Below are 71,522 nucleotides of genomic sequence, written 5' to 3' on the forward strand. Positions count from 1 at the left end.
TGATCGGTATTTAGCAATATGCAAACCTCTGCACTACACAATTCTTATAAATAGTAGAAACTGCCTCCAGTTAGCAGCTGTGTCCTGGATGAGTTCATTTAGTTCAGCTACCATAGTACTATATTTAACGTCACAATTACATTTCTGTGACCCCAATGAAATTGACCATTTCCTTCGTGATTTCACCCCAATGATTAAACTCTCCTGCAGTGACACCAGCCTAATCATACTGGTGACCTTCATAATCACTGCCATATTCACTCTGCCTCCATTTCTATTAACCTTGGCATCCTATGTTTCCATCATCACCACCATCCTGAGAATCCCATCCACCAGCAAGCAGAGGAAAGCATTTTCGACCTACTTTTCTCACCTCACTGTGGTTACAATCTATTATGGGACCTTAATCATGGTCTACATGTTACCAGACACTGACTCACTGTGAGACTTAAACAAAGTATTCTCCCTCTGCTACACTGTCCTGACTCCCATGGCCAATCCCTTTATATATAGCCTGAGAAACAAAGAGGTCAAGGAGGCCCTGAGAAAATTCATCAGTAAATGTTTAGTGATCACAGGAACTCAGAAGTAGTGACTTATATGGGAATGAAGCATTTTGGCAGTACTTGCTAGGGAGTTAACATCTCGCTTGTCCCTAGTTCATGCCAATGGGAGTTTCCTTGGGGAATGTGAGAATATACTATGTTTTGGGAGGGCAGCATTTAGAGTTTACGACATTGATACTTGCTAATGACCCCATGACGGGATCCCCCGGGTGCAGCCTGGGACTGTGGGTCCATTGTGCCCCTTTAACTCTCCAGCCTGCACTGTCTCTCACAATGTTCTGCTAGTGACAAGCAGCAAACCCCTCCAGGTACTCTTATCACTCAGCACAACTGCATGTGGAGCCCCACAACCAGATAGATCGCAAGAATGCTCCCAGAACCACTCATGAATCACACAGAGAAAGGCACCAGCCAAATCCCCCCAGCTCCCAGCCTTGTACCTCAGGAATATACCATCTGGCACTGATCAAGATGAGCATCACAAATTTATTAATTGGTTAACCACTTCATCAATGGAAAGTAGATCTACAACACCCTTTGTAAACCTGAGCAAACATCCTTGCCAAACAATGCAGACAAACTCACTGATAAAGATAAACAGTTAAACACATTTATTGACTCTACAAAGATAGATTTTAAGTGGTTATAAGTGATAGGCTAAAAGTCAGAGTTAGGTACCAAAAGGAAATAAAGTATATGCACGCAGCCTAAACTCTCAGTCCTATTAGTCTGTGTAACATCTAAATTAAGCAGTTTTTCTCACCCCACTGGATATTACAGTTCATAGAACACAGGTTTCACCCTTGAAAGCTGGGCCAGTCCCCTCTGTTGGAGTTTTCAGTCTTCTGAGTGTCCTTGTTGTGTGCAGAATAGTTGGTGGAAGGAGAAAGGCCAAGCATGGAGCTCCCGTGTTCTGTTTTATACCCTCAGTCCCATGTGCTTGGAGAACACAAGTCCAGGCATGTCTGGTGGGCATTGCTGAATCACCAGGCAAGGTTGAGCCATTCCCCTGCTGTGGCCTTGTGCAAGTGAGTCATTGTATTGTAGCTCCCTTGATGGACAATGGCTGTTGATGATTATTTGACAGCCTCCTGGGCATTGTCTCTGAAGAGCTAGTGCATGGGCGCTTCTCAAACCCACAGCATATTTTAGTGACAACCATGTAACACAATTTTCATAATTTCATATGCATTCATGATATATATATATACATTTAGATGGAACAGTGGGTTTCACAGATCATAACCTTTCCCATGATACCTTACATGGCATGCTTTATATGCAAGATCACAATTATATAATAATGAGGAATATGGGGGTTACAGGGCACTCACCCAAGGTATAGAATGTCACAGAATCATAACTAGAATCATAACTCTCATGTGCTCTGCATTCCATGCAGTGGAATTCAAGATTTTTAGTTCCAAGTTGCATGTATTTCTTTACTCCTGAGTGTATTGGGAAAAGTCTATATTTTACATAGCCATGGCCTTGAATGTCTGTGCATCCTTTCAGGTTGTTTAAATGTTTCTTCTCTCATGTTTTGGTCACGGTTTCCTATAACATTTTATATTAGTGAAGATTGTACCTGACATCATATTTGTGTTTGGTATATATGTAATCATGCAATGATCAGAAGGTTCATAAGATCTTAAATGGATTCCTGGATGTTGAAATAAAATTATTAATTGACATGAATGATTTCTGGTAAAATATCTCTTCATCCTAAAGATCATTTCAATGTCAGGAAAAGTAATAAATGTGTGGAGATATTGCTATTAATTTCGGTATTTGAAATGTGCCAGGATCTTTCAAGAGCACTTAAATGACTTAGGATACAGTAACTCCTTGCTTAATGTAGTTATGTTCCTGAAAAATGCTACTTTAAGTGAAACGATGTTAAGTGAATCCAATTTCCCCATAAGAATTAATGTAAATCGGGGGGTTAGGTTCCAGGGAATTTTTTTTTTATATACAGTGTAAGTTTTAAACAAACAATTTAATACGGTACACAACAATGATGATTGTGACGCTTGGTTGAAGTCAGAGGGTGGAAGAGGGTGGGATATTTCCCAGGGAATGCCTTACTGCTAAATGCTGAACTAGCACTTGGCTGAGCCTTCAAGAGTTAACACGTTGCTGTTAATGTAGCCTCACACTCTACAAGGCAGCACCAATGGAGGGAGGGGAGACAGCATGGCAGAGAGAGACAGAGATGTGAGAGAGAGATATGCATTGCTCTTTAAGTGCACTGACCCCACTCTAAGTACACTGCCTTTTTAAGTAGATCAGCAAGTTGAGACATCAGCTGCTGCCAGCAGGCTCCCTCTGTCCTGAGCCCTGTCCTATCCCCCCCTCTGTGGAGATGGGGTAAAGAAATGGGGGGCAGGAGCGGGGGAAGGGGGACACCCTGACATTAGTAATCCTCTTCCCCTCCCCCTGCACAGCAAGCAGGAGGCTCCCAGTAGCAGCTCCAAGGCAGAGGGCAGGAGCAGCACACGGCAGTGGGGGGAGTGACACCTGAACTACCGTGCAATTGATAGCCTGCTGGGCAGCTGCTGCACAAGGAACTTAGGGGAGCGGGGAGCTGATAGGGGGGCTGCCAGTCCACCCTGGCTCCAGCCCCCACCAGCTAGCTCCAAAGGGCTGCACTTTCTGCAAACAGTGGACAAAGCAGGTGGCTTATAAGGGAGCATTGCACAACTTTAAATGAGCATGTTCTCTAATTGATCAGCAACAAAACAACGAAAAAACGTTAACAGGGATGACTTTAAGTAAGGAGTTACTGTATGTCTACACTGCGAAAAAAGTCTCATGGCTGGCCTAGGTCAGCTGACTCAGGATCACATTGCTCATGCTTCAGGACTATAACATTTCCATTTAAAAGGTTCAGTCTTGGGCTGGAGCCCTCTCATTGAGGCCTTGTGAGGTTTCTATTGCACTGTATATGTACCCTTCGGTTCCTGAGCCCAATGACTTTCAAACAAAGTTAGATTCCTAATGGTCATAATTTTGAAGTTTCTAAAGATGCAGATAGGTGTGTAGCTGTGTTTTCAAACATGCCCAACTTCCATTAATTGTAACATGTTTTAATACCGTGTTGAAAAATACCAGAATCTGCATGAAGCACTTACATGACTTTATTTCCTTAATCCAAATAATTTTGAATGTGATTAGATACTGAAGGTCCAAATTATTAAAGGTTCTAAAGATGCAGCTAAGTGTCTACATGGATTCTCAAATTTGCCCAGATACTTAACTCTCATTTATTATTATATGGTTTTATTTTAAAAAGATGAGACCAGATATCTGTCTAGAAAGAAGACTAGTTTGGGGAATAAAGCACTCTGCACAGACTCCATCTCCATTCAAGTTCAGACTTGGGCAAAAACTGACTGTTTGATCTTTCACAGGTCAATTGGAAAGGACTTTTCAAAAGAGTTTAAGTGAATTAGCTCCAAATATTTCAATGGGCTTTTTAAGATCTTTTGAAAATCCCAGCCTGGTGCTCTGTTAGTGTGAAGCAGCTCAGATTCTTGACCAGGATATTTGAGCACTAATAGGCATTGAAAATAGTTAATACAAATACGTAAAATAGCTCAGTTTCAGATGAGGTGGTGTAGTTCAGTGGAGAGGGTACACGACTGGGGCTCAGAACACTTGAGCTCTAATCCTGCTGCTGGGTGAGCCTGGGCAAATCACTTTTCTGTGCCTCTCTCAGGAAGGTGGGCTCATCAGCTGTTGCAGGCAGTGCCCCTAGGAGAAGAAAACTCCCATTTCCAACAAAGATCATCAGCTGGTTTATAAATGTTATTAACATCGCACAAGCTCTATGGGTCTGCATCACCATCCCTGGCTAATGGGATAAAGCAAATCCCTTTCAGTGGTTTGATCTTTCTTTATCAACATCTAGGGGACACTGAAACAAATCCTAAAGCTGTTCATTGGGTTTTAGTCTCCACAACAGAATAGATGCCTGCTAGATTGCCATGGTAATCTATTCTGCTAATCACATCAGAAGTCTCTGTTATTTATGCCAGGATGAGGAGGGAGACATGACATCAGCTTCAATCAAATTGCTCCATACTCACATCAAAGTAACTGGGTTTGTGTTTTGCAAAGGAGATTAAGGGAGTAGGGGGCTTGTTCAAAAATCTCATCCAAAGGCTAGAATCTGTCTCAGAGATATGGGCTACATAAAAGTTACCAGTTTCAGTTTTAACATGTTATCTAAACCTGGAACAAAAATGGATGTTTTCAAAAACTTTAAATCTGGACATTAAAATTGTTTGGTTTTCAGCAACTGAAAGACAGAATATGCTTGGTTTTCAGTTTCCCAAAGAAAAATCCAAGCTCCTTAGGAACATAGAGAAATTTCCCCTCAAGAATTGCATTTAGTCAAATACTATTCTGTTGGGAAAAAGAAAGACGTTTCAATGAACATTTTTTTTCTTTCGGGTCTATTTTTATTAGATCCTGGCCTGTCTTCACCCAGTGTGGAGATTGGATAAGGCTGAAGAAAACTCTCCCTAAACTTGAGCCTGATCCAACTCTATTGAATTCTTTGGCTTCCAAACGTTGAATCCTTCTTGTGGTTGTTCCCTGAACCCCCTCTAACTTTTTGATATTCTTTCTGAAGTGTGGATATCAAGACTACACACAGTATCCCAGTCATGCTTTCAAAGGTGTCATATACTGAGCTAAAACCACCTTCCTGCTGCTACTCAACAGTTCTTTCTACATCCAAGGAGCATGTAAGCTCTGTGACAAAGTTCCTCCTCTATCTTGGTGGGTCCTGCGCTTATTGGCGGATTTTCTTGCCTCAGAGATTCACCATGTGGGTTGGGGAACAGCCCAGAGACCTTCCCCTCTGGGAGAACTCACAGTCCAGGTCAATTGGGAGGTTTGGGGGGACCCCGGGCCCACCCTCTACTCCGGGTTCCAGCCCAGTGCCCTGTCGACTGCAGCTGTCTATAGTGCCTCCTGTAACAGCTGCATGACAGCTACAATTCCCTGGGCTACTTCCTCATGGCCTCCTCCAAACACCTTCCTTATTCTCAACCCAGGACCTTCCTCCTGGTGTCTGATAATGCTTGTGCTCCTCAGTCCTCCAGCTGCACACCCTCTCACTCTCAGCTCCTTGCGCCTCTTGCTCCCAGCTCCTCACACTTGCACCACAAACTGAAGTGAGCTCCTTTTAAAATCCAGGTGCCCTGATTAGCCTGCCTTAATTGATTCTAGCAGCTTCTTCTTAATTGGCTCCAGGTGTCCTAATTAGCCTGCCAGCCTTACCTGGTTCTAGCAGGTTCCTGATTACGCTAGTGCAGCCCCTTCTCTGGTCACTCAGAGAACAGACAACTGTTCAGCCAGTGACCAGTGTGTTTGCCTTCGAACAGACTCCTGTACCTCACTGGCCTGGAGGGAGGTAGGTAGAGAGCTGCTCCTCCTGCTTCTAGGCCCTGGGTTTTCCCTACAACTGCTGTCTGTTGCTGCTGCTCCAGCTACTCCCCTGGCTGGACTAACCCCCCCCCCTGCATCTCTGCTACCTGCTTGCTGGCTGGCTGGCTGGCTGCTAGACCCCCCCCCCCTCCTTGGTTGTTGCTGCTCCAGTTACAGCCCCTGGGGGGGGGCTGCTGGCCCACTCCCCGGAGGAGGGGAGGGAGGGAGCCAGCCTTTGCTCCTGCTGCTGAGGACACCACCACCATCAACCACCACCTGAGGGGGATCCTTCCTGCTGGCCACCAGACTGCCGCCTAAAGCTGCTGTGTTTGCTGCTGGGAGCTGCTGAAGCCCTGAGGAGGAGGAGAAGGAGAAGAGGACTAATTGCCAGTAGAGGAGCGCGTAAGAACAGACCACCATGGAGGGGGTTCTCACAGACTGAGTAACTTCTGAACTGTGCTCTTGTGGTGGGGGTCTAGACTGTGTTTGTGAGACACAGGGGGTGTGGCGTGGAGCCTGCCCCCTGGTCCGTCTGTGTCCCCCCCCAACCCCCACCACCACCATCATCGTTGCCCCCTCCACCACCCCCACTGGCTACTTACCATCTACCTCAAGCTCCTGCCTCTGGGATTTCAGCTGCTCACCTAGGCTTGCTACGCCCTGTTGCCACCATTGGACCTGATACAGCAGCCAGCTTCCAAGGACTTTCCTTTTGTTGCAAGTGCACGTGGGTGCACGTACCCCCCCTTTTGACTGACCTCCTCCCCCCTGCAACAAGCCCCCAGCTTTGCCCCTGCTGCCTCCCATTTGCCCCTTGCTGCCTTTTGCCCCTCCCCCGTGCCCCAGCCCCTCGCTAGCTCCAGTTTGTTTGCCTGCCCCGCCCTTTCCCTCTGCAGCCTTTGTTTGACCCGCCCCAGCCTCCGAAGCTAGCCCCGTGGTTCCCCTGCCCCATTTCCCACCTGGTTACTCCCTTCCCCCTGCGGTCCCCTTGCCCTGATTAGCCCCTCCCCTCGTGCGCCCATGTCCCCTCCTATGCGCTTGTGCCACTCCCCGTTTTAGTTTAATTCTATCTCACTGCACCCCCCCCCCCATGCTGTTATTTCCTCCCTTCCTTGGTGCAAGAAGAGGAGCCAGAAACCTTCCCTGAGTCAGTGACTGACCCCTAGCCCTTGATAGCCCCCCATCCACCCCCCCTTTTTTTGGCGCCCTCCTCCCCTGCCTACAGCCTAGCGGGGAGGAGTGGTCGACCTGCTTCCCCTTTCCCTACCCCACCTGCAGTGTTTGCTCTCCCCACATCCTCATTATGGCAGGGGACGAGGAGAGTGAGACCCCTCGGGCAGACCCTGCTGCCCCTCCTCCACCCGCCCCACCATCATCCCCCCTAGCTTCTACCTCAACCGCTGCTGCCGAGCCACCTACTACCATACCTGCTGGAGCGCCGGCAGCAGTGGGTAACGAGGTGACCTCCGCTGCTGCCACGTCCCTTGCCCCCTCTGACTCTGGGGGAGTCCCCCCAGCCAGCAGGAAGGGCCAGGGCACGAAGAAGGGTAAAGGCCCTGCTAAAAAAGCCAGGCCCTCCATGGCAGGGGGTGCCCCCACTGCCACGGCCCCGCAACAAGCTGCGGCGTCCCTCCCTGCTGTTCCCTCCACCAGCTCTATGGGTGTCCCACCCCCAGCTCCCAGGGCATACGCCCAGGTGGCAGCGGCCCCCCCGCCTGCCGCTACGTCATCTCCCCCATCCACCGCCTCTGCTACCATCTATAGCGGCCGGGGCCCCTTCCCCACCTTGACCAGGAAGCACGGTGTCCGTTGCCTCCTGGTACCCGCCTCGCCCCACGTGAAGACCTACGTGCGGGCGCTGGCGAGGGTGGTGGGGCCCACAGCCATTGTGGCGGCCTCCAAGATGTACGGAAAGGTCGTCTTCTTCCTAGCATCGGAGGCCGCCGCCCAGGAGGCAGTGGAGAAGGACCTGGCGGTGGGGGGGGTGTATGTCCCCCTGGAGCCGCTAGAAGACCTGGGCGCCCGACTGGTCCTGACTTCTGTCCCTCCCTTCCTTCCAAATCCCGCCCTGTTACCCGCCCTCTCTACCCTGGGGAGGCCGATCTCTGTGGTCAGCCCTCTCCCATTGGGCTACAAAGACCCCGCCCTCTGTCACATCCTCTCGTTCCGCCGGCAGGTACAGTTACAAGTGCCGCCGGCGGTACATGATGGTGAGGCGCTCGAGGGGTCCTTCTTGGTCCCCTACCAGGTACATTATTCAACGGGGGAGGCCCGGTCCTACCTCTGCCGGGCGATGGGACATGTCAGGAGGGACTGCCCTTTGGCCCAGCACAGAGGGACATCTGGGACCCCCGAGCCCCGGCAGGGCGCCGGCCCCGTCATCGCCAGCACCCCTAGCTGCCCGGTGCACGAAGCCGCCCCTCCTCCTTTCCGGCCCACCAATGCTCCCGCTCGGGCCCAAGGGGTATCTCCCCCAGTGTGCCTAGACGAGCGAGAGGGCCCCGCCTCTGCCACCTGCGATCTGGCGGGGCCTGTGGAGGAGGGTGAGGTAGGGATATCGCCGGGCATAGAAGAAGGCATGCCCCAGAGAGAATCCTCCCTCCTACATGCTGCCCCACCACTGCCTCTCCGAGTCCCTAAGCCTTCGCTCTTGCTCCCTGACCCAACTCCTGTTAGCCAGCCCCTGGATGATGCCATGGAGGGCTGGTCCTTAGTGCAGGGGAAGCGGGGCAAGCGGAAGGCTCGAGCTCCGCTCCTTCCATCTGATGCGGTAGCCCCCCGGAAGACCAGGAAGGGGGGAACCGATGCTGAGCCTTCCGCTTTGCCCCCGGGTGGGTTTTGTCCACCATTGCCGGCTAGGGAAGACGTGGCAGCATCAGAGGAAATCACTACCCCTCCTCCGGTGTCCCTTCCTATGGAAACCCCTGATGGAGCCCCTCTCGCCCCCTTACAGTCTGAAGCCCCTGCACACACCAAGGCGAGCGTCGCTTCGGGTGCAGGAGGGGAGAGCCCTGGGGTGGTGGAAGGTGATCTCCCTTCCATTTATGAGGAGATCGAGGCCCTGGGTCTGACCCCGGTTACCCAGGGGGAGGACGACCCTCTGCCAGCGGGCCTCGATCTGAGTGACCTCGCCTCGGCCCCCCTTCCCCTGTATTCCGTCCCCTTACCCACTGCTTCCACTCCCGCCTCCGAGGAGCCCCTGGACTCTTCCACCATCCCAGCTGCAGATGGCACCCTGCTAGCGGCAGCCGAACCTCTTGAGGCGATGGCCAGTGCCACACAACCGGGACCCGAGTCACCAGGGGACTCCCTCATGGCTGAGGGACAGCCAACCTCCTTTCTCCACCTACGGATGCTGTGGCCGTACCATCTGCCTTGGAGCACGAGTCCGGCATCGCCGAGGGCCCACCTCCCTCCCTGCAAATCCCTGAGCCCCTTTGTGGGGTGCCACCCCCCCCACCCAGTGGTCTGGCTGCTGAGGCCCCCGATCCCACTATCGCCCCTTCCCCTGTCCCTATTCCTAACTCCGACCCTGCCGCTGTCACCGACCCCGTCCCTGTCCCCTCCACTTCCCATGATGCTATTGCCGCCCCTGGGGCCGTCTCCTTCCATATCCCAGAGGATGACCCCCAAGGAGCGGCCTTTGTTTTTCCCTGTCCTGACCCACCAGGGGCTGCTATTTTCTCTCCACCGCCCCCCATTGAGCCAGGGTCTGAGGAGGGCCACGTGGCGCCAGCCCATCGGACGCCACGTCGAGGGTCTGCCCCCTGCTTGCCCGTCTCGGTGGGCCACGGGGCTGTGACAGGGGCCCCGCTGGGGGATAGCCATAGATCAATAACCTTACCCCCCCATACGCTGAGAGAGGAGCTACAGGACTTCCTTGAGGACGTCCGTGGCTCCCGCAACAAGGTACAGCTTGCACTCCAGCGATGGGGGGATTTCCATCAGATCCTCTGGGCCGCGAGGGCCCTCATGGGGGAGGGTAAGAGGACCGGGAGGCAGGCCGCCGCGGCCTACCAACGGGTCCGCCTCTTCCGTGACTCCTTAATCGCTTATGGGGTAGGTCACGGATTGTTGCGTGGCCCAACGGAGGCCGTGGGTGTCTCTGCTAGCGAGGATCCCCCCCGAGCCCTCCTCATGGCACCGATCATCTTTGCAACATTAAACACCCGGGGCTGTAGGATGGGTCTCCGCAGGAGCCAGGTGCTCTCCTTCCTTCGGGAGGGGGGGTACTCTGTGATTTTCCTGCAGGAGACACATACGGATCCGGCCGCTGAAGCTAGCTGGCGGCTGGAGTGGGGGGACAGGGTCTATTTTAGCCACCTCACAGTTCGTACGGCTGGAGTGGCGACCCTGTTCTCCCCCGACCTACGGCCCGAGGTGCTGGGGGTCACCGAGGCTGTGCCGGGCCGCCTGCTGCACCTCCGGGTCCGCATGGAGGGGCTTGTGGTTAATCTTGTCAACGTTTACGCCCCGACATTGGGCCCGGAGAGGTTGTGTTTTATCAGCAGGCGTCCGCCTTCCTCGGCACCTTGGATCCTCACGAGTGCCTGGTCCTGGGCGGAGACTTTAACGCCACCCTTGAGGAACGGGACCGCTCGGGGACCGAGCAGCACCAGGCCGCCGCGGACGTCCTACGGGAGATTGTCGAACATCACTCCCTGGTGGACGTCTGGCGCGACCACTACCCGGATGACGTTTCGACATTCACTTTTGTCCGGGTGGGGGTCCATCGGTCGTACCACTCCCGGTTGGACCGCATCTATATGTCATGCTTCCATCTTTCCCGGGCCCACTCCTCCAGCGTCCGACCGGCCCCTTTTTCAGATCACCATCTAGCCACCGTGACAGCCTCTTTCTGCGCGGAGAGGCCGGGGCCGGCCTATTGGCACTTTAATAATAGCTTGTTGGAGGATGTGGGCTTCGTGGCGTCCTTCCGGGAGTTCTGGCTAGCCTGGCGAGGGCAGCGGCGTGCCTTTCCCTCGGCGCGATGGTGGTGGGACCTGGGGAAGGTGCGCGCCCGGCTCTTCTGCCGTGACTACACCCGGGGCGCCAGCCGACGGAGGGATGCGGCGATAGGGCAGTTGGAACGGGAGGTCTTAGAGCTGGAGAGGCGTCTGGCCGCCAGCCCCGGTGATCCATCAGTCTGCGGAGCGTGCCGGGAGAAGCGGGAAGAGCTGCGGACCCTCGAGGACCATTGGGCCCGAGGTGCCTTTGTTCGATCCCGCATCCGCCTCCTTCGGGAGATGGATCGCGGTTCCCGCTTCTTCTACGCCCTGGAGAAAAAGAGGGGGGCTAAAAAGCACGTCACCTGCCTTCTAGCAGAGGACAGCACCCCCCCTCACGTATCCGGCGGAAATGTGCGGGAGGGCCAGGGCCTTCTACGCAGGCCTTTTTTCTCTGGATCCGACCGATCCTAATGCTTGCAGAATGCTCTGGGATGAACTCCCGACGGTCAGCGCGGGCGACCGAGACCGGCTGGAGCTGCCGCTCACTCTGGCCGAGTTCTCGGAAGCCCTCCGCCGCATGCCCACCAATAAATCTCCAGGCATGGACGGGCTGACCGTGGAGTTCTACCGCGTGTTTTGGGACATCCTCGGCCCGGACCTTGTCACCGTCTGGGCCGAGTCCTTGCAGGGCGGGGTCCTCCCTCTTTCGTGCAGGCGAGCTGTGCTGACCTTATTGCCGAAGAAGGGAGACCTCCGCGATTTACGGAATTGGCGTCCCATCTCGCTCCTCAGCACGGACTATAAAATCGTAGTGAAGGCCATCTCGCTGCGGCTAGGGTCCGTGTTGGCGGACATGATCCACCCAGACCAGACCTACACCATCCCGGGCCGCACCATCTTCGACAACTTGTATCTGGTCCGGGACCTCTTGGAACTCGGGTGTAGGGATGGTCTGTTGTTCGCCCTCCTGTCCCTGGATCAGGAGAAGGCGTTCAACAGGGTGGACCACGGGTATCTCCTGGGCACTCTGCAAGCGTTTGGCTTCGGGCCCCAGTTTGTGGGTTTTCTCCAGGTGCTGTACGCCTCCGCAGAGTGTTTGGTCAGGCTCAACTGGACCCTGACTGAACCGGTCAGCTTCGGGCGAGGAGTACGTCAAGGGTGCCCCATCTCGGGCCAGCTGTATGCTCTGGCGATCGAGCCCTTCCTCTGTCTCCTCCGTAGGAGGTTGACAGGGTTGGTGCTGTGGGAGCCGGAGCTGCGGCTGGTCCTGTCGGTGTACACCGACGATGTGCTCCTTGTGGTCCAGGACCCGGGCGACTTGGTGCGGGTGGAGGCTTGCCAGACCATCTATTTGGCGGCCTCCTCCGCCCGGGTCAACTGGGTCAAGAACTCTGGCCTGGTGGTAGGGGACGGGTGGCAGGTGAGCTCCCTCCCACCCGCGCTTCAGGCCATCCAGTGGAGCGCGGGTCCGCTGCTCTATCTCGGCGTTTACCTTTCTGCCACGCATCCGTCTCCGCCGGAGAACTGGCTAGGTTTAGAGGGCAGAGTGTCGGAGCGGCTCCGGAAATGGACAGGACTGCTCCGGTGTCTCTCCCTTCGAGGGAGAGCACTGGTGCTCAATCAACTAGTCCTGTCCATGCTCTGGTACCGGCTCAACACCCTGGTCCCGGCCCCGGGCTTCCTGACCACACTCTGGACGTTGATTCTGGAGTTCTTTTGGTCAGGACTGCACTGGGTCTCTGCGGGGGTTCTTCATCTACCCCTGGAGGAGGGAGGGCAGGGCCTGAAGTGTGTGCACGCTCAGGTCCATGTCTTCTGCCTCCAGGCCCTGCAGAGGCTCCTTTATGGTGCAGGTAGTCCGGCATGGAGCGTATTGGCGCACGCCTTCCTGCGCCGCTTCCGAGGGCTCCGATATGACCGGCAGCTCCTTTGTCTCCATCCGAGAGGTTTTCCGCGAGGCCTCTCCGAGCTGCCGGTCTTCTACCAGGACCTCCTCCGGACCTGGAAACTGTTTTCAGTGACCAGGTCCGTGGCGGCCACCGTGGGGCAGATCTCCTTGCGGAGCCCCTGCTACACAACCCCCAGCTTCGTGTGCAGGTGGCGGAGTCCCCCATGGTGCGCCAGAGGTTGGTCCTAGCCGAAGTCACCAAAGTCGGAGACCTCCTGGACTACGACCGGGGAGACTGGCTGGATCCCCTGACGTTCGCTCAGCGCATTGGGCTCTCCAGACCTCGTACTCCCCGGCGCGTACTTCAGGAGGTGAGGGCCGCTTTGCCGCCCGCTGCTTGGGACTATCTTGACCGGGTCCTGTGAGAGGGCACGCCCCACCCACCCTCCACTCCAAGCCCTCCAGACTTTTTCATCGGGCCCCTGCCCCGTGGACCCAACCAGCCCCCTCCCCGTCCATTCGCCATGAGCCGGCTGCACCATCTACAGCCGGTTCCGTTCCGGACCACGCCAAGGAAACATCTATACACGTTCGTGCTCCATGTTCTTCATGTCCTCACCCTCGCGTCCCGCCCCGATACGAAGTGGCGGGACCTTCTGCCACCTCTGGAGGGTGAGGAGCCCCGGTGGGCCAGTCTTTATTCTGCTCTGATCCCGAAGCCCACCGGGGACATCAGTTGGCGGCTTCTTCACGGAGCCGTGAGCACGGGCGTGTACTTGGCGCGGTTTACCCCTATCCCAGACACCTGCCCCTTTTGCGGCGTGAGGGAGACCCTGGCGCACGTTTATCTGGAGTGCGCCAGGCTGCAGCCCCTATTCCAGCTCCTCACGGATATTTTGTTAAGGTTTTGGTTGCACTTTTCTCCTCACCTTTTTATTTATGCACTCCCTATCCGTCGCCCCACGAAGTCGTGGGATCTCCTGGTCAACCTCCTTCTGGCCCTAGCGAAACTGGCCATCTATAAAACCAGAGTAAGGAGGTTGGCCGATGCAGTTTCCTGTGACTGTGGGGCGTATTTCAGGTCCTCCATTCTTTCACGTATCCGGGCAGAGTTCCTCTGGGCGGCGTCCACTGGCTCCCTTGACGCCTTCGAGGAGCAGTGGGCACTGTCCGGGGTTCTATGCTCGGTGTCCCCGTCTGGTTCGCTTCGTTTGACCCTTTGACCTCACTCCTGTCCCTGTTCTTTTATTAGTTGTCCCCCATAATTTTTTGGTCTCCAGGTCTTGTGGATCCCCCCCCTTAGGCTGGGGGGGATCCTTTAGCAGTGGGTGGGCTTCGCCCGCCCACTTCTTGGATCCCAATAGGTCTGGTCACTCAGGGAACAGAAAACTACTCATCCAGTGACCAGTATATTTGCCCTCTACCAGACTCCTGTACCCCACTGGTCTGGGTCTGTCACAGCTCTTTTGGCCATAGCATTCCACAGAGAGAGACTATGTTTAGGGGTTTAACCACCATGAGCCATAGTTAAAATATTTATCTTAATTATACACAGCTATCATGTCTATCCCCTTGGTATCTAAGGTCCAGATTTGTAGAAGTGTTTATGTACCTAATGGGATTTTCAAAGCATCTAGATGCCTAAGACCCATTGACTTCAGCATATAAATCAACAGGAGTAAGAACAGCAACCAGCTAATGGAGTCACTCTTTTAGCTCAATTGTAAAAGAATGCTCTGTTGTTCCGATGATTCAAGATGTAAGCTGTCTTCGGTGGCAGTTAGGCTCCTACCCTACTTGGATGCTTTGGAAAATCCTGCTTCTGCCTTTCTGGATCTTTAGGTGCCTGCATCCCAGATCCACAAAAGTATCTAGGTCCCTAAAGCCCACAGCTTAGTTCCAGACTTAGATACTACTATGATCCACTAAACCACTGCTCACCTGACACATAACTCTGTAAGTGCCTAAACTCACTAAGCACATAAATTTAAAAAGTCCCCATACTTCCTGTGTTATTATGGGATTGTATGTAACTTGTCTAGAAGACATGACTACTGTAACCTTGTGAAATCGTATGAGCTTCAAAGGACACTGTGATGGGGTGGACTAGCCCCAGAGGCCTCCTGATGGAGGCCTCAAGGTCCTGCTATCCCCGTCACAGGAAAAGAGTAGTAGAGGAGTCCTCCAAGCTGCAAAGAGATTCTGCATGGGATGCAGGCAATCAGGGTAGGCTGCATAGGGACAGCCAATCAGAGGCTGGTGTGAAAGCAGATACAGTGCAGACAAGAGACAGTTGCAGCTTGGAGCCTGGGGAGTGAAGATGGTGTTCTTAGCAGGTTGAAGGACTACAGCACCATGGACAGTTCAGTGCTGGAAGGGACCAAGGCAGCGAGGATGAGCTTCTGCCTGGCTGCTGGGCCTGAACATAGGAGAACACTGAGGTATGGGTGAAGATTTGTGAAGGCTGGAGCCATGGGGAAGTGGCCCAGGGAACTGAAAGCAGTTTCATTAAAGACACGTGGTGGAACATGGTTGCTATTCTTAGTGTTTCTGGGCTGGGACCCAGAATAGTGGGTGGACCTGGGTTCCCCCCCCCACACAAACATAAGCTACTGGGGAAGTGGCCTACAAATTGACAGTGATCAACCAACAGAAGGGGATATGAACTATTAAGGGGCCCAACTGGAGAGCTGGGGATAGAACAGACTGAAGTGTGTGAAGTCAGGGGTTTAGGATCACCCTATTCATGGGGTTGCATCCCTGACCAACTTGTCCAACAGCCATTTATGGACCTGTCCTCCATTAATCTGTCCAGTTTTTTTAACCCAATTACAATTATGCACATCACAATATCCCATGACAATGAGTTCCACAGGTATGTTGTGTGAAAAAGCCAGACACCTATTAATTTCTTCAGGTGACTCCTGTTTTTTGTATTGTGTGAAAGGGTAAATTACACTTATTTCTTCACTTTTTCCACTCCATTCATGAAGGTATAGACCTCTATCATATCCTGTCACTTTTCTAAGATGAACAGTCCTAATCTTTATTCTCTCCTTGGATGGAAGCCATTCCATACCCTTGATCAACTTTGTTGCCCTTCTCCGAATCTTTTCCAGTTTGAATATGTCCTTTTGGATACGGACCAGCCAGAATTGGATGCCGTATTCAAGGTGTCTTTTATCACACACACCCACAGTATGCAAGCCATGGCAAAAAGGGACATTCCCTGGAGGTTTCAATGGGGATTGCAGTGGCCTTGATGTTTACACTGTTTTAACAAGCAACACAGGATTTATTTCTGCATGAGGGCAATTTTAAAACTCTCATTAGCAACAGCCTCAAGGGAGATCCTAACAGAAGCCAGAGCCAGAATGAGGCTGCTGTCCCATATAACCTCAGGAAGAATCCAGAACAGCTGGCAGTAAGGTGCTGTGTAACACACATAAGAGTGTGCATCGAGCGAGAAAGCAAGAGCAGCTTCAGAAAATTATAAGTGTCTTTTCAGAGAGAGTTAGCGTGTATGAGACACTGAGGAGAGCAGAGAGATGGAGGAAACCAGATCCAGATCCTGATCACACACTCAGTCACAATCAAGGAAAAAGTTGTTCCTTTATGGTGAGGATTAAAGGTAAATCTGTTCATTCCTGTGTGAAATTGTGAGGATCTTAGGAAGAAAAAGCTGTGATATTGGGAAAAAGAGTACGCTGAAGTCTCTCAGGCAAACATTTTGCTTGTTTATTTCCTTCTCTCTATCATTCCCCATTCTCTCCATGATATGTCTCATCACTGCCCCTTATATTGCTGAACAGAGACTATACAGACAGTGACTGAGAGTATTATAGCACAAAATCTGCCTGTGAGCAACAAAGATAATCGAAGGGATGGAATTCAAGCCATATGAGTAAAGTCTGAAGGAACTGGGTATGTTTAGTTTGGAAAAAAAAGGAGATTAAGGGGGTAAACTATAGAGTTCTTCAAATACTTGATAGGCTTTTGGAAAAAAGATGGAGAAAGTTGTTATCTCTCACTACAAAGTGCAGGACAAGAGGCAATGGGTTCAAACAATAGCATATCAGATTTATATCAGTGGTTTTCAACCTGCAGTCCGCAGACCTCTTGGGGTCTACAGACTATGACTAAGATTTCCAAACGACGCTACACCGCCAAATGATTTTTTTTTATGAATCCACAAATGAAAAATGTTTGAAAACCACTGATTTAGATTAAATCTCAGGGAGAAAAAACCTCACTATATGAATAGTAGGACAATGGAACAAAATGCCTATGGAGGTTGTGGAGTCTCCTTCACGGGTGGTTTTCAAAACAGAGACTGGATAGCCACTGATGGGATAAGAGTGAGAGGGATCTGTGGAGTCTGCTTGGGGTCTTCCCTTTGTGGATGGGGCAGCGTCATCTTCCCGTCTGTGCTGTTGGTCAGTGTCACTGCCTAGTCTCAGGCACTAGCATGATGCCATCCCATTTGTTACCCTCTCTGGGGAAGCTCATACATGTGACCCTCACCACCATCACAGCAAGTTTTGGGGTCATATTGGAAAGGCAACTCAACATGTGATGCTATGGCACAAAGGGCTAATGAGGTCCTGTGATGTATAAATGGGGGAGTGATGAGAACACTTAGAGGAGAGGAAAGTGATGAGGAACAGTCAGCATGGATTCACCAAGGGGAAGTCGTGCCTGACTAACCTAATTGCCTTCCATGATGAGATAACTGGCTCTGTGGATGAGGGGAAAGCAGTGGATGTGTTATTCCTTGACTTTAGCAAAGCTTTTGATACGGTCTCCCACAGTATTCTTGCCACCAAGTCAAAGAAGTATGGGCTGGATGAATGGACTGTAAGGTGGATAGAAAGCTGGCTAGATCGTCGGGCTCAACGGGTAGTGATCAATGGCTCCATGTCTAGTTGGCAGCCGGTTTCAAGCGGAGTGCCCCAAAGGTCGGTCCTGGGGCCAGTTTTGTTTAATATCTTTATTAATGATCTGGAGGATGGTGTGGACTGCACTCTCAGCAAGTTTGCAGATGACACTAAACTGGGGGGCGTGGTAGATACGCTGGAGGGTAGGGATCCAATACAGAGGGACCTGGACAAATTAGAGGATTGGGCCAAAAAAAACCTGATGAGGTTCAACAAGGACAAGTGCAGAGTCCTGCACTTAGGACGGAAGTGCTAAGTATCGGTCCCTGATACAGACTAGGGACCGAATGGCTAGGTAACAGTTCTGCAGAAAAGGACCTAGGGGTCACAGTGGACGAGAAACTGGATATGAGTTAACAGTGTGCTCTTGTTGCCAAGAAGGCTAATGGCATTTTGGGCTGTATAAGTAGGGGCATTGCCAGCAGATCGAGGAACGTGATCATTCCCCTTTTTTCGACATTGCTGAGGCCTCATCTGGAGTACTGTGTCCAGTTTTGGGCCCCACACTACAAGAAGGATGTGGAAAAATTGGAAAGAGTCCAGCGGAGGGCAACAAAAATGATTAGGGGTCTGGAGCACATGATTTATGAGGAGAGGCTGAGGGAACTGGGATTGTTTAGTCTCCAGAAGAGAGGAGTGAAGGGGGATTTGATAGCTGCTTTCAGCTACCTGAGCGGGGGTTCCAAAGAGGATGTAGCTCGGCTGTTCTCAGTGTTGGCAGATGACAGAACAAGGAGCAATGGTCTCAAGTTGCAGTGGGGGAGGTCTAGGTTGGATATTAGGAAACACTATTTCACTAGGAGGGTGGTGAAGCACTGGAATGCTTTACCTAGGGAGGTGGTGGAATCTCCTTCCTTGGAGGTTTTTAAGGCCCAGCTTGACAAAGCCCTGGCTGGGATGATTTAGTTGGGAATTGGTCCTGCTTTGAGCAGGGGGTTGGACTAGATGACCTCCTGAGGTCCCTTCCAACCCTGATATTCTATGATTCTATGAAGGAGATTTTCTCTCTCTGCCAGGCGTTGGTGAGACTGAAATGCATCTAGTTCTGGTGCATGTGCACACTAAAAAAAGAATGAAAATTGGAGAGGGTGTAGAAAAGAGCCACAATATTATGGTGGGACTGGAGAAAATGCCTTACAATGAGAGTGAAGGAGCTCAAACTGCTTAATTTATCAGAACAAAGTTTGAGAAGATAGTTTATTACAGTCAGCGAGTACCTTCTTGGGAAGAAAATGCAAGGTACTAAGGGGCTCTTTAATCCAGCAGCGAAAGGCAAAACAAGAACCAATGGCTGGAAGATGAAGCCAAAAAAAAACAGTTTAGAAATAAGGTACACGTTATGAAAAGTGGGGATGATTAACTATTGGAACAAAGTGCCATGGGAAGGGGTGGATTATCTCTCTCGATGTCTTCAAAATCAAAAACAGCTTCTGTCCTGAGTAGGTCCGTTCTTGAACCCTTCTCCAGTCCCCCAAGTGCACCCCTTTTAAATAAGAAGCGCATGTTTTCACTTCTCTTTGGTTGGATCTCAGGATCTCACCTTTCTCCTAATCCCCAGGTTAACACCTTTTTGGTACCAGCTGTGTTACCCCAGCTGGTCCCCTGGAGTTTGGCTCTACTATAGATTTACCTCCATGGGTCTGCAACAGAATGAGTTTGCAGTGACACAGGATTAATTTCTTCAAAACAAAGTGGTATTTATTTGCCCAAGGGAACACAGCATTCAGGAAAATGGGTTAAAACAACCAAGTGTCCTAGACAGCTCTTATTTTACCTACGCTTAACTTCTTACTCCTTAGCTCAGGTTCTTCCTGATCCGACTTCTGAGTCTGAGGGATAGTTTGCCTCCCTGAAGAGCCTCTCTCTGTCAGCAGGTCTACACTACAGCTTAAGTGGATGTAATGTATGTTACTTAGGAGTGTGAAAAAGATACCCTCTGTGCAATGCAACTTACAGCGATCTAAGCACTGTCCACCCCAGCCCTATGTCAGCAGGAGACACTCTCTTATGAACATAGCTTCAGCTTCCCGTGGAGGTGGTGTAATTATGCTGATGGGAGAGCTTTCTCCTGTCAGCATAGAGCATCTTCACCCAACGCACTCCAGCATCGAGCTGCATTGGTGCAGCTGCACTGATGTAGTGATTCTAGTGTAGACCGGCCCTGTGCTTCACAGTTAATCCTTTACTTGGCCACTGTCTTTTCATCTGTCTCTTCCCAGCTTTAGTAAAAGAACTGGTAACTATGGTGTCTAATGACTTGGTTAATTGTGAATGAGCGTTTGCTGCCCCTTATCTTGGTCATTTTTTTTTGCCTTTACTGTCTGGTTCGTCTAACAACCCCTTTTAATCTTACCCCATAACAAGCAATCCATCATAAATTAACACAGAGAGATATGCACAGAATTGTTACAAAGTAATGCCAGAATTTCCGGGTTTGTTACATATGCTTAACTCAACCACATGCTTAACTCAATGCAGGGGTTATTGGAGAAGTGCTATTGCTCATGATATCCAGGAACTCAGAATAAGTGATTACAGTATTCCCTTCTGGATGTATTTCAAACATATACACTCTAGTTCAAAGAAGAATGCATTGAAGGAAATTCTGTGGCTTACAATATACTCTCCAGGCTGATTTTCACATCAATGCATCTATGAAAAAGAGTTAGGTCAGAAGAGTGATAAATGAACAGTGTAGTTGCCATTTGGAGCTTGCAAGTGGGGAGTCTCCATTCCAAAACACTGTGTACAGTATATGATTAAACCAATGTCTTGGCTTTTGAAAGTTTATAAATCATACTCTCTTTATGCATTTTGAACTTTTCTACAATCAATTGGATAGAAATCTGATTTCAATTATACTGCACTCTCTTTCACACTCACTACTTTTTATCTATGAATAGATACATCTCATGGAAAATTGGGGAAGACGGAATCTATATTCAGCTCATGGAGAAAGGAGAAGGGAATAATCAAACATATGTTACAGAATTCAACCTCCTAGGATTTGGAAATTTCTCTGAACTGCAAATTCTTCTCTTCCTTCTGTTTCTAGTGATATACATTGTGACTGTAGCTGGGAACATCCTCATCATGGTTCTAGTTGTGACTGATCAGCACCTTCACACCCCCATGTACTTCTTACTTGGGAACTTGTCCTGCTTGGAGACCTGCTACAGCTCCACCATCCTGCCCAGGGTGCTGGTCAGTCTTCTGACTGGGGACAGAACCATTTCTGTTAGCGGCTGCATCACTCAATTTTATTTCTTTGGTGTGCTTGTGGCAAGTGAATGTTATCTCTTATCCGTGATGTCCTATGATCGGTATTTAGCAATATGCAAACCACTACACTACATAGTTCTTATGAATGGAAGAATCTGCCTGCAGTTAGCAGCTGTCTCCTGGATGAGTGGATTTATGGCAACAACCATAGTAACATGTTTAATGTCACAATTACATTTCTGTGGTCCCAATGAAATTGACCATTTCCTTTGTGATTTCACCCCAGTGATTAAACTCTCCTGCAGTGACACCAGCCTGATCACATTGGTGACTTTTATATTATCTTCTATAGACACCCTGCCCCCATTTCTATTCACCCTGACATCCTATGTTTTTATCATCTCCACCATCCTGAGAATCCCTTCCACCGCCGGGAGGAGAAAGGCATTTTCCACCTGTTCCTCTCACCTTATTGTGGTTACAGTTTTCTATGGGACCCTGATGATTGTCTATGTCTTACCAGACAGTGAGACACTGAGAGAACTCAACAAAGTGTTCTCTCTCTTCTACACAGTCTTGACTCCCATGGTCAATCCCCTCATCTACAGCCTGAGAAACAAAGAGGTCCATTGTGCCCTAAGAAAATTAATCAATAACTGTGTGGTACGCACAGAAATTGAGAAAGGAGTCGCTCCTTTAGCTTAAAGGTAGAGCTCTGTTGTGCAGTTCCAAAGATCTCACTTGAGAAGCTGGAAGTTGACCTTAGTGGGAGTTAGGCATGTAACCTGCTTGGGGGCTTTTGAAAATCCCATTTGTACCTGTATGCATCTTCAGGTCTATGTGTCCCAAATCCACAAAGGAATTTAGGTGCCTAAAGCCCAAATATAGGCACCGAAATCCCAGTTTGAGCTGCTACTCTGACTCAGATGGTGCCTAACTCTATAGGTGAGATATCACGAGGCACCCCAATTTATGCTGTAAAAGTCCCCTTAACTCCTGTGTCTGGACATACTACATACTGCCTATGGCAGGCTCCTGAGCATCCCTCTCAGACCTCAACCCTAACACAACCCTTAAAGCAGATGAAGTCAGGCATTGCAGTGCCTGTGACAGCTATGGTTATTTCCTGCATTATGCTTGATGGCTCTTATGGAATTAAGTTAAAATGAATTAAGAGTAAGTGTCTTAGAAGCTCATTGTTTTAAAAATACAAATGTGTAGGTGTTAATATAAGTCTGTATGAAACTTGTCTAGGACACATGACTGCTGTAACCTTGGGAAATTGTTTGAGTTTCAAAGGACAATTTGAAACAATGGGATCAAATGAGAATGAACTGTTAGTTGAATAGTTTCCCTAAGAAATGCTGGAGAGGAGGCAAATGCAAATGACCCATCTCTCGACCAGATCTTTGGAAGCTTTTTCCTGGTTAGGGGACCTTTGACTACAAATTATGTATTCCCAGGATCCAAAGGCCCAACAACATGAAGAAGGGACTCTCAGAGTCATGTGTGTGTTAGTGGGAGGGGCTTGTTATGATCAACAGGAGCTTGCAGGCAGAGGAAAACCCCTGTGTGAGATTTGAAGGGCTGTTCAACAGTCAGAGCCCAAGGTTGGAGTTAGGGTGGTCTCTGGTAAGTGTTTTAGCATGTGTATAGGATTTTCCATTGTTTTAAGCTTTTCCCATGATGCTTTTACCTTAAGAATAAATGAACTTGCATCCAAAGTGTTGTGTGGTAACAACTGTGGCAGTTGCACTGTTTCTCATCTCTGAGGAGAAAGCAGATGTGACCTGCAAGAGCAGCCTGGCTTACTGGGGAACTCAGAGCTATACAGCCTGTATACACCCTGGTCAGGAGAAAGAGAGATGTGTGTCTCTGCCCAAGAGGGGTGATGCCCAGACAGTGAGCACCTTTGGCTGACAATAGGAGGGGGGATACAGGTGCAGTTGCCCTGAACTGTGACACTGTTCATATCTAAAATGTGTTGCTGTTTTTTTTTTCTATTCATATCACCTAATAACAAAAATTAACCTCCCCCATCGACCAATGAATATGCTTCATGTGCTAAGATGAGGAGAATTGTATTGTAGTCCCAGCTCTAAGCTCTTGCATGCCTTGGACAAGTCTCTTCCCCTTTCTGGGACTCAGTTTCCCCTTTGCAAAGTGGCAATATTAGTAGTTATGTGCCTCTGGAAATTACTTTGAAAATGCTTGTCAAGGTGTCACCCCCACTCTGAACTTTAGGGTACAGACATGGGGACCTGCATGAGATAACCCCTAAGCTTATTTACCAGCTTAGATCTAGTAGCTGCCACCACCAAATAGTTTAAACAAACGTTTATGAGAGAGTCATTTGGAAACTCTGTCTTCCCCCCAAATATTTCCCCAGTCTTTATCCCCCTTTTCCTGGCAGGATTGGGACTGATTCACCTCCCACCAGTTCCTGGTGAACCCAGATCCCCAAACCCCTTGAATCTTAAGGAAAAATCAATCAGGTTCTTAAAAGAAGACTTTTAATGAAAGAAAAAGGGTGAAAGGAATACCTCTGTGAGATTAGCATGCAAGCTACTCTCACAGACAACAGATTCAAAACACAGAGGATGTCCTTCTGGGCAAAAATTTAGTTACACCAAGAAACACAATTTGATTCTCCCTCTATGCAAAAGAAAGTCAAAAAGAAAATAAACATAATCTAATACATTCCTTCTCTAAACACTTACTACTTTTAAGAAATGTTAGATGGCTGATTCCTGGATCCTTCACTCAAGCACAAAACTTACTGAACAGACAAATTACTTTTTTCCCTCCTCCCTCTTTGAAAACATCTTGTCCCCCCATTGGTTCCTCTGGTCAGGTGTCAGCTAGGCTATGTGAACTTCTTAACCCTTTACAGATAAAAGAGGAATTAACCCTTAACTGTCTGTTTATGACAATGCTGGAATAAAATTGCAGAATAACCGGTAAGAACCATGACTAAAGTGAGGAACATGTATGTCTATGTCATGGACCTATGAAAAGGACATGGGCATTGTGGAACCCAGGCTCTATGTACAATAAATGAGGAGAGACAGGCTCCTAATAATGGGGTCCACAAAAGCCAGACAGCTAGGCAGCAAGCAGCCTACGTTAGCCAAGGAGAGACATGAAAGATAAAAGTATGGCCTAAGTCTCACCCCATGCAGGGAATTTGGTGCCTAAATCTGGGCTGCCAATCCCTGATTACGATCCACAGAGAATGCCATCTCCTGGAGTCAAGTAGTTTTGGCCCCTCAGTAATTTGTGGTGAGAATGAGGTTAGCACCTGCCTCACCCCAGAAAAAATAGCTGGGACAGGGCATGAGCATAAGTAGGGCTTGTAACCTTTAGCCCCATGGTTAGGGTACTCATCAGTAATGTGATAGACCCAAGTTCAATTTTCCTCCATGCTAAGCTGACACATGGGGAATCTCTAGCCATATACCTTCTCCAAATCAGTCAGAGGGCAGAACTGAATTGGGATCTCCCATATCTTGGGTTATTTCCCTCACCGTTGGGCTAAAATTTATTGAAAGCGAGATCAGGTGCTTCATCCCCCATTATTTGGTGGTAGGTATGCTCTGACCCCACCTACCGGATAGGGCCATGAAGGTGAGATATGTCTCCCCCGATTGAGGGGCAGGCTGGGGCTTAGGAAGGAGGTAGGTGTCCAGACAACAAGAGCCAGCTGTGTGCCTGTCCAGAGTCTGAAACATACGTTTCTAAGGATCTTTTACAGTGGAAATACAAGTGCAGAGTGAGGTTCAGCATCTACAGGATTAAGCAGAATCCAAACAGGAGTTTTCTTGATCACAGTGGTGCCTAAATCAAAGAATTAGGTGTCTGAAACTGGGGTTTAGGAACCTAAGTCCCTTTGTTGTCCTGGGCTTTAGACTCTTAGAACATAAGAGCTGCCTTACTGGGTCAGACCATGGTCCCTCTTGCCCAGTAACCTGTCTCTAACTGTGATCTGCATCAGAGCTCTGGGGGAGTGTACAGAACAGGGCAGTTGCAGTGATCCACTTGTCTTCCACTCCCAGCTTGTGGTAGTCAGAGGTTTATGGTTGCCTCATGCAAAGGGTCGCATCCCTGATCATCTTGTCCAATAGCCATTTATGGGCGTGATCTCCATTAACTTACCTAGTTTTTTTTTAACCCACTTTCATTTTGTCCATCACAAGATCCCATGACAATCAGTTCCACTGATGCGTTGAGTGAAAAAGTACTTCCTCCTTTTTGTATTAAGCCAGATGCCAATTAATTTCAGCAGGTGACCCTGCTTTTTGTGCTGAGGGAAAGGACAAATAACACTTCTCTGTTAACCTTTTTCACACCATTTATGATTTTATAGACCTCTATCAGATCTCCACTCCCCCCTTTAGTCATCTCTTTTCTAAACTGAACCGTTCTAATCTTAATCTCTCCTCAGACAGAAGCTAGTCCATACCCTTGATCGCCTTTGTTGCCCTTCTCTGAACCTTTTCCAGTTTCACTCTGTCCTTTTGGAGATGGGCCAGTGAGAACTAGACCCAGTATTCAAGTTGTCGGTTAACACACACACGCCACACAAGGCATGACATAAAGGGAGGATCCCTGGAGGGTTCAATGGGGATTGCAGTGGCCCCATTGTTTACTCTGTTTTAACAAGCAATACAGGATTTATTTCCCACATGAGGGCAAGTTTAAAACTGTCATTATTAGCAGCCTCAAGGGAGATCCCAATGGCAGCTAGAGCCAGGCTGAGGCTGCTGTCCCATATAACCAAAAATCCAGAGTAGCTGGCAGCTAGGTGCTGTGTAACACACAGAAGAGTTTGCATCAGGCAAAAAAGCAAGAGCGACTTCGGCACAATGTACGTATCTTGGGAAAGAGAGTGAGAGTGCAAAAGACACTGAGTAGAGCAGAGCAGAGCGACGGTGGTAGGCAGATCCTGATCCACACAACCAGGCACCATCAAGGGGGGGAGGTTGCTGCTTCCAGCTGAGGATTAAAGGTAAATCTGGTCATTCCTGGGTGAAATTGTGGGAGTTTTAGGCAGGAGAAGCTGCTATACTGGGAAGGCACACAATGTGTTTGTGCATTTACCACTCTGTATCATTCCTCATTCTCGCCTGGATATGTCTTGTCAATTCTGCTAATATAGCTGAACTGAGACATGACAGAGAGTGCCTTTGAGTATTGTAGCACAGAATCCACATGCAATTCTCTCCCCTTTGCCCTCCCGCCTATCCCTCCACCCTAACGGACTCACACACATGAGCTGGGTGACAGGGTGCAGCGGCGGGTGGAATGTGTTCCATGGTTTGCTGGGAGAGTCACAGAGGGGACGAGAGTGAGATCTATGGAGTCTGCTCAGGGTGTTCCCTTTGTGCATGGGGCAGAGTCATCCTCCCATTTGTGCTGTTGGTCAGTGTCTCTCCTTAGTCTCGGGCACTAACATGATGCCATCCCACTCGTGACCCTCTCTGGGGAAGCTCGGCTCTGTGACCCTCACCACCATCACAGCAAGTTTAGGGGTCATATTGTACAAGCAATTCAACCTGACCTCCCCATGTTATGCCATGACACTAGGGGCTAATGAGATCATAGAATATCAGGGTTGAAAGAGACCTCAGGAGATTATCTAGTCCAACCCCCTGCTCAAAGCAGGACCAATCCCCAACTATTTTCCCCCCCAGATCCCTAAATGGTCCCCTCAAGGACTGAACTCACAACCCTGGGTTTAGCAGGCCAATGCTCAAACCACTGAGCTATCCCTCCCCACATCCTGAGATGTACAAACAGGGGAGTGATGAGTACGGAGGTGATGTTACCTCTCTACTGGGCATTGGTGAGACCATCTGCATCCAGTCCTGGTGGATGTCAACAGTTTTAAAGGGACGTTGAAAAATTGGAGAGGGGGCAGAAAAGAGCCACAAAAATATGGGGGGGGGGGACAGGAGAAAATGTGTTAGAATGTTATTTAAAGGGCTAAAATTGTTAAATTTATTAGAAAAAAGATTGAAAGTTGACTTGATTACAATGTATAGGTACTGATATGGAAGAAAATACCAAGTAATTAAGAGCTATTTAATCTATCTGTGAAAGGCATAATAAGAACCAATGTCTCGAAGCTGAAGCTAGACAAACTCAATTTAGAAATAAAGCAAAACAATTTGACAGTGAGGGAGATATTAGAACAAAGTACCAAAGGAAGTGGTGGATTCTCCACCTCTTGATGTCTTCCAAATCAAGACTGCCTGCCTGTGTGGAGGACTTGCTTTCATGGTCCTGAGTAGGCTGTCCTTTCTGGAAATCTTCTCCTGTCCCCTGAGAGTACCCCTTTCAAGAGACTGGCCCAAGCTTCCCCTTAACATAGGCTGGATCCTGCAATCCAAGCACTTCCCAATTCTCTAGGTATCAGCCTCTTTAGTGCCAACCATGTTATTCTGGCAGATCCACCCAGAGTTTAGCCTGCTATAGATTTTTCTCCCTGAGCCTCTAGCAGAATGAGTTTGCAGTGACACAGGAAAATCTTCAATACAAAGTGGTATTTATTTGCCCAAGGGGACACAGCAATTAGGAAAATGATTTAAAAGAACAAAGAACTTCTTATCTTACCTAAGCTTAACTCCTCTGTCATAGCTCAAGTTCTTCCAGATCCCACTTCTGAGTCTCAGGGATACTTGCATCCCCACAGACCCTCTCTCTATGTCTCATAGTGAATCCTTACCAGCCAGTGTCTTTGATTTCTCACTTCCCAGCCTTGGTAAAATAATTGTGTAATGTTGGTGGCAAGTAACCTGGCTCTTGTGTGTGATTGTTTGCTGGGATGGTGCTTATCTAGGTAGTGGTTTTGCCTTTCCTATCTTGGGTCCTCCTGTGACATTACAGTCTATATGATTTTATAAAAATATGCTAATGAGTGAATATAATGTAACTGGAATATGCTTCATGGAAAAGGTCTCCTGTAAGGTATCATTACAAAGCTTATAATCTACTGAGTGTAATCATCCTATTTGTATAAATGTACTACTCTTGTATCTGAAACTAGAAATATAAAATACAACTCTGAGGGCCTATTGTAATTAGCAAAGTGTGGGCCATTAATGGTGGTTTGGAATCTTGATGACTCCCATTAACCAGGACAATTGTCTGCAGATGACTCTGTTTTACTTGTAAGTCTCCCTGTATACCTGTGTGCTGACAAGTGGGTAATGGGGTCTTACAGTGACAAGTGATCATATCACCTGAACTGGAATCCATCTTTAACCTGGTGCTTTTCCAGTGAGGAGGGGTGGGAACCCAGAGGGACAAAGGATTCCCGCCTTATGCAAAAGATATATAAGGGGAGGAACAGAAGAAAAGAGGAGCCATCATGAAGAATCCCCTAGCTACCACCTGATCTGGAACAAGAGCTGTACCAGGGGAAATAATTGTGCCCAGGCCTGGAAGGTGTCCAGTCTGAGGAAAAAAACTTACTGAAGCATCTCTAAGGGGGAGATTATCTGTATTCAGTTTGATTAGACATAGATTTGCATGTTTTTATTTTATTTTGATGGTGACTTACTTTGTTCTGTCTGTTACTACTTGGAACCACTTAAATCCTACTTTCTGTATTTAATAAAATCACTTTTTACTTATTGATTAACTCAGAGTATGTATTAATACCTGGGGATGCAAACAACTGTGCATCTCTCTCTATCAGTGTTACAGAGGGCGAACAATTTATGAGTTTACCCTGCATAAGCACACTTCTGTAAGCTGTTTTCAGTTAAGTTTGCAGCTTTTGGGCACTTGATTCGGACCCTGAGTCTGTGTTGGAGCAGACGGGTATGTCTGGCTCAGCAAGACAGGGTGCTGGATTCCCAGCCTGGCAGAGGGAAAGCAGGAGTAGAAGTCTGTTAGTCTCTAAGGTGCCACAGGACCCTCTGTTGCTTTTTACAGATTCAGACTAACACGGCTACCCCTCTGATACTTGGCACATCAGGTGGCAGCTCCCCAGGGGGTTTCTGTGATCCAACCTGTCACACCTCCAACAACTGCTTTTGATCTCACACCATAGCAAGCAATCCATCGTAAACTAAAGGAGAGCTATCCACAATATTAATATACAGTAATGCAGATATTCCCCAGTTTGACATATATGCTTTTGTTAGCCAACATATATTTTAAATGTATTATTTACACCATGTTCATATGTATTAAGCCCACTGGATGAATATTGTATATATGAATATCTGTCAGTTATGCCTGTTAATTGTATTTTTTTTCTCCACACATTTTTCTTCACCCATGTCAAGTATCCTACAATACTGTGCAAAACTGAAGTCTGCTTTGGCACTAGAAAATCAGAAGTCTCTCAAAGCCAAGATATGTCAATTGTGTGTCCTAATACAGTCTGGGATGTATCTCTATGGCCAATTGGTTTGGAATGAAGTCTCTAAAATAGAGACAAGAAAAGCACAAAACAAGTATACAAGTTCAGGAACTGTTACAAACTGGTGTGTTGGATTTTAATGATGTATAATGAGCTTTTTAACTTGTAAAATCATTCTATAAATACAACTTTCTGAAATATGTATCTCTGAAGCACAGCTTCTATGTAAGGAGAACATGCTGCAATGTAAGTATTGCTTCTCAAAAAGAGGGTATGTATGTCTCCTTTCCATATTGTACTGTTTTGTCTTTGGTGATTTTATCTCGTGAACATTTTAAATAATGAACCACAAGTATGGTCAAACAATGGCTACACCTTTTAGTCAATAGTTTGCTCAACAACAAGATATTGGGCTCAATGCAGGCGTAACTGGGGAAGTGCTATGACATACAGGAGAACAATCTACATAATCACAATGATCCTTTCAGGCTATTTTATCTAAAATGAATGATGTAATTCAAATAGAAATTAATTTGTCCAAGTCCTATGACTTTCAGTATACGTAGGATTGGAAGGATTAGATTTTTATTGGTAAATGGCAGTTAACATCAATTTCAAAATACACAAACACCCTGATGAAATGATGTTTCCATCGATAATAATTGAAAGTTTACAGTTAGGCAAGGTTAGAAAAAAGAATTCTGCTTGAGAACTTCTTAGTTTTATTTAAGGATAATTAATTTGTATATTTATACAGGATGTTGGCAATTTGTGTTTTAATGGCTATAAACCTTTAACTTTTTGAATTTTAGCCTCTACTATCATTAAATAATTATTGTCTGACCCACACATTGTCTGATCTCTGAACAATTTCCTGCAACTGTGAAAATTTAAATCAATAAAAGGGAAAAAATAAACCATGATATTATCCATGGAAATTGCTTATTTAAAAAAAATGTGCCAACCCTAAATATATAGCCCTGTCTAGACTTAAAAACTAGGCATCCATGAATGAAAAAAAGTTGGAGGCAGAAGACTGATAAATTAACATTTCAGCAGGCAAATAGGGAATCTCTATTCCAAAATTTGTGCAAAGTCTGGGACCAAAGCAGTTACATGGCTCTGTAAGATCATGTAAATTATGCTCTCTGTTTGCACTTTGAACTTCCTAGAATCAAATAGATGGAAATTTAGCAAGTCCAATTGCACAGCAAACTCTTTCAATGCTCATTATTTTTTGTCTCTTGTTAGAAAATTTCGTTGACAATGAAGAAAGAGGGAATCTATATCCAGCGTATGGCTCCAGGAAAAGGAGAAAATCAAACATTTATCACAGAATTCATTCTCCTGGGATTCGGCAATCTCTTGGATCTGCAAATTCTTCTCTTCATACCATTTCTCTTGATCTACATTGGAACCATGGCCGGGAACATCCTCATTGCTGTGCTAGTTGTGGCTGACGAGCACCTTCACACCCCTATGTACTTCTTCCTGGGGAACTTGTCCTGCTTGGAGACCTGCTACACCTCCACCATCCTGCCCAGAATTCTGGCCAGTCTCCTGACTGGAGACAGAACCATTTCTGTTATAGGGTGCATTGTACAATATTATTTCTTTGGTTGCCTTGCAGCTTCAGAATGTTACCTCCTAGCAGTAATGTCCTATGACCGGTATTTAGCAATATGCAAACCACTGCGCTACACTGCTCTTATGAATGGCAGAATCTGCCTTCAGTTAGCAGCTGTCTCCTGGATGAGTGGATTTATGGCAACTACCGTAGTTACATGTTTAATGTCACAGTTACATTTCTGTGGTCCCAATGAAATTAACCATTTCCTTTGTGATTTCACCCCAGTGATTAAACTCTCCTGCAGTGACACCAGACTGATCATATTGGTGACCTTTATACTCTGTTCCATATTCACCCTACCCCCATTTCTATTAACCCTGACATCCTATGTTTTTATCATCTCCACCATCTTGAGAATCCCATCCACCATCGGGAGGAAAAAGGCATTTTCCACTTGCTCCTCTCATCTCATCATGGTGACAATGTACTATGGGACCCTATTCTTTGTCTATATGTTACCAGAAACTGACACACATAGAGACCTCAACAAAGTCTTCTCTCTCTTCTACACAGTCCTGACTCCCCTGGCCAATCCCCTCATCTACAGCCTGAGAAACAGAGATGTTAAGGAGACTCTGAGAAAAGTCATCAGTAAATGTATGATGCTCACTGAAAATCAGAAAAAGTGACTGATATGAGAATGAATCCATCTGGCAAAACTAGCAAAGCATTTAACTTCTAGGTGGCCAATAGCTCATGGCAATGTGAGTTTTCTTGGGGAACATGGTGTGACAAAGTTCCTCCTCTATCTTGGTGGGTCCTGCGCTTATTGGTGGATTTTCTTGCCTCAGAGATTCACCATGTGGGTTGGGGAATAGCCCAGAGATCTTCCCCTCTGGAAGAACCCACAGTCCAGGTCAATTGGGAGGTTTGGGGGGAATCCAGGCCCGCCCTCTACTCCGGGTTCCAGCCCAGTGCCCTGTGGACTGCAGCTGTCTATAGTGCCTCCTGTAACAGCTGCATGACAGCTACAACTCCCTGGGCTACTTCCCCATGGCCTCCTCCAAACACCTTCCTTATTCTCAACACACCTCCTGGTGTCTGATAACGCTTGTGCTCCTCAGTCCTCCAGCTGCATGCATGCACGCACGCACGCACGCACTCACTCTCAGCTCCTCACACTCGCACCACAAACTGAAGTGAGCTCCTTTTTAAAACCCAGGTGCCCTGATTAGCCTGCCTTAATTGATTCTAGCAGCTTCTTCTTAATTGGTTCCAGGTGTCCTAATTAGCCTGCCTGCCTTAACTGGTTCTAGCAGTTTCCTGATTACTCTAGTGCAGCTCCTGCTCTGGTCACTCAGGGAACAGAAAACTACTCATCCAGTGACCAGTATATTTGCCCTCTACCAAACTCCTTTACCCCACTGGTCTGGGTCTGTCACAATGGGTACATGCTAAGTATGGGATGGCTGCATTCCTATTTGATTAGAGCTGACACTTACTACTGCCCCAGGTGGAATCATAATTCTCCTGTTCTCTGAATTCCAATGACTGACATTCAAGATTTTAATTACAAGTTTCGTGTGTTTCTTTGCTCTGACTGAGTTGAGAAAACTGTATTTTACACAGCACTGCCCTTGGATCCCAATGGGTGGTATTGGGCTGATAAAATATTTTGTCTCTTAACTTGGTACCAGGCATCCTATTTTATTTTATAGTTGGATAGATTTTATCAGCCTTCATAAAATTGTTTGTTACATGTGTTATTTTGCAATGATCAGAAGGTTCATAAGATCCTAAATGGATTTCTGCATGTTGAAATAAAATAATGAATCGACACGAATGATTTCTGGTGAAACAGCTCTTTTTCCTAAAGATCATTTCAATGTCAGGTGAAAAAATAATTAATAAGTGTGGAGAAACTGCTATTTAATTCTGCATTAGAAAATTGCCAGAATCTTTCAAAACACGTACATGAATTAGGAACCTGAGTTCCAGTAACTTTGCACCTTAGTTGAATTCCTAAGGGTGAGCTTTTAAAATGTTCTAAAGATTCAGATAAGTGTATAGGTATATATATAAATCTGCCTAAGCCTTGGACTCCTGACTGACACACACACAGGACATGATGAAAAGGGAGATTCCCTGGAGGTTTGAACAGGACTTGCTATGGCCTTGATGTTTATGCTGTTTTAACAGGCAAAATAGGATTTAATACCCCTGTGAGGACAATTGAGTGATGATCATTATCCTCAGCCACAAGGGAGATCCCAACAGCTGTCAAGGAGAGGATGAGGCTGCTGTCCCCTGTAAGCCCTGTAAGAACCCAGGAGAGGCAACACTAAGTTTCTGTGCATCATACACAAGAGTGTGCATTGAGTGAGAACACAAGAGCAGTGCAGCCAAGCAGCAAAATGTAGGTGTCTTTGCAGAGTGAATGGGATTGTCTGAGACACTGAGGAGACCAGAACGGTGGTGGAATCTGGATCCCGATCTCCACACCCAGTCACAATCAATGGAGAGATGTCCACTGCATGCTGAGCATTAAAGGTAAATCTGATCATTCCTGCATCAAATCCTGGGGATTTTAGGGAGAAAATCCTGGTATATTGGGAAACAGAGCAAGCTGAATTACCTATCAAGTACACTGTTGCCTTTTAGTTTTACTGCTCTGTATCATTCCCCATTATCCCCTTGATATGTCTCAACACTGCTCCTACTATTGCTGAACTGAGACACTACAAAGAGTGACTGTACATATTGCAGAACAGAATCGGTCTGCAGTTTCCTGCCAGCAGACTCACACAAATCAGCTGGGTTACAAGTTACAGCTGCGGGTGGAATGTGTTCCTGGGTTTGTAGGTGATTCGCTGAGGGGATAAGCATGAGAAGGTTCTGTGCACATCCTCTTGGGGTTTTCCCTTTGTGCACAGGGCAGAGTCATCTTCTCTTTGCTGTTGGTCAGTGTCACTGCCTAATCTCCATCACTAGCATGATACCTTCACGTGTGTGTCCCTCTCTGGGAAAGCTTCTGTGTTTGACCCCAACCACCATCAAGCTAGTTTAGGGGTTGTAGTTGAGGAGAAACTTAACATGAGCTCCCAGTGTGATCCTGTGTCAGAAAGTGCTAGTGTGATCACTTAAAATATATCCTTTTTAGTTAATACATTTGTTTGTTTCTTATACCCGAGGCAGTGTGTTTCGTTTGAAGCATGTCAGAGATTCCGCTTGGGACAACAAGCCTGGTACATATCAATTTCTTTGTTAAATTGATGAACTCATATAAGCTTGCAGCGTCCAGCGGGCATAACTGGACACTGCAAGACGGAGGTTCCTAGGGTTGTGTCTGGGACCGGAGATATTACCTAGTGTCATTCAGTTGCACAATCCAGGCAGTGGCTGGCTAAAAGTGCTCACTCACATAGCTGGGAGCAGCTTACATACTAGAGGCTCTGCGTGAACAGCTCGGGAGTGGGGATTCTCTCAGCAGAGCAGGGTAAGACTGGCTCCCAGAGTCGAGGATTGGAGTGACCTAGCTGATCACTGGTCCAGATAACACCAGAGGAATGTCACCCTATGCAACTATGAATGAAAGAACTTGGGAACAGAAGAGTGATAAATTAACAGGGTAGTGCACTTTGGACGTGTCAAGTCGGGAATCTCTATTCCAAAGCCCTGTGTAAAATCTCAGATTAAAGCAGTGTCTTGGATCTGTGAAAGTTTATAAATATGCCTTCCATTTGCACTTTGAACTTTTCCAGAATCAAATGGCTGGAAATTTATCCAGTTCAATTGTACAGCAATCTCTTTCAATGCTCATTATTTTATCTACCACTAGATAAATGTCATCGGAAATGGAGGAAGGAGGAACTTGCAGACAGCTCTTGGAGAAAAGAGAAGGGGAAAATGAAACATATATCACAGAGTTCATCCTCCTTGGATTTGGGAATCTCCGTGAAATGCAGATTCTTCTCTTCCTGCTGTTTCTAGTGATCTACATTGTCACTGTGGCCGGGAACATCCTCATTGTTGTACTAGTTGTGGCTGATCAGCACCTTCACAGCCCCATGTACTTCTTTCTGGGGAACTTGTCCTTCTTGGAGACCTGCTACACCTCCACAGTCCTGCCCAGACTGCTGGCTGGTCTCCTGACTGGAGACAGAATCATTTCTGTTAGTGGCTGCATCACTCAATTTTATTTCTTTGGTTTCCTGGTGGCAGTTGAATGTTCTCTCTTATCCATGATGTCCTATGACCGGTATTTAGCAATATGCAAACCACTACACTACACTGCTCTTATGAATGGCAGAATCTGCCTGCAGTTAGCAGCCATCTCCTGGATGAGCTCATTTCTGGCAACTGCTGTAGTAATATATTTAATGTCACAATTACATTTTTGTGGCCCCAATGAAATTGACCATTTCCTTTGTGATTTCACCCCAGTGATTAAACTCTCCTGCAGTGACACCATCCTAATCAAACTAGTGACCTTTATATTCTCTTCTATAGACACCCTGCCCCCATTTCTATTAACCTTAGCATCCTATGTTTCCATCATCTCCACCATCCTGAGAATCCCTTCCACCAGTGGGAGAAGAAAGGCATTTTCCACCTGCTCCTCTCACCTCCTTGTGGTTACAATCTACTATGGGACACTAATCATTGTCTATGTGTTACCAGACACTGACACACTTAGAGACCTCAATAAGGTCTTCTCTGTCTTCTACACTGTCCTGACTCCCATGGCCAATCCCCTCATCTACAGTCTGAGAAACAAAGAGGTCAAGGAGGCCCTGGGAAAAGTATTCATTAAATGTATGGTGCTCTCAGCGATTCAGGAACAGTGATTGATATGGGAATTAATTAATGTGTCATATCTAGTGTGATGTATAACCAGGAAGGGTTAAGCATCCCAAAGATAAAGAACTCAAATTCAACCCTTAAAGACATATGGGTAGAAAATGTTTGTGTTTTTGTGTATTTACATATATATCGTTAAAGGTCAGCAATGTAATCAAACAGTTCCTGTCTATGCTGTATTCTGTTAATTCTGAGATCAAAAGGACATCTTAACATTTAAATGAATTGTAAATATAGGATATCAGTGTATTCACATGTGTTTGAAATCTATATCAAATCATCGGCGAATGGTGGAAAAACAAGCAATTGCCCTATGTTAATCTGTGTGGATAATTACCAGCAATGCTTAAGAAATGGGTCCACTTCAAAGCCTCCATGAGTGGCTATTGTTCGTGAAGGACTCTGAGCTGTCACAAGAAGGACTGAAACTATATAAAGATATTTGGATCCCAATTCTTTTTTATCTTAGATCTGCTTGAGGCTTCATGCAGGGAAAGCCTAAGCCATAAGGACTGAGATCCCAGTCCTGACTGGACCACCCTGAATGTAAACAGTAGACTGTAACCTATGAACTATTTCTGAAATAACGCTTTGCAACTACAGAGCTCACCATGTCTTCTATGAATCTGAACCTCAAGAATTATACTCATGTCTGTATGTATACTGATCTTTTTCCAATGCTCTCTATCTTTTCTTTTTTAATAAATATTAGTTTAGTTAATAAGAATTGGCCGTAAGCATGTATTTGAGTAAGATCTGTAATATTCATTAACCTGAGAGATAATGTGTCCAATCCTTTGGGATTGGTAGAACTTTTTAAAATTATTAATAAGATTTTCCGTAATCCTCATCATATTTGACTTGGGTCTCTGGGTGGAGGCCTGAGGCTGGGTCGCTTTAAGGGAACTGTTGGCTTCTGGGTAACCAGTGTGGTATTATAGAAGCTGTTTTGCGTTGGCTTGGTAAATCTAAGTATTGGAATATCCACCAGATTTGGGGATTGTCTGCCCCATTCTTTGCAGTTCACCCTAATTAAATGACCTCTGTTGGCTCCCCTAGGACTCCAGTCACAACTTGCAAGGTAGTTTGAATTTAGGTTGTCCCTAACCCATGCTAATGGGAGTTTCCTTGGCGAATGTGAAGACATGCTACATTTTGGGATGGCTGCATTCCTAGTTAAATAAAGTTGATACTTACTACTGCCCCAACTGGAATCATAAGTCTCATGTGCTCTGCATTCCACACAGTGGAGTTCAAGATTTTAGCTACATGTTTCATCTGCTTAGAATCATAGAATATCAGGGTGGGAAGGGACTTCAGGAGGTCATCTAGTCCAACCTCCTGCTCAAAGCAGGACCAATCTCCAACAAAATCATCACATTCAGGGCTTTTTCAAGCCTGATCTTAAAAACCTCAAAGGAAGGTGTCAAGGCTGCTTCCCCACTCTGAACTTTAGGGTACAGATGTGGGGGCCTGCATGAAAACTTCTAAGCTTAACTACCAGCTTAGATCTGGTCCACTGCCACCACTCTCGATGCTAATTCCCTTCCCTGGGTAGCGTTGAGAGACTCTTCACCAATTCCCTGGTGAATACAAATCCAAACCCCTTGGATCTTAAAACAAGGAGAAATTAACCATCCCCCCTCCTCCCTTCCACCAACTCCTGGTGGATCAAGATCCAACCCCCTTGGATCTAAAAACAAGGAAAATCAATCAGGTTCTTAAAAAGAAGGCTTTTAATTAAAGAAAAAGTTAAAAATCATCTCTGTAAAATCAGGAAGGAAAATAACTTTACAGGGTAATCAAACTTACAGAGCCCAGAGGACCCCGCTCTAGACTTAGGTTCAAAGTTACAGCAAACAGAGATAAACACTCTAACAAAAGGTACATTGACAAGTTGAGAAAACAAAGATAAACTAACACGCCTTGCCTGACTGTTTACTTACAAGTTTGAAATATGAGAGACTTGTTCAGAAAGATTTGGAGAGCCTGGATTGATGTCTGGTCCCTCTTAGTCCCAAGAGCGAACAACCCCCAAAACAAAGAGCACAAATGAAAGCCTCCCCCCACCCAAGATGTGAAAGTATCTTGTCCCCTTATTGATCCTTTTGGTCAGGTGTCAGCCAGGTTACCTGAGCTTCTTAACCCTTTACAGGTCAAAGGATTTTGGAGTCTCTGGCCAGGAGGGATTTTATAGTACTGTACACAGGAGAGCTGTTACCCTTCCCTTTATAGTTATGACACGACCCCCAAATCACAGATAGTGTTGGACAGCCGGTTCCACACTGGCTGTGATTTCTTCCTGGAGCTCTAGTTGAAAACAGAGTTAATAAGACACATGCACCTTTAGACATACTACTGATTAGATAAAAACTAACAATATTTTCCACATTCTAAGAACAATTTTTTAACCAGTTGATTCTGGGAAACTTTCCCGGGAGAGTGCATCAGCCACTTTGTTAGAAGCTCCTGAAATGTGTTGTATTTCAAAATCAAAATCTTGGAGAGCTAAACTCCACCGAAGAAGTTTTTTGTTATTGCCCTTGGCGGTGTGAAGCCACCGTAGCGCAGCATGGTCTGTTTGTAGTTGGAAACGCCGTCCCAAACATATGGGTGTAGCTTTCCCAGCGCGTACACAATGGCGTAGCATTCCTTTTCGCTGATTGACCAGTGGTTTTCCCTCTCAGACAGTTTCTTGCTGAGAAACATGACAGGATGGAATTCTTGATCTGGTCCTTCCTGCATTAAAACTGCTCCCACGCCCCGCTCGGATGCATCTGTGGTTACTAGGAATGGTTTGTCAAAGTCTGGGGCCCTTAGCACTGGGTCAGACATGAGTGTCGCCTTAAGCTGGTTAAAGGCCTTTTGACACTCATCAGTCCACTGAACTGCATTTCGCTGTTTCTTTCTGGTTAGGTCTGTCACCGGGGCGGCGATTTGGCTGTAGTGTGGTACAAATCGCCTCTAATATCTGGCCAAGCCTAAGAAGGATTGGACCTGTTTCTTTGACTTTGGAACTGGCCACTTTTGGATAGCATCCACTTTGGCCTGTAGGGAATTTACAGTTCCTTGACCCACCTGGTGCCCCAGGTAAGTCACTCTGTTTTGGCCTATTTGACACTTTTTAACCTTAACAGTTAGTCCTGCCTGCTGGATGCGCTCGAAGACTTTTTCCAGGTGCTCCAGGTGTTCTGTCCATGAATCAGAAAAAATGGCCACATCATCGAGGTAGGCAACTGCAGATTCTCCCAATTCTGCTAGGAGACCATCTACAAGTCTTTGGAAGGTGGCGGGTGCATTTCGCAACCCGAAAGGGAATACATTGAATTCATACACCCCTGCCTGGGTAGTGAAGGCTGACCTTTCCTTAGCAGGTTCATCTAGTGGTACTTGCCAGTACCCTTTGGCAATGTGGGAGACCTTATCAAAAGCTTTGCTAAAGTCAAGGAATAATACATCCACTGTTTTCCATTCATCCAGAGAGCCAGTTATCTCATCATAGAAGGCAATTAGGTTAGTCAGTCATGACTTGCCCTTTGTGAATGCATGCTGACTGTTCCTGATCACTTTCCTCTTCTCTAAGTGCTTCAAAATTGATTCCTTAAGGACCTGCTCCATGATTTTTCAGAGACTGAGGTGAGGCTGACTGGCCTGTAGTTCCCCATATCCTCCTTCTTCTCTTTTTAAAAGATGGGCACTACATTAGCCTTTTTCCGGTCATCCGGGACCTCCCCTGATCGCCATGAGTTTTCAAAGATAATGGCCAATGGTTCTGCAATCACATCCGTCAACTCCTTTAGCACCCTCGGATGCAGTCCACCCTGACCCATGGACTTGTGCTTGTCCATCTTTGCTTGTAGGTAGGATACTTCTTTGCAGGATTCAGTCTCTCATTCTGTAGGTCTGGCCTGTGTTCCTTGTTCCTACATTTATAACTTTGCATTTGGCTGTGTTAAAATATATTTTGTTTGAATGGGTCCGGCTCACACCACTTCACCAACCTTTGTGTCTTCCACAGTTCATGGATCAGCAGAGATTTCATACTGAATTCCAGCTCATTGGTACAAATATTGAATGGCATTGGCGCTAGTACTGATTAATGCAGAACCCCACTTGAAACACCCCCATTCCATGATAATTTACATCAGCAACTACTTTTTGAGATCTATCAGCAAGCCAGTTTAAAAAAAAATAATGGGTGCTTTATTTATATTATATAGTGCTCATTTTAAATCACAATGTTCTGTCATACTAAGTTAAATGCATTACCAAAGTCTGTTACATCTATGCAGTACCTTTACCAACCAAACTTCTAATCTCCTCAAAGAATTAAATCAAGTTTCTTTGACAAGATCTATTTTGCATAAAGGCACTTGATGAGCATTAATTATACCCATCATTCAATTCTTTATCAGTCGAATCTAATATTAGTTTTTTTTCATAATTTTGTCTGGGATCTCTCTCTTTCTGGTGAGAAAAAAATTAAAAGTCTCAGTTTTCTTCTAATGAGGAATGAAAGCAAATGTCAAAACTTCGATTTTTTTTTCCAAGTGAAATTCTTCTATTCCAGTCAGCACCAGTGAAAACTTACTGCAAGTCCTGTGCTGGAATACCTGGTGGATGTGGTAGTCCCTAAGAGCATAGCACGAGCACAGAAAGCTTCAACATTTCTTTCCTTAAGTATTCAAGTGCAGGGCATCAGATGAGAGTGGAGAGAGGACAAGGGAAGAGGTGGACAAGGATCCTAGAGAGAGCTGGAGAAATTTAATCTAACCTGTTCCTCAGGCTGGAGCAAGAAACAGAGAGTCATCCAGGTCCTTGACAGACCATTGCTTGTCCCTACACTCTATTTCCCCACAATAGTCCCTATGCTCTATACCCTGCATCCAATGCACAATGGCCCCTGGATTGTATTGAGCAATGCACAATATTAACATTGCTGGTGCACAATGGTTCCTGCCCTACAATCCCTAGTGACTCATGTACAAAGACAAAATGGTCCCTTCGCTATGCACTCCAATGCCCACTGACCTGTGGTTCCTTCCCTAGATTACCCACTGCCCAGTGATGCCAGCACTATATTTCCAGCCCCCATAGCCCTCATCAAGAGCAGAAGCAGAGACAAAACATTCCCTTTATCCTTATCCTGTCTGGGAAGAGTTTTCTGTGCAGGTTTTTCCTCAGGGCAGACTACTGACCCTTGATCACCTTTGTTGCCCTTCTCTGAACCTTTTCCAGTTTCACACTATCCTTTTTGAGATGGGCCAGTGAGAACTAGACCCAGTATTCATGTTGTCTGTTAACACACACATGCCACAAAAGGCATGACAAAAAGGGAGGATCCCTGGATGTTTCAATGGGGATTGCAGTGGCCCCGTTGTTAGTTTTAACAAGCAAGACAGGATTTATTTCCCGCATGAGGGCAAGTTTAAAACTGTCATTATCAGCAGCCTCAAGGGAGATCCGAATGGCAGCAGGAGCCAGGATGAGGCTGCTGTCCCATATAACCCCTGTAAAAATTCAGAGCAGCCGGCAGCCAGGTGCTGTGTAACACACACAAGAATGTGCATCAGGCGAGAAAGCAAGAGCAGCTTCAGCATAATGTCACTTCTCCTAATATTGCTGAACTGAGACATGACAGAGAGTACCTGAGTATTGCAGCACAGAATCCACCTGCAATTCTCTCTTCCCCCCTGGCCCCAATGGACTCACACACACGAGCTGGTTGACAGGGTGCAGCTGGGGGTAGAATGTGCCCCATGGTTTGCTGGAGAGTCACGGAGGGGACTAGAGTGAGAGGGATCTATGGAGTCTGCTCGGGGTGCTCCCTTTGTGCATGGGGCAGAGTCATCTTCCCATCTGTGCTGTTCATCAGTGTCACTCCTTAGTCTCGGGCACTAACATGATGCCATCCCACTCGTGACCCTCTCTGGGGAAGCTCGGCTCTGTGACCCTCACCACCATCACAGCAAGTTTAGGGGTCATATTGTACAAGCAATTCAACCTGACCTCCCCATGTTATGCCATGACACTAGGGGCTAATGAGATCCTTAGATGTACAAACAGGGGAGTGATGAGTACAGAGTTGATGTTACCTCTCTACTGGGCATTGGTGAGACCAAACTGCATCCAGTCCTGGTGGATGTCTACCGTTTTGAAAGGATGTTGAAAAATTGGAGAGGGGAAAGAAAAGAGCCACAAAAATGTGGGGGTGGGGTGGAGAAAATGCTTTAGAATGTTATTTAAAGGGCTAAAATTGTTAAATTGATTAGAAAAAAGATTGAAAATTGACTCGATTACAGTGAAGTATAAGAAAAGTACAAAAAAAGAGTACAAGTTCAGGAACTGTTACAAACTGGTATGTTGGATTTTAATGATGTGTAGCGAGTTTTTAACTTGTAAAATCATTCTATAAATACAACTTTCTGAAATATGTATCTCTGAAGCACAGCTTCTATGTAAGGAGAACATGCTGCAATGTAAGAATTGCTTCTCAAAAAGAGGGTACGTCTCCTTTTCATATTGTACTGTTTTGTCTTTGGTCATTTTATCTTTTGAACATTTTTAATAATGAACCACAAGTATAGTCAATCAATAGCTACACCATTTAGTCAATACTTTACTCAACCACAAGATATTGGGCTGAATGCAGCAGTAACTGGAGAAGTGCAAGGATATACAGGAGAACAAGCTACATAATCACAATGATCCTTTCAGGCTATTTTATCTAAAATAGATTATGTAATTCAAATAGGAAAAAATAAACCTTGATATTATCCATGGAAATTGTTTATTAAAAAATATCTACCAACCGTAAATATATAGTCCTGTCTAGCCTTAAAAAGTAGGGATCCATGAATGAAAAAAGTTGGAGGCAGAAGACTCATAAATTAACAGTATTCCTGCCCATTTAGGCAGGAAAATAGGGAATAGGGAATCTCAGACCAAAGCAGTTACTTGGCTCTGTGAGATCATGTAAATTATACTCTCTGTTTGCACTTTGAACTTTCCTAGAATCAAATAAATGGAAATCTACCAAGTCCAGTTGCACAGCAAACTCTTTCAATGCTCATTATTTTTTGTCTCTTGTTAGAAAATTTTATTGAGAATGGAGAAAGAGGGAATCTATGTCCAGCTCATGGCTCCAGGACAAGCAGAAAATCAAACATCTATCACAGAATTCATCCTTCTGTGATTCGGCAATCTCTTGGAGCTGCAAATTCTTCTCTTCATACTATTTCTAGTGATCTACATTGTAACCATGGCCGGGAACATCCTCATTGCTGTGCTAGTTGTGGCTGATCAGCACCTTCACACCCCCATGTACTTCTTCCTGCTTAGAGACCAGCTACAGCTCCACCATCCTGCCCAGGATGCTGGCCAGTCTCCTGACTGGGGACAGAATCATTTCTGTTCTAGGGTGCATTGTACAATATTATTTCTTTGGTTGTCTTGCAGCTTCAGAATGTAACCTCCTAGCAGTAATGTCCTATGACTGGTATTTAGCCATATGCAAACCACTAAACTACACTGGTCTTATGAATGGCAGAACTTGCCTGCAATTAGCAGCTGTGTTCTGGATGAGTGGATTTATGCCAAATATTATAGTTTCATGTTTAATGTCACAGTTACATTTCTGTGGCACCAATGAAATTAACCATTTCCTTTGTGATTTCACCACAGTGATTACACTCTCCTGCAGTGACACCAGACTGATCATATTGGTGACCTTTATACTCTGTTCCATATTCACCTTACCCCATTTCTATTAACCCTGACATCCTACGTTTTTATCATCTCCATCATCCTGAGAATCCCGTCCACCACCGGGAGGAGAAAGGCATTTTCCACCTGCTCCTCTCACCTCATCATGGTGACAATGTACTATGGGACCATAATTATTGTCTATATTTTACCAGAAACTGACACACATAGAGACCTCAACAAAGTCTTCTCTCTCTTCTACACAGTCCTGACTCCCCTGGCCACCCTCATCTACAGCCTGAGGAACAGAGACATTAAGGAGACTCTGAGAAAAGTCATAAGTAAATGTATGATGCTCACAGAAAACCAGAAGGAGTGCCTGATATGAGAATTAATCAATCTGGGAAAACTAGTAAAGCAGTTAACATCTAGGTGGCCCATAGCTCATGGCAATGTGAGTTTTCTTGGGTAACATGGGTACATGCTAAGTTTGGGATGGCTGAGTTCCTAGTTGATTAGAGCTGATACTTACTCCTGCCCCAGCTGGAATCATAGCTCTCCTGTGCTCTGAATTCCAGTGACTGAAATTCAAGGTTTTAGTTACGAATTTCATGTGTTTCTTTGCTCTGACTGAGGCTTGGTCTACACTACCCCCCTAATTCGAACTAAGGTACGCAACTTCAGCTACGTGAATAACGTAGCTGAAGTCGAAGTACCTTAGTTCGAACTTACCTTGGTCCACACTCGGCAGGCAGGCTCCCCCGTCGACTCCGCGGTACTCCTCTCGCCGAGCTGGAGTACCGCAGTCGACGGCGAGCACTTCCGGGTTCGACTTATCGCGTCCAGACTAGACGCGATAAGTCGAACCCAGAAGTTCGATTGCCAGCCGCCGAACTAGCGGGTAAGTGTAGCCAAGGCCTGAGTTGAGAAAACTGTATTTTACAGAGCACTGCCCTTGGATCCCGATGGGTGGTATTGGGTTTTTTAAATATTTTGTCACTCACTTTGGTACCAGGACATCCTATGCAATTTTATAGTTGGGATAGATTTGATCAGTCTTTATAAATTTGTTTGTTACATGTGTTATCTTGCAATGATCAGAAGGTTCATAAGATCCTAAATGGATTCCTGCATGTTGAATAAAATAATGAATCGACACAAATGATTTCTGGTGAAACAGCTCGTTATCCTAAAGATCATTTCAGTGTCAGGTGAAAAAATAATAAATATGTGTGGAGAAACTGCTATTTAATTCTGCCTCAAACTTTCAAAACACGTACATGACTTAGGAACCTGAGCACTAGTGACTTTGCAGCTTAATTGGAATCCTAAGGGTGAACTTTTTAAATGTTTTAAAGATGCGGATAAGTGTCTAGGTGTATATATAAATCTGCCTAAGCCTTGGACTCCTGACTGACACACATACAGGGCACAGAGGTGGATTTACAGTAAAACACAGGGTGCCCTGGCACGTCCCCCGCTCCCCAAGGACAGGGGGCCCCAGGGCCAGGCAGTTTCAGGGGCAGAAGCTTGGTCCTGCCGGCTCCTGGGGCTCCTGCTGCAGGCTCTGCCCCTACCAGCAGTCAAGCTTCCCCCTCCCCCACCTCTTCCCCGCCCCTCCCCTGAGCATGCCATGTTCCTGCTCTTCCCTGTCCCTCCCAGTACTGCCCCCCCCCACCGAATAGCTGTTTGCTGGTGCTGAGGGCACTCTGGGAGAGGGGGGGAGGAGCGGGGCTGCAGTGCGCTTGGGGGAGGAGGTGGGGAAGAGGTGGTTGCAGGGGCTGGGCCTTGGGGAAGGGGGTGGAATCGGGTCAAGGTGGAGCAAAGGCGGGCCCCCTGCAGTCCCCCTACACATCCCTCCCCCCAGCCCCCTGTTGTGAGCCACTCAGGGCAGGGGGCTGGGAGTACCCACACACCCCATGCTCTGACTCCTGAACCCCCCATCCCCACCCTGAGCACGAAATGGGGGCTCCTGCACCCTCCCCCCTACATCCCCACCTGCACCTGTCGCAACAAATGGGAGCTGCCCCAGATAAGTTCTCCACATCTCAACCCCCTATACCAGCCCTGAGCCCCCTCCCGCACCCTAACTCCTGGCCAGACCCTGCAACCCAACCCCCAGTCTACTCCTGCACCCTAGCTTCCTCCCAGACCCTACACCGCCAGCCCTGAGCCCTCTCCCGCACTCTAAGTCCTGGCCAGACCCCGCACCCCAATATTTTTTTACAATTGTTTTGTATAAAGCGCTCTTATCCAAAGCGCTTCACAATAATTAGCTAATGGTACACACAATATTTGGAAAGATCATTAAGTGGTCCGCCGAGACCCTCAGCGATTTTTGAGTGGTCTGTGGAAAAATAAGTTAGACTACAAAACAATCAAGGTACCTCACTTTATTTTCATTTACTTCCTATTACTTATAGGTGGAGGATGAAGAAAAAAAGAATGAAAAATGGGGGTGGGAGGGAGAGAAGATAGAATGTTCTTTTTCTTGCCTGGGTCCCAAGGAGGGGCACCAAAAATGAAACTGAGCACAGGGCCCCACTACCTCTAAATCTGCCACTGACAGGGCATGATGAAAAGAGAGATTCCCTGGAGGTTTGAACAGGAATTGCTATGGCTATGATGTTTATGCTGTTTTAACAGGCAAAATAGGATTTAATACCCCTTTGAGGACAATTGAGTAATGATCATTATCCTCAGCCACAAGGGAGATCCCAACAGCTGTCAAGGAGAGGATGAGGCTGCTGTCCCCTGTAAGCCCTGTAAGAATCCAGAAGAGGCAGCACTAAGTTTCTGTGCATCGTACACAAGAGCAGCACAGCCCAACAGTAAAATGTCGATGTCCTTGCAGAGTGAATGGGATTGTCTGAGACACTGAGGCGAGCAGAGCGATGGTGGAATCTGGATCCCGATCCCCACACCAAGTCACCATCAATGGAGAGATTGCCACTTCATGCTGAGCCTCAAAGGTAAATCGGATCATTCCTGCATCAAATCCTGGGGATGTTAGGGAGAAAACCCTGGTATATTGGGAAGCAGAGCAGGCTGAACTGCCTATCAAGTGCACATTTCCCTTGTACATTTACTGTTCTGTATCATTCCCCATTATCCCCTTGATATGTCTCAGCACTGCTCCTACTATTGCTGAACTGAAACCAGGGGTGAAAGTAACTTTCAGGACTTACCGGTACTGCCGGAGTCCTGAGGGGGCGGGGCCTCATCCGGAAGAGGCGGCGCTTCTCAAGATTTAAAGGACCTGGGGCACCGGCTGTGGCTTGGAGCCCCGAGGCCTTTAAATCAACTGGGGGCTCCCAGCTTCAGAGGTGGCTGGGAGCCCCTGGGCTCAGGGGCAAATTAAAGGGCCTGGGCTCGGCCGCCATGGAGCTCTGAGCCCATTGAATCCCGGCCCCAGCCTGGCTGCAGAGCCACCGGCGGGATAGAATCATAGAATCATAGAATATCAGAGTTGGAAGGGACCTCAAGAGGTCATCTAGTCCAACCCCCTGCTCAAAGCAGGACCAATTCCCAGCTAAATCATCCCAGACAGGGCTTTGTCAAGCCGGGCCTTAAAAACCTCTAAGGAAGGAGACTCCACCACCTCCCTAGGTAACGCATTCCAGTGTTTCACCACCCTCCTAGTGAAATAGTTTTTCCTGATATCCAACCTGGACCTCCCCCACTGCAACTTGAGACCATTGCTCCTTGTTCTGTCATCTGCCACCACTGAGAACAGCCGAGCTCCATCCTCTTTGGAACCCCCCTTCAGGTAGTTGAAGGCTGCTATCAAATCCCCCCTCATTCTTCTCTTCTGGAGACTAAACAATCCCAGTTCCCTCAGCCTCTCCTCATAAGTCATGTGCTCCAGACCCCTAATCATTTTTGTTGCCCTCCACTGGACTCTTTCCAATTTTTCCACATCCTTCTTGTAGTGTGGGGCCCAAAACTGGACACAGAATTCCAGATGAGGCCTCACCAATGTCGAATAAAGGGGAACGATCACGTCCCTCGATCTGCTGGCAATGCCCCTACTTATACAGCCCAAAATGCCGTTAGCCTTCTTGGCAACAAGAGCACACTGTTGACTCATATCCAGCTTCTCGTCCACTGTAACCCCTAGGTCCTTTTCTGCAGAACTGCTACCTAGCCATTCGGTCCCTAGTCTGTAGCAGAGCATGGGATTCTTCCGTCCTAAGTGCAGGACTCTGCACTTGTCCTTGTTGAACCTCATCAGGTTTTTTTCGGCCCAATCCTCTAATTTGTCTAGGTCCCTCTGTATCCGATCCCTACCCTCTAGTGTATCTACCACGCCTCCTAGTTTAGTGTCATCTGCAAACTTGCTGAGAGTGCAGTCCACACCATCCTCCTGATCATTAATAAAGATATTAAACAAAACCGGCCCCAGGACCGACCCTTGGGGCACTCCGCTTGAAACCGGCTCCAACTAGACATGGAGCCATTGATCACTACCCGTTGAGCCCGACGATCTAGCCAGCTTTCTCTCCACCTTACAGTCCATTCATCCAGCCCATACTTCTTTAACTTGGCGGCAAGAATACTGTGGGAGACCGTATCAAAAGCTTTGCTAAAGTCAAGGAATAACACATCCACTGCTTTCCCCTCATCCACAGAGCCAGTTATCTCATCATAGAAGGCAATTAGGTTAGTCAGGCACGACTTCCCCTTCGTGAATCCATGCTGACTGTTCCTGATCACTTTCCTCTCCTCTAAATGTTTCATAATTGATTCCTTGAGGACCTGTTCCATGATTTTTCCAGGGACTGAGGTGAGGCTGACTGGCCTGTAGTTCCCCGGATCCTCCTCCTTCCCTTTTTTAAAGATGGGCACTACATTAGCCTTTTTCCAGTCATCTGGGACCTCCCCTGATCGCCATGAGTTTTCAAAAATAATGGCTAATGGCTCTGCAATCTCACCCGCCAACTCCTTTAGCACCCTCGAATGCAGCGCATCCGGCCCCATGGACTTGTGCACGTCCAGTTTTTCTAAATAGTCCCGAACCACTTCTTTCTCCACAGAGGGTTGGTCACCTTCTCCCCATGCTGTACTGCCCAGTGCAGCAATCTGGGAGCTGACCTTGTGCGTGAAGACAGAGGCAAAAAAATCATTGAGTACATTAGCTTTTTCCACATCCTCGGTCACTAGGTTGCCTCCCACATTCAGTAAGGGGCCCACACTTTCCTTGATTTTCTTCTTGTTGCTAACATACCTGAAGAAACCCTTCTTGTTACTCTTAACATCTCTTGCTAACTGCAACTCCAAGTGTGATTTGGCCTTCCTGATTTCACTCCTGCACGCCTGAGCAATATTTTTATACTCCTCCCTGGTCATTTGTCCAATCTTCCACTTCTTGTAAGCTTCTTTTTTGCATTTAAGATCAGCAAGGATTTCACTGTTTAGCCAAGCTGGTCGCCTGCCATATTTACTATTCTTTCTACACATCGGGATGGTTTGTTCCTGCAACCTCAATAAGGATTCTTTAAAATACAGCCAGCTCTACTGGACCCCTTTGCCCTTCATGTTATTCTCCCAGGGGATCCTGCCCATCTGTTCCCTGAGGGAGTCAAAGTCTGCTTTTCTGAAGTCCAGGGTCCGTATTCTGCTGCTCTCCTTTCTTCCTTGTGTCAGGATCCTGAACTCGACCTTCTCATGGTCACTGCCTCCCAGGTTCCCATCCACTTTTGCTTCCCCTACTAGTTCTTCCCTGTTTGTGAGTAGCAGGTCAAGAAAAGCTTTGCCCCTAGTTGGTTCCTCCAGCACTTGCACCAGGAAATTGTCCCCTACACTATCCAAAAATTTCCTGGATTGCCTGTGCACCGCTGTATTGCTCTCCCAGCAGATATCAGGGTGATTAAAGTCTCCCATGAGAACCAGGGCCTGCGATCTAGCAACTTCTGCTAGTTGCCAGAAGAAAGCCTCGTCCACCTCATCCCCCTGGTCTGGTGGTCTATAGCAGACTCCAACCATGACATCACCCTTGTTGCTCACACTTCTCAACTTTATCCAGAGACTCTCAGGTTTTTCTGCAGTTTCATACTGGAGCTCTGAGCAGTCATACTCCTCTCTTACATACAACGCAACTCCCCCACCTTTTCTGCCCTGCCTGTCCTTCCTGAACAGTTTATATCCATCCATGACAGTACTCCAGTCATGTGAGTTATCCCACCAAGTCTCTGTTATTCCAATCACATCATAGTTCCCTGACTGTGCCAGGACTTCCAGTTCTCCCTGCTTGTTTCCCAGGCTTCTTGCATTTGTGTATAGGCACTTAAGATAACTCATCGATCGTCCCTCTTTCTCAGCATGAGACAGGAGTCCTCCCCTCTTGCGCTCTCCTGCTTGTGCTTCCTCCCAGGATCCCATTTCCGCACTTACCTCAGGGCTTTGGTCTCCTTCCCCCGGTGAACCTAGTTTAAAGCCCTCCTCACTAGGTTAGCCAGCCTGCTGGCGAAGATGCTCTTCCCTCTCTTCGTTAGGTGGAGCCCGTCTCTGCCTAGCTCTCCTCCTTCTTGGAACACCATCCCATGGTCTAAGAATCCAAAGCCTTCTCTCCGACACCACCTGCGTAGCCATTCGTTGACTTCCACGATTCGACGGTCTCTACCCTGGCCTTTTCCTTGCACAGGGAGGATGGACGAGAACACCACTTGCGCCTCAAACTCCTTTATCCTTCTTCCCAGAGCCACATAGTCTGCAGTGATCTGCTCAAGGTCATTCTTGGCAGTATCATTGGTGCCCACGTGGAGAAGCAGGAAGGGGTAGCGATCAGAGGGCTTGATGAGTCTCGGCAGTCCCTCCGTCACATCGTGTATCCTAGCTCCTGGCAATCAGCAGACCTCTCGGTTTTCCCGGTCGGGGCGGCAGATAGATGACTCAGTCCCCCTGAGGAGGGAGTCCCCGACCACCACCACCCTCCTCCTCCTCTTGGGAGTGGTGGTAGTGGAACCCCCATCCCTAGGACAGTGCATCTTTTGCCTTCCAATCGGTGGAGTCTCCTTCTGCTCCCTTGCCTCAGATGGGTCATCTAGTCCACTCTCCGCATTAGTACCTGTAGAGAGAACATGGAAACAATTGCTCACCTGTATCTCCATTGCTGGTGCATGGACGCTCCTCTTTCTCCTTCTGGAGGTCACATGCTGCCAAACCTCCTCACAATCCTTCTGTCCCTGCTGCGCCTGCTCTGAATCTTCAGAACATTGTGGCCATAGAAGCATCTCCTGACGTCTGTCCAGGAAATCTTCATTTTCCCTTATGCAACGCAGAGTCGACACTCGTTTCTCCAGCCCTCGAACCTTCTCTTCCAACATGGAGACCAGCTTGCACTTTGTACAGACAAAGTCGCTTCTGTCCTGTGGAAGAAAGACAAACATGGCACAACCTGTGCAGGTTACAACAGCTGATCGCTCAACTTCCATATCACCGTCCTCTTAAGAGCTTCCTCAACTGTTGCAGGAACTACTCAGAGAAACCTGCAGATGAAAGCCTCAGTGCGCTCCCCCCAAGTGAACTCCCAGGCAAACTCCCGCTGTTAGCCTCTGCTGTTCGCCGCTCAGCTGGTTCGCTGCTGACTGCCCTTATATACCAGTCAGGCCCACTCAAGGCCCACCTGGAACAAAGCACTCCCAATTCACACTTTTCAAACAAACAAGCTGCAGCGGGGAGATCTGAGCCCTTTAAATCCCGGCCCCAGCCCGGCCGCTGAGCCACAGGCGGGATGTAAAGGGCTCTGGGCTCCCCGCTGTGGCAGGAGCTCCCGGCCCTTTAAATCCCAGCCCCAGCCCGGCTGCCGAGCCATGGGCGGGATTTAAAAGGCTCTGGGCTCCCCGCAGTGGCGGGAGCTCTGAGCTCTTTAAATCCCGGCCCCAGCCCGGCTGCCCAGCTGCAGGCGGGATTGAAAGGGCTCTGGGCTCCCTGCTGCTGCTGGGAGCCCAGAACCCTTTAAATCCTGCCCGCAGAAGCCGGTGCGGTCCGGCACGGCGTACTGGCTCTTGCCGGTATGCCGTACCGGACTGTACCGGCTTACTTTCACCTCTGACTGAGACACTACAAAGAGTGACTGTAAATATTGCAGCACAGAATCAGTCTGCAGTTCCCTGCCAGCAGACTCACACAAATGAGCTGGGTTACAAGTTACAGCTGCGGGTGGAATGTGTCCCTGGGTTTGTAGGTGATTCGCTGAGGGGATAAGCATGAGAAGGTTCTGTGCACATCCTCTTGGGGTTTTCCCTTTGTGCACAGGGCAGAGTCATCTTCTCTTTGCTGTTAGTCAGTGTCACTGCCTTGTCTCCATCACTAGCATGATACCATCATGTGTGTCCGTCTCTGGGAAAGCTTCTGTGTGTGTCCCCAATGACGATCAGAGCTAGTTTAGGGGTCGTAGTGGAGGAGAAACTTTACATGAGCTCCCAGTGTGATCCTGTGTCAGAAAGCGCTAGTGTGATCCTATGATGAATCAACAGCGGAGTGATGAGGAGGAGGAGGAGAGAGATAATTTTCTCTCTCTCTTAGGCATTGGTGAGACGTAACTACGTCCAGTTCTAGTGTATGTCCACATTTTAAAAAGGACATTGGAGAAATTAGAGAGGCTGCAGAAAAGAGCCACAACAATGTGTGAAGGGCTGGAGAAAATGCCTTACAGTGAGGGGTAAGGAGCTCAAAATGCTTATCTTCTCAGAAAGAAGACTGAGAAACAATTTGATTACAGGGGGTAAGTACCTTCATGGGAAGAAAATACCACATACTAAAGGGTTAGTTAATCTAGCAGACAAAGGCAGAACAAAGCCCACCAGTTTCCAAGCTGAAGCCAGAAAATTTTCAATTTAGAAATAAGGCAGACATTATGAACAGTGAGGGTGATTAATCATTGGAAAAAAGGGCCAAGGGAAGTGGTGGATTCTCCATCTCTTGATGTCTTCAAAATCAAAATTGGCTGCCATTTTGCAGGGCTTGCTCTCCTGGTCTCTGGGCAGGCTGTGCCTTCTTGGACCCTTCTCCAGTCCCCTGAGTGCACCCCTTTCAAGTGACAGGCCTGTGCTTCCCCTTCCATTGGCTGGGATCCTGTGACTCTCAGGGTTACCACCCCTTTGGTGCCAGCAATGTTACCTCAGCCGGTCTAAGTGGAGTTTGGCCCTGCTATAGATTTCTCTCCCAGAGCTTATGACAGAGTGAGTTTGCCGTGAAACAGGACCAGCTTCTTCAAAACAGAGTGGGGTTTATTTGCCCAAGGAAACACAGCATTGAGGAAAATAGGTTAAAAGAAGAAAAAGTCACAGATGCTTCTTGTCTCACCTAACTTTAAACACTCTAGCCATAGTTTGGGCTCTTCCAGATCCCACTTCTGTGTCTGAGGGATAATTGCATCCACACAGACCCTCTCTCGGTGTCTCATGGTGAGTGCTTTATTTGACCAGTGTCTTTTGATCTCTCTCCTTCCAGCCTTGGCAAAAGCAACTGTGACTTTGCTGACTAGTAACCTGGCTCTTGTGTGTGAGTGTTTGCTGGGATGCTTCTTACTGAGGTAATTGATTTTTATTTCCATCTGGTTCTCCTAACAAGCCCTTTGATCTCACCTTCGTAGCAAGCATTTCATTGTACACTATCACACATGTCTATGCACAAAACTGATACAATATAATGCAGATATTTCCCACTTTGTCACATGTGTTTTGCAGAAACACAAGTTATTCGGCTCTGTTCAAGGTTAATTTGGGAAGTGTTTTGGTTCATTGAATACAGGGAGTCAGACAGATGATCATAGTACTGCCTTCTGGCTATTTTTTCCCAAAATATGTGCTCTAGTTCAAACAAGAGTTACTTCAAGGAAATTTCAATGGCTTGCAATATTCTGTTCTATGTGGCCTTTAAATCTATGCACTGCAAGATGGAGGTTCCTAGGGTTGTGTGGTGAGTGTGATTTGGGTACACAATCCAAGCAATGGCTGGCTAAAAGTGCTCACTTACATAGCTGTGAGCAGCTTACATGCTTGAGACTCTGCGTGAAAAAGGGAGTGGGGGTTCTCCCAGAAGAGCAGGGCAAGGCTGGCTCCCAGAGTCAAGGACTGGACTGACCTAGCTGATCACTGGTCCAGATAACACCAGAGGAATGTCACACTATGCATCTATGAATGAAAGAACTTGGGAACAGAAAAGTGATAAATTAACAGAGTAGTGCACTTTGGACGTGCCAAGTAGGGAATCTCTATTCCAAAGCCTTGTGTAAAATCTGAGATTAAAGCAGTGTCTTGGCTCTGTGAAAGTTTATATATATGATCTCCGTTTGCACTTTGAACTTTTCCGGAATTAAATGGCTGGAAATTTACCCAGTTCAATTGTACATAAATCCCTTTCAATGCTCATTATTTTATTTACCACTAGATAAATCTCATGGAAAATGGAGGAATATGGAACCTGTAGACAGCTCTTGGAGAAAGGAGAAGGCAAAAATGAAACATATATCACAGAGTTCATCCTCCTTGGATTTGGGAATCTCTGTGAAATGCAGATTCTTCTCTTCCTGCAGTTTCTAGTGATCTACATTGTCACTGTGGCCGGGAACATTCTCATTCAACATACTAGTTGTGGCTGATCAGCACCTTCACAGCCCCATGTACTTCTTCCTGGGGAACCTGTCCTGCTTGGAGATCTGCTACACCTCCACAGTCCTGCCCAGACTGCTGGCTGGTCTCCTGACTGGGGACAGAATCATTTCTGTTAGTGACTGCATCACTCAATTTTATTTCTTTGGTTTCCTGGTAGCAGTTGAATGTTCTTTCTTATCCATGATGTCCTATGACCGGTATTTAGCAATATGCAAACCACTACACTACACTGCTCTTATGAATGGCAGAATCTGCCTGCAGCTAGCAGCTGTGTCCTGGATGAGTTCATTTCTGACAACTGCCATAGTAATATACTTAATGTCACAATTACATTTCTGTGGCCCCAAGGAATATGAATCTCAAGAATTATACTCATATCTGTATGTATATTTATCTTTTTGCCAATGCTCTCTATGTAACTTTTCTTTTTTAATTAATTTTAGTTTAGTTAATAAGAATTGGCTGTAAGCGTGTATTTGGGTAAGATCTGGAATATTCATTAACCTGGGAGGTAATGTGTCTGATCCCTTGGGATTGGTAGAACTTTTTTATATGATGAATTAGATTTTCAGTAATCCTCATCATATTTGACCTGGGTGTCTGGGTGGAGGCCTGAGGCTGGGTCACTTTAAGGGAACTGTGATGTTGGCTTCTGGGTAACCAGTGAGGTATTATAGAAGCTATTTTGTGCTAGCTTGGTAAATGTATGTACTGGAATATCTGCCAGCTTTGGGGATTGTCTACCCCATTCTTTGCACTTCATCCTAATTGAGTGACCTCAGTTGGCTTCCCTGGGACCTCCGTCACAACTAGCAAGGCAGTTAGCATTTAGGTTGTCCCTAACTCATGCTAATGGGAGTTTCTTTGGGGAACATGAAGACATGCTACGTTTTGGGTTGGCTGCATTCCTAGTTGATTAGAGTTGACACTTACTATTGCCTCAACTGGAATCATAAGTCTCATGTGCTCTGCATTCACACAGTGGAATTCAAGATTTTAGCTACATGTTTTCTCTCCTTCTCTTCTCTAAGCAGGGAAAATGCTACTTTTTACATCACATTGGTCTGGGATGCCTTTGGGTGGTTTCTGGTTGTCAAAATATTTTGTTTCTCACCTTGGAGTCAGGGCTTCCTATACAATTTTATATTTGGTATGATTGAACAGGTCTTTATAATTTTTGTTTGTTATTTGTGTTATGCAGTGATTAGTGGTGTGTATGTTCCTACATTGATTCCTGAATGTTGAAACAAAATAATTAATTGACATGGATGATTTCTGGTGAAACATCTCTTTATCCTAAAGATCATTTCAATTTTAGGTGAAAAAATAATAAAGATAGGCTGAGATATTGCTATTTCATTCTGGATTTGGAAAGAGCCACAATCTTTCAAAAGCATCTAAGTGAGTTAGGGTATGTCCGTGTTGCAATAAAAGGCCAGTGGCTGGCCCGGGTCAGCTGACTCATGTTTGCAGAACTTGGGCTGTAGGGGTATAAAATTGCAGTTTGGACATTAGGACTCAGGCTGGAGTCCTGGCTCTGAGACCCGGCTTTATCGCTGTGTAGATGTACCCTTAAGTTCGTAAATCCTAATGACTTACAAAGTTAGTTAGATTCCCACAGGCCAGAATTTTAAAATTTCTAAAGATGCATTTAGGTGTCTAACTGTGTTTTCAAATATGCCTCAGTGGCTAGCTCTCAATAACTATAATATGCTTAATTTTGCATTTCTAAAGTGCCAGGATATTTCAATTCCTAAGTCGCAATGATTCTGAAAGTGATTAGATTCCTAAGTACCAAATTATTAAAGGCTCTAAAGATGCGGGTGTGTGTCTAGGTGGATTTTCAAATATGTCCAGACACTTAACTGCCATTTATTCTAACGTGTTGCATTTTAAAAAGATAAGACCACTTACGTATCTGTCTAGGAAGAAGACTGTTTTGGGGGATAAAGCACTGGACAAAGATTTCTCCTTTCACCTTGTGGCTCTAGTACAAACTGACTGTTTGATCTTTCACAAGTCTATAGAGATGGAATTTTCAAAAGAGGGAATTAGGTGCAAATATTTCATTGGATTCTTTAAGCTTCTTTGAAAATCCCAGCCTGGAGCTACATTAGCTTGCAGCAACTGAAGTAATGGACCAAGATACATGGGCACCAGTTAATAGCCACTGAAATTAGAAAAGAATGTAAAATAAATACATTTTGGGGAGGAGGGGGGGCTGTGGTACAGTAGAGTGGAGAGGAAACAAGACTGTGACTCAGAACAGCTGGGTTCTACTCCTGTTCCTGCATGACTGTGGGCAAGTCATTTTGCCTTTGTGCCCCTATCGGGTAGGTGGGCTCATCATCTGTGGCCAGCAGTGTACCTAGGAGAAGAAAAACTCCCATTTCAAACCAGGTCTGGTCAGCTAGTTTGTAACAGTTGTGCCATATGCACAAGCAATATGGGTCTGACCCTGGCTAATGGGGCAAAGCGTATTACTTAGCCTAATAACTTTTAATTGATTAAGAATAACTCGTGCTTTTGTCGAAAGCATATCTTCCAGCAACGCATCCAGCAATGATTTGAAGCCATCAAGAGATGAAGAATCCACCACTTCCCTTGGTAGTTTGTTGTAATGATTAATCACCCTCACTGTTAAAATCTGTGCCTTATTTATAATCTGAATTTGTCTGGCTTCACCTTCCAGCCATTGGTTCTTGTTTTGCCTTTCTCATCTTTTACTACCCTGTATTTTTTCCCCATGAAGGTACTTATAAACAGTACTCAAATCACCTCTCAACGTTCTTTTGGATAAGCTAAGCCCTCCAGTCACTTTTGTGCACCCTCCCTAATTTTTCAACATCCTTTTAAAATTTTGGGCAAGAGAACTCTATGCCGTATTCCAGAATCAGTCTGACCAATGTGGTATACAGAGGTAAAATCAGCTTTCTGCTCCTACTTACTACTCTCCTGTTTATACTTCCAAGGATCACATTAGCCTTTTTTTGCCACAGCATGACACTTGGAGCTTACACTGAGTTGCTTGCACACTATGACTCCTAGATCCTTTTCAGCATTTTGCTTGTAGGTAGAATGCTGCTTTGCAGGTTTCAATCTCCCATTCTGTAGGTCTGGCCTGTGTTCCTTGTTCCTACATTTATAACTTTGCATTTGGCTGTGTTAAAATATATTTTGTTTGAATGGGTCCGGCTCACACCACTTCACCAACCTTTGTCTCATCCACAGATCATGGATCAGCAGAGATTTCATATTGAATTCCAGCTCATTGGTACAAATGTTGAATAGCATTGGGGCTAGTACTGATCAATGCAGAACCCCACTTGAAACACCCCATTCCATGATAATTTACACCAGCAACTAATTTTTGAGATCTATCAGCAAGCCAGTTTAAAAAAAAAAATAATGTGTGCTTTATTTATATTATATAGTGCTCATTTTAAATCACAATGTTCTGTCATACTAAGTTAAATGCATTACCAAAGTCTGTTATATCTATGCAGTACATTTACCAACCAAACTTCTAATCTCTTCAAAGAATTAAATCAAGTTTCTTTGACAAGATCTATTTTGCATAAAGCCACATGATGGGCATTAATTATATCCATCATTCAATTCTTTATCAGTTGAATCCAATTTTAGTTTTTCCATTATTTTGTCTGGGATCTCTCTCTCTCTCTGGTCAGAAAACATTTAAAAGTCTAAGTTTTGCTCTGATGAGGAATGAAAGCAAATGTCAAAATTTTGATTTTTTTTCCCAAATGAAATTCTTCTATTCCAGTCAGCACCAATGAAAACTTACTGCAAGTCCTGTGCTGGAATACCTGGTGGATGTGGTAGTCCCTAAGAGCATAGCATGAGCACAGAAAGCTTCTATGTTTCCTTCCTCAAGTACTCAGTGCAGGGCATCAGACGAGAGGGGAGAGAGGACAAGGGAAGAGGTGAACAAGGGTCCTAGAGAGAGCTGGAGAAATTTAATCTAACCTGTTCTTCAGGCTGGAGGAAGAAACAGAGAGTCATCCAGGTCTTTGACAGACCATTGCTTTGTCCCTACACTCTATTTCCCTCCAATAGTCCCCATGCTCTATTCCCTGCATCCAATGGACAATTGCCCCTGGATTGTATTGACCAATGCACAATATTCACATTGCCGGTGCACAATGGTTCCTGCATTACAATCCCTAGTGTCTCATGTATAAAGATGAAATGGTCCCTTCGCTGTGCACCCCAGTGCCCACGGAGCTACAGTCCCTTCCTTATATTACTCACCGCCCAGTGATGCCTGCACCATATTCCCAGCCCCCACAGTCCTCATGAAGAGCAGAGGCAGAGTCAAAACATTCCCTTTATTCATATTCTGTCTGGGAAGAGTTTTCTGTGCAGGTTTTTCCTCAGGGCAGACTGCACCTCCTTGTTCCTCAGGGTGTAGATCACAGGGTTCAGGACAGGAGTGACCACACTGTAGAGGAGAACAATCATCATGTCCCATTCAGGAGATTCCCCGGAGGAGGGGGGCAAGTAGGTCAAGATGGCCCCCCCGTAGAATAGAGACACCACCGTAAGGTGGGAGGCGCATGTGGAAAAGGCCTTTCTCCTGCTTTCCCATGACTGGACCTTCAGGAGCAGGAAGGAGATGATGTAGAGGTAGGAGAGGAGCGTGAGGATAAAGGGGATGACTACAATGCCCCCAGTGACGATGTTGAGCAGGGTCAGGTTGAGGTGGGTGCTGCCGCAGGCCAGGCTCAGCAGGGGCTTGATGTCACAGAAGAAGTGGGGGACACGGCTGGGGCCACAGAATTGCAGCTGGGAGGTCATGACCGTGTGCATCAGGGCGTGCAGGAAGCCAGTGACCCAGCTGGCTGTTGCCAGGAGCAGGCAGGCCCGTTGTCTCATGACCAGCCTGTAGCACAGTGGGTTGCAGATGGCCACATAGCGGTCATAGCCCATGACAGCCAGCAGCACGGCCTCGCTGCTACCCAGGAAGTGGAAGAAGTGGAGCTGGGCTAGGCAGCCAGCGAAAGAGATGGTCTGGCATCCCGAGAGGAAACCAGACAGCATCTTGGGCATGGTGACTGTGGAATAGCAGATGTCCAGGCAGGAGAGATTCCCTAGGAAAAAGTACATGGGGGTGTGAAGCCGGGGCTCCATCAGTGCCATGGCTACTATGGCCCCATTACCCAGCATGCTGGCCACATAGAGAAGCAGGAAGAGTGCGAAGAGAAAGTGCTCCAACCCCTGGAGATTGGTCAGGCCCATGAGGATGAATTCGCTCAACTCCGTCCTGTTCTCCATCGCTGCAGGGGGGAAAACAAAGAGAAAAAAGGAGACATATGAATCGGAGGCTGAGGTTCTCATCGGGCTTTAGATATTCTGATGCCCATTTCTTTTATAAATTAATGAAAAATGAACATCCTATCCCTCTTTGCAGCTCTGGACATTTCAGCAGCTTTGCTAGCATTTCTTTGAGCAGATTTCCTCCCTGGGTAACATGAGCCCTGAAACTCCCTGTATCTCTGTGTCAGATCATCTCCACTTTGCAGATCTATCTATCTATCTATCTATCTATCTATCTATCTATCTATTGTATGCAGTGTTGCTATGGCCAGGTTGTCCCAGGATATTAGAGAGACAAGGTGAGTGAGGTGATATCTTTTATTGAACCAATTTCTGTTGGTGAGAGAGACAAGCTTTCGAGCTGACACAGAGATCCTCTTTGGGTTTGGGAAAGGTACTCAGAGTGTCCCAGCTAAATACAAGTTGGAAACCTTTGTTTAGCATAAATTGTTAACAAATATTTCAAGGGACCTTTCAAAGTGAAGTGGCCAATTAACACCCCACCAGCCATTGCCTGAGGCAGGGTCAGAAAGGGAAAAGGAAGACAGATGGGGATGGGGGGATTGTTAGTGGCTTACAGATAGTTGTAATAAACCATAGATTTTTAATGTCTAGCAGAGTTATGAATTTATGCTCCCAGGCTCATCTTTTGAAAGTGTTGTGCAGGTTATCTCTGAGAATGTGGACTGATAGATCACTGTATAGCTGGCCTCATCCTCAAAGAGAGGTTGGTCCAATAAAAGATATTACCTCACCCCCCTTGTCTATCTATCTATTGTGATACATACACTTCCATGTAGCCATCTATTTATGTACTGCCATACATATTCATCCAACCAAGCGACCATCTATGGTGATTAAAAAGGTCTTCATCGCCATGCTGTTTACGTACCAGACAAAATTCAAAGGAATAGATGTCAAATAAAAAAAAATATTTTCTGCCCTCACTTCCCCAAAGCAGGTTAATGTGACCTGTTTCTTGAGGATGGGATTTTCTAAAACATCTAGGGCAGTTCAATGTTGATAAATGCAAAGTAATGCATATTGGAAAACAGAATCCCAACTATACATATAAACTAATGGGGTCTAAATTAGCTGTTAGCACTCAAGAGATAGATCTCGGAGTCATCGTGGATAGTTCTCTGAAAACATCCACTCAATGTGCAGTGGCAGTCAAAAAAGTGAACAGAATGTTGGGAATCATAAGGAAAGGGATATATAATAAGACAGAAAATATCATATTATCTCCATACAAATCCAGGGTATGCCCACATCTTGAATACTGCAGGCAGATGTGGTCGCCCCATCTCAAAAAAGATATATTGGAATTGGAAAAGTTTCAGAAAAGGGCAACAAAAATTATTAGGGGACTGGAACAGCTTCCACATAAGGAGAGAATAATAGGACTGGGACTTTTCAGCTTGGAAAAGAGACGACTAAAATTTGATATGATACAGATCTATAAAATCATGACTGGTATGGAGAAAGTAAATAAGGAAGTGTTATTTACTCTTTCTCATAACACAAGAACCAGGAGTCACCAAATGAAATTAATAGGGCAGGAGGTTTAAAACAAACAAAAGGAAGTATTCCTTCATACAACACACAGTCAACCTGTGGAACGCCTTGCCAGAGGATGTTGTGAAGGCCAAGACTATAACAGGGTTCAAAAAAGAACTAGAAAAGTTCATGGAAGATAAGTCCATCAATAGCTATTAGCCAGGATGGGAAGGGATGGTGTCCGTTGCCTCTTTTTGCCAGAAGCTGGGAGTGGGCAACAGGGGTGGATGACTTGATGATTACCTGTTGCATTTATTCCCTCTGAAGCACCTGGAATTGACTGAACATAGGAACATAAGAGCAGCAATACTGGGTCAGACTAAAGGTCCATCTAGCCCACTATCATAGTGGGCTAGATGGACCTTTAGTCTGACCCAGTATTGCTGCTCTTATGTTCCTATGTTCAGTTATTGACATTCAGTGAGAGTGGTTCAGTTAATTCCCCTAGCTGCATTTGAAGATCCCACGCTTCTGAGCATGGCTCTCTCTCTCTCGCTCTCTCTGGTGTCATTCCTGGGGGAAGGCTCTGTGGTAAAGCTGTGCCTTGCTACTCATCCAAAGCTACTGAAAAAACACCTCCTCCTGAGAGTCTGGATTCCAGTGTCCATCTGGACCATGGAATCCATATGATGCAGGTCATGAAGTGTCTCTTTTGCTGTCGATTACTGGACTTTTAATTAGAAAATTTAGGTTCTCTTTTAATCTCTGCCACTGACCTGCTGAGTGAACATGGGCTAGTCACTGTTACTCCCTGTGCCTCAGTTTCCCCTCCCACCCTTCCCACCCTTGTCTTTTAAAACTGTTCTTCAATGTAGGGGCTGGCTTGTGCTAGGTGTAAGTACATTGCCTATCATAATGAGGTCCTGGTCTTGTTTGGGACCCCAGCTGCCACTGCCATAGAGCGCGCATAAAGCTCACCTGCCTCTCTGCTGAGCAGCAAAGCAGTGAGAGGCTCAGATATGGAGGATCTGAGAGAGTCAGATGGCACTGCTTTCCTTTGTTTGGACACATGGTATAAACAGGGGCAGGGTTTCTTCAGGGAGCTGCGCCTCAGGAGCCATGGTGAGGAAGGTCAAACTTCCCTGGTCTGTTATCATCTCAGCCCAGAAAAGAGTAATTCCCAGGGGGGAAGTTCCGATAATGTTATGAGCGCCCCACACATCCTGCTTCACAGGAACAGATTTCCCTTTGGTGACTGAATGCCTGATATAAGCTCCCCTTCCTGGATCCATAACAAAGAGCTAGCATGATGGACCCCCATCTCGGGCATGACAAGAGGGTTGAACTGGATTCCTCACAAGTTCAGAGCTGCAAACCTCTATGGCTCAAGTCCAAAGCTGCACCTAACACTCTCTGTGGGCCACACAACACACAGACTGGCCAGCGGGTTACATGACGAATGTGCTTTTACCCACACATGCTGAGCTGGCCTCTCCATGATGTAGGTCGGGGCTGCTGTGGGGTCTGATTGTGATTCCTCCCATCCCATCATTGAACAGTGGGTTTTGCTAAATTCAGCAATGAGTCCCAGTGGTGGGAGTGGGCCTCAGGAGCCCTGGGTTCTATTCCTAGCTATGCTATTAGCCTGTTGCTTGACTTTGAGCAAGTCACATCCCTGCCTGGTTCCTCAGTTTCCCTGTCTGTATAATGGGGATAACAATATAGGGTACATCTCACTTAATCATTGCCCTGTCTTTGTGGGGGCCTCAGGCAGTGGAAAACTTCTGTCCCTCCTATTCTTTGCCTGTGGAACATAGTATAGTCTCCTGTGGACTATAACATTTTGGTCTAATTTTTGTTGTTGGGTTTAGTGTGCAGCTTCTGGGTGGTGCTGGTGGTCTGTGATCTTCAGAAGGTCAGATTGGATGGCCTGATGGTCCCTTCTGGCTTAAACTTTGTGACTCTTTGAGAACTGTTTGAGACCTACTGATGAAAAGTGCTATATAAAAACGGAGTAGGACTGTCATTATTCAACAGTCTTCCCGAGGAGATCAGCTGAAGCCAGAGTGTGACTGCTTGTAGGCAATGCTGCAATACCATTCCCTTCAAATAGCCTTTCCACATCAAAATGGCTATCACAATGCTGAAACCTCCTTCCCCCTTTAAAACATCCCAGAAATGTGTGTGTGTGTGTGTGTGTGTGTGTGTGTGTGAGAGAGAGAGAGAGAGAGAGAGAGAGAGGAGGAGGAGCAAGAGAAGAAGAAATTAATTAACTCTAAAAATCTCCAGACAAAACAAAATAAACAATTTAGCCCAGGCCCAGCTCTGACTCTGAAAAAGGAGACATATCAGAGATCCCATGAAGTTCAGAGGGGACTTAGCTGTGGGTACTGATTTTAAATGGAAGGTGCTCAATTACTAGGCTGATGGGTGGCACTATAAATAACTAAACTAGATAGAACATCCTATTCTATTACAGATCCTATACTGCCCTTATTACTGTGGGGGCTAGGTTGGCATTAAGGTAATATTGCAGGGGTGGGCAAACTTTTTGACCTGAGGGCCACATCAGGGTTGCGAAACTGTATGGAGGGCCGGGTAGGGAAGGCTGTGCCTCCCGAAAAAGCCTGGCCCCTGCCCCCTATCCATCCCCTCCCACTTCCTGCCCCCTGACTGCCCCCCTCAGAACTCCCAACCCATCCAATCCCCTCTGCTCCCTGTCCCCTGACTTCCCTGTCCCTGACTGCCCCCCCGAACCTTTGCCCATCCAACCGCCCCCTGCTCCCTGTCCCCTGACTGCCCCCAGGAGCCCCTACCCCTTTTCAACCCCTCCCACGCCCCGCTCCCTGCCCCCGTACTATGCTGCTCAGAGCAGCATGTTTGGCAGCTGCACCGCCCGAGCGGAGACAGCGGGGAGGGGCTAGCCTCCCCGCCTGGGAGCTCAAGGGCCAGGCAGGATGGTCCGGCGGGCCGGATGTGTCCCGCAGGCTGTAGTTTGCCTACCTCTTTAATATGGTCATTTGCCCATGTAATTTTCTTACTTAGATTTGTAAGCCCCTTGTGGCATCCCTTTTTATTTATTTGTACCTTCCACAGCATAAGAGAGACCCGAATCTTATCCTGGTATTATTATTAATTATTATTATTGTAAGGGGAAGGGGTAATAATAATAATAATAACAATAATAGATTATAGGAGCCTAAAGGAGTTATGCTTCCAACCCCAATTCAATGTCGATGGGGTTTAGGTGCCTAATGCTTCATTTGAAAAATCTCAATTCTACTGTACATATCAAAATGTTTCATAAAGACTCCTTTAGTTGTATACACTGCACTAACCTCACTGAAGGCCTTAGGCTGGGATTTCCAAAGGGAGTTAGGTGCCCAAACCCCATTGGGCACCTAACTGTGGTAGGTTCCTTTGGAAACTACACCATAGTCACCTCTGGGGAGATGTATCAGATTTGTCTGTCAGTCTGACAAGATCTATCCTATTTCCTGTGTCTTTATCATCCTCTGCACTGTACCTTCAATATCTCTAGCTCAATTTGTTTTATCTTTGCTGTCATGTAGAAAGCAAGCAAGCAAGTCACTCAGTCACTGTTTTCAGGAAGTAGTGCCACCTCACATATTTGCATTTGTAAATTTCGAAGACTGAACTTTTAGCTCATACCTGTTTGGATGCAATCGTCCTTCAAGCTGACATATTATAACAATGACTGAAAACAAACAAAAAAACAAACACACAAACAAAAAATCAAACTGCTGGGAAAGTATCAGGGACTTCAGCCTGTTTCGACAGGAATCAGGGTGCGAGCTCACATATTTTGGAAATGCTTGATGAGTCTGCAACAAGAAGCCTTTTTATCATCATCTCGCTCTGAGCAGACATCCGTTCTCCCCAGAGAGGATCAATTTGCTTTGTTCTGATGGTTCCTCTGGGCCAAAACCCTTTGAACCACCTGAGAGTCCCTTCCCTATCAGCAAACAACCCCAGCCTTCCCAAGAGAGATGGAGGTAAATATTATTGTGCAGACTGGCTCTGACTGGAAAGTGAAAAGAATAATAACAGATTTGCAAACGTTTACAGGAGTGATTGTATTATTGCACTGTTGCCACACTGTATCCTTGTGCTGTTTGTCTGTCTGTCTCCATCTTTTGCCTTTTGTCGTATACTTAGATTGGAAGCTCATTGGGTTGAGGACGGTCTTTTTGTTCTATGTTTTAGCCAAAACACAGTGAAGACCATGGCAGCCTTTCCCTTAACTTCATGGGCATAAGGGAAAGGGGTTTTAGGATTGTAACAGGGTGCTGGCCTATGAGGCACTGAACCAGCCCCTGTTAGCTCAGAACCTGCTAGCATAGCTCCCATAAAGGGGAACCGACTGGAGCTGGCAGGGTGTGGCTCATTAAAGGAGCCTGAGAGCAATCAACTGTGAGCCTGCTGAGAGGAAGGCCTATAAAGCTAGCAGGAAGGAAGGGGCAGGGAGAGGAGACAGGAGAGTGAGGGCCTGTTGCTCCCAGCTAGATGTAAGAGCAAGCTGTTCCCTAAGGGGCTACCTGACTGATATTGAACTGTATATAGCTGTATATACGTGGTGGTGGGAAAATACAGGGAAATAAAAGGGCACTGGTGTGTGAAAGAGTGGTGTCCAGTGAATGTGTACCACAAGCAATGATGCGCTTGTCTACAAGGATCTATTTGTGGGAGAGTGGATAAGACAAGAGAGGCTTCAGAAGGGGATAGGATGTGGGGTGTGGATAGGTGCAGAGGAGAAGGGAGGCAAAAACAGGGGCATGGGGTGTGAATAGGCACAGGGGGAAGGGAGAAGAAGCTGTGTGTGTGTGTGTGTGTGTGTGTGTGTGTGTGTGTGTGTGTGTGTGTGTGTGTGAGCAGAGGGGAAGAGGCAAGAATCAGGGTGGGTAGAAGGGTAGATAGAAGCAGAGGTGTATGGGGCGGGGCTGAGGACACAGGGACAGAAGGATCTGTTACCAACTAGAGAAGACTCGTCTCAAGCACTTTGGCAAATCCCATTGAAAGTCCCAAATCCTGCAAGCAATGTCAAAGAGAATTCTAACAGGAATAACATCACATGTGTATTTGCTGGATTGGGCCCTAAGGATGTCCCTTAGTGCCGTATGTTGCTCTCTGGGACACTGGGGTAATATGGGTGGATTTATACTGGTCTAAGTAGGATATGAATTGGATAAGAATCTCTCAATGCATTAAAATCTGAAAACTGGGCTATAAGTAGGCTTGGAAGAATTAGATTTTTATCCCTAAATGTCAGCAAATCCCGATTTCACCATACACACAAATCAAGGGAAAACATTTCCATCGATAATAACTGAAATTTACTGATAGGCCAAGTAAGGAAAATGCTGCTAGAGTCTGATTTAAGGATATTTACTTTGCATATTTTGATGTGATGTCGACAAGTTGTGTTTTGATGGTGTATAAAGCTGTAACTTTTTGAATCTCAGCATCTGCTGTCATTAAATAATTGTCTGACACACCCTTTTGCCTGACCCCCCCCTTCTTCCTCCCACCCCACACAATTTCCTGCAACAGTGAAAATTTAAATGGATAAAAATAGGAAAAATGCTTAAAACCCATAATTTTGTGCAACTGTAAAAAAGAAATCAAGACAAATGGGAAAATGTTTTAAATAACATTGGTATCATTGATAAATATATAGCATCAATAAAAAAAATGAATTCTGACAACCCTAGATATAATGTACTCAGTTTATAGCAGTGCGGCATATGGGAATTAGATAGTATCCCTTTAAATAATTTGCAGGCCCTGTCATTGCAGTAACCATGTTCTATGTTTCATAAACCACTAGAAACCAATTAGAGCAGCAATGCATGTGGACCTTGTGCATGTTTGTGTAAATATTTAGCATTAGGGACCCAGCTGTTTACTGTGTGTTTTCTTCCAATTGCTTTGCTGTGCAGAGGAATAGAACCAGCACTCGGTCATAAACTCCAAAAGTTTCAACAATTGGAATTGTAGAATAATAAAATGGCACATGCTTAGATTGGTGTTTACAAAGGGGCCTTAGAGAATTAGGTGCCTGGTGTGTTGTGTTTTAAGGCATCTAAAACTCTTAGAACCTATTTTATATCCCAGCCTTCAGGCCCTGATCCTCTGCATCACTTTATGTGCCTGGGGGTGAAATTTATTAGAGCTGGTTGAAAGGTTTTTTTTGTTTTCCCTCCCCTGCATGGAAGAAATTGGACAAAAACCTAACAAAACATAAACTCATTTTTGCTGAATTTTTTGGTGGAAATTTTTTGTTCACAAGCCACAAAAGGAAACTTTCTGGGTTTGGCACAGTGAGCAGAGCTGGTTGAAAAAATTTAGAGAGAACGGTTTTGCATTGAAAATGCAGAATCGGCAGAATCAAAGTGTTCCGTGGAAACGTACTGATTCCATCAACACTTCTGATGAAAACCAGGCTGGCAAGAAGGTGAGTTGCCTGCAAACCTGCCCACCACCCAGCTGGTAGGAAAACAGGGGAGTGGACTGTCCAACTCCTCAAGGTACCTGGGTAGTTGACTCCCTAGCTGGCCAGTTCCTTTGCCGGCAGCCTGGAGAGCGATTGGTCTCCTTAGCTCCCTGTGGTCCCTGAATGTTCCTGGGCTGCTCAGCTCTCTGGGGAGCCAGATTCTGGACTGCCCATCTGAGGGGTAAGAATATGGACTAGACAGCCTCCTAGTTCCCTGACTCCCCAGGCAGCTGGCTCCTGGGCCATCCTGCTCCCCAATCAGAATTGTTCAAAACTTTCCTTTCCAGTTCTCCAACTTTTTGTTTCCATTTGAAATGGAAAAGACAAGATCTTGAATGTAAAATTTTCACCACAGCAGAAATCCTGGTTCTTGAGCTGCTTTGTGGATGAGTTTTCAGTCTAAAATAGTTGGGGTTTCTGGTTGAAATTTTTTGAATGAAAATGTAACACAGTATTCAGTGGAAAGAGAAAAAAATGTTTAATTGAAAACCTAATTTTTCACTGAAAAATTGTCAGTGGAAAATTTCCAACTGGCCCTGAAATTTACCCCCTATAGACTTATGTCCCACTAACCACACATGAAAATAGGATTTCAGTGTGTATAGGCATTGCATAGCTTTCTATACACACCTGATAATCCCCATGGAATTCATGCTGGGATTTTCCAAGGAGGCAAAGGGAGTTAAGCACCTAAATCCCACTGAATTTACCTGTAATTTGGATGTCTAATTCCCTTATGCTCTTTCAAAAGTTCCAGCCTCAGGCCTGGTCAACACTTGAAAACTAGATTGACCTAGTTTTGTCTCTCAGGGCTGAGGGAAATTTTGCATCCTGAGCACTGTAGCTAGGCCAACCTCATCTCCAGTGTAGATGTAGGTAGGTCATTGGAAAGATTTTTCCATTGACTTAGCTACTGCCTCTCAGAGCGGTGGATCAACTACATCGCTGGAAAAAACCCTTCCACTGATGTAGTTAGTGTCTACACAATGGTGCTAGAGCAGGACTGCTACAGCGCCATAGTGGTGCTGCTCTAGCTGCTGGCTGCAGTATTTGCAGTAATAGGGCCTAAAAAGTCACTCCTGTGAAACTCTGAGAATCATTGATTCCCACACAGATTAATGGAACTCTGTGGAAGCTCTGCACCTTTCCTCAATGGGCCTTAAGAACTAAGGGACTGAGGTAAACATTTCAAAAGTCCTAATGGACAGTAGGTGCCTAGTAGGATTTTAAAAAGCATCTCAGTACCTTACACCCCTTGAAATCAATGAGTTTTTAGAGGTGCCAATTTTTGTTGGACACATTCCTAGAGGTTCCATCACATGATGTCATCTTTAATTAAAGATTAATTTTTAATTCCTGGAGACTCCAGGGCAATCCTGGAGGGTTGGCAACCCTATGAGTTTTACATGCTGAGATGCTTTTGGAAATGCCATGAGATGCTTAAATACCTTTAAAAATCTGGCCTTTATGGCTAGATTTCCAAGGATATGTAGGCACCCGGAGATGTACAAAGATGTCTAGTGTGATTTTCAAAAATACCTAAGCAGGTCAGGTATTTAAATTGGTAGTTGGCAGGAAATGGTTTCCTGTCCTGTGAGAATTTTTGAGATTTTTATTTCTTACCCATCTTGAATAAGGACAAAATCTCAAACTTTTTTGCATGCTGGTTGTTTTTTTTTGGGGGGGGGGGAGGGGGCGGTCAGGTCAATCAAAACAATTTTTGTTTTTTTCAATGTTAACCTTTTTAACTTTCTTTTACTATAGACTTACATTTTTCAGTTCTAAACAACTTTTTGTTTAGAAATTAACTTTTCATTTAGAAAATGTTGAAATGGAACGTTTTGACAATTTGAAAGCTGTTTCTTAAACGTATATAGATAGATAGATAGATAGATAGATAGATAGATAGATAGATAGATAGATAGATAGATTGAAATGGGAAAGTTGCTGGATCCAACTCTTTCCCATGTAGGTTTGGTTCTGATGAAGCGGACCCTGATTAACTTGAATGGAGATTGGAGCAGGCTCTAAATCTTGCTGTAAATGAAAGCCACCGAAGGGATACCCAATTCCCCTTATTGAGGTTGCAGGAAAAAAACATCCCAATGTGTAGAAAGAATAGTAAATATGGCAGGCGACCAGCTTGGCTTAACAGTGAAATCCTTGCTGGTCTTAAACACAAAAAAGAAGCTTACAAGAAGTGGAAGATTGGACAAATGAACAAAGAGGAGTATAAAAATATTGCTCAGGCATGCAGGAGTGAAATCAGGAAGGCCAAATCACACTTGGAGTTGCAGCTAGCAAGGGATGTTAAGAGTAACAAGAAGGCTTTCTACAGGAATGTTAGCAACAAGAAGAAGGTCAAGGAAAGTGTGGGCCCTTACTGAATGGGGGAGGCAACCTAGTGACAGAGGATGTGGAAAAAGCTAATGTACTCAATGCTTTTTTTGCCTCTGTCTTCACGAACAAGGTCAGCTCCCAGACTACTGAACTGGGCAGCATAGTATGGGGAGGAGGTGACCAGCCCTCTGTGGAGAAAGAAGTGGTTCAGGACGATTTAGAAAAGCTGGATGAGCACAAGTCAATGGGGCCAGTTGTGCTGCATCCGAGGGTGCTAAAGGAGTTGGGAGCGGTGATTGCAGAGCCATTGGCCATTATCTTTGAAAACTCATGGCAATCGGAGGAGGTCCCGGATGAGTGGAAAAAGGCTAATGTAGTGCTCATCTTTTAAAAAGGGAAGAAGGAGGATCCAGGGAACTACAGGCCAGTCAGCCTCACCTCAGTCCCTGGAAAAATCATGGAGCAGGTCCTTAAGGAATCAATTTTGAAGCATTTAGAGGAGAGGGAAGTGATGAGGAACAGTCAGCATTAATTCACCAAGGGCAAGTCATGCCTGACTAACCTAATTGCTTTCTATGATGAGATAACTGGCTCTGTGGATGAGGGAAAAGCAGTGGATTTATTATTCCTTGACTTTAGGAAAGTTTTTGGTACAGTCTCCCACAGTATTCTTCCCAGGAAGTTAAGGAAATATATGCTGGATACATGGACTATAAGGTGGATAGAAAGCTGGCTAGATCATCAGGCTCAATGGGTAGTGATCAAGGCTCCATGTCTAGTTGGCAGTGCCCCAAGGGTTGGTCCTGGAGCCAGTTTTGTTCAATATCTTCATTAATGATCTGGAGGATGGCATGGATTGCACCCTCAGCGAGTTTGCAGATGACACTAAATTGGGAGGAGTGGTAGATACACTGGAGGGTAGAGATAGGATACAGAAGAACCTAGACAAATTAGAGGATTGGGCCAAAAGAAATCTGATGAGGTTCAACAAGGACAAGTGCAGTGTCCTGCACTTAGGACGGAAGAATCCCAAGCACTGCTACGGACTAGGGACCGGCAGCTAGGCAGCATTCTGCAGAAAAGGACCTAGGGGTTATAGTGGATGAGAAGCTGGATATGAGTCAACAGTGTGCCCTTGTTGCCAGGAAGGCTAACGGCATTTTGGGCTGTATAAGTAGAAACATTGTCAGCAGATCGAGGGACGTGATCATTCCCCTCTATTTGGCATTGGTGAGGCCTCATCTGGAGTACTGTGTCCAGTTCTGGGTCCCTGTCATAACTATAAAGGGAAGGGTAACAGCTCTCCTGTGTACAGTACTATAAAATCCCTCCTGGCCAGAGACTCCAAAATCCTTTTACCTGTAAAGGGTTAAGAAGCTCGGGTAACCTGGCTGACACCTGACCCAAAGGACCAATAAGGGGACAAGATACTTTCAAATCTTGGTGGGGGGAAAGGCTTTTGTTTGTGCTCTTTGTTTAAGGGGTTGTTTGCTCTTGGGACTGAGAGGGACCAGACATCAATCCAGGTTCTCCCCATCTTTCTAAACAAGTCTCTCATATTTCAAACTTGTAAGTAAAAAGCCAGGCAAGGAGTCTTAGTTTTACTTTGTTTTCTCAACTTGTAAATGTACCTTTTGCTAGAGTGTTTATCTTTGTTTGCTGTACTTTGAACCTGAGGCTAAGGGGGGTCCTCTGAGCTCTTTAAG

At 46.4% G+C, this 71,522-nt stretch overlaps 4 protein-coding genes and 1 pseudogene across 4 annotated transcripts; 4 read left to right on the forward strand and 1 right to left on the reverse strand.

The window, feature by feature from the left end:
• Nucleotides 1–20,725: 20,725 nt before the first annotated feature.
• Nucleotides 20,726–21,706, forward strand: LOC103306584 (olfactory receptor 11A1-like). Its single transcript, XM_008174340.2, has one exon. It carries the CDS (start codon nucleotides 20,729–20,731, stop codon nucleotides 21,704–21,706), a length of 978 nt encoding a protein of 325 aa, XP_008172562.2. The 5' UTR covers nucleotides 20,726–20,728.
• Nucleotides 21,707–30,671: 8,965 nt separating this feature from the next.
• On the forward strand, nucleotides 30,672–31,634 carry LOC103306583 (olfactory receptor 2AP1-like). Its single transcript, XM_024110854.2, has one exon. The coding sequence runs from the start codon at nucleotides 30,672–30,674 to the stop codon at nucleotides 31,632–31,634; it is 963 nt and encodes a 320-aa protein (XP_023966622.2).
• Nucleotides 31,635–34,832: 3,198 nt separating this feature from the next.
• Nucleotides 34,833–35,792, forward strand: LOC103306582 (olfactory receptor 11L1-like). The gene has a single exon (XM_008174339.3). The coding sequence runs from the start codon at nucleotides 34,905–34,907 to the stop codon at nucleotides 35,790–35,792; it is 888 nt and encodes a 295-aa protein (XP_008172561.3). The 5' UTR covers nucleotides 34,833–34,904.
• Nucleotides 35,793–41,878: 6,086 nt separating this feature from the next.
• Nucleotides 41,879–43,897, forward strand: LOC135975167 (olfactory receptor 11L1-like; annotated as a pseudogene).
• A 14,581-nt stretch (nucleotides 43,898–58,478) lies between these two features.
• Nucleotides 58,479–59,420, reverse strand: LOC101949366 (olfactory receptor 12D1-like). Its single transcript, XM_065565126.1, has one exon. It carries the CDS (start codon nucleotides 59,418–59,420, stop codon nucleotides 58,479–58,481), a length of 942 nt encoding a protein of 313 aa, XP_065421198.1.
• Nucleotides 59,421–71,522: the final 12,102 nt, after the last annotated feature.

Source organism: Chrysemys picta, chromosome 13 (assembly GCF_011386835.1).
Source record: "Chrysemys picta bellii isolate R12L10 chromosome 13, ASM1138683v2, whole genome shotgun sequence".
NCBI classification, from domain to species: Eukaryota; Metazoa; Chordata; order Testudines; family Emydidae; genus Chrysemys; species Chrysemys picta.

What these genes read in the sequence shown, in the direction of transcription:
- LOC103306584 (XM_008174340.2), top strand. Translation starts at nt 20,729, where the DNA reads ATGGAGAAAGGAGAAGGGAATAATCAAACATATGTTACAGAATTCAAC.
- LOC103306583 (XM_024110854.2), top strand. Translation starts at nt 30,672, where the DNA reads ATGGCTCCAGGAAAAGGAGAAAATCAAACATTTATCACAGAATTCATT.
- LOC101949366 (XM_065565126.1), bottom strand. Translation starts at nt 59,420, where the DNA reads ATGGAGAACAGGACGGAGTTGAGCGAATTCATCCTCATGGGCCTGACC.
- LOC103306582 (XM_008174339.3), top strand. Translation starts at nt 34,905, where the DNA reads ATGCAGATTCTTCTCTTCCTGCTGTTTCTAGTGATCTACATTGTCACT.